The 72,089-nt window shown below is 43.3% G+C and overlaps 1 pseudogene; it reads right to left on the bottom strand.

The window, feature by feature from the left end:
- Positions 1-25,310: 25,310 nt before the first annotated feature.
- LOC116897804 lies at positions 25,311-41,204 on the bottom strand (annotated as a pseudogene).
- Between the last annotated feature and the right edge of the window lie 30,885 nt (positions 41,205-72,089).

Here is a 72,089-nt window from a genome sequence, read left to right as displayed (position 1 = left end):
AGCATTAGGAAGACTGAGAACCACTGGATATGAGAGAGAGAGAGAGAGAGAGAGAGAGAGAGAATAGAAGATAGATAGATAGATAGATAGATAGATAGATAGATAGATAGATAGATAGATAGATAGACAAATAGATAAGCAGATAGACAGACCAATGGATAAGTGTGAAAAATAAGAAATCCAGTGAAATTTTTAGAAAACAGAGGTAATTTGTAAAAGCAAGGCAGCTACATAGTGGCCAGAGACTTATTACATAGCAAAGCAAGAAAGTAAGTAGGTATTTTTCTGAGACTCAAAAATTGCAGCAGTTTTCTAGTGAAATTATACTGGTTACTATTATAATACAGTTGTATTATTTTGAATGCACCTTCTCTGATCTCCCTTGGCTCTCTTATACCTACAGTAAATTTTAATGCTTCTGTGTTACTTAGAATAGTGCTGTTTTCTGTTTTAAGAAAGATTTGCACAGCGGAGACCTGTGATAGGTAGAAACACGAGGTTTATTGGCTGGCTATAGAGTACTTTCAAAGTGATTAGAACAGCATCTGAAAGACTAATACTACTCTGATTATGCAAAAATATTGTGTTGAAGTTAATTCTCCAATTTTGATAATTGTGTCTTATTTATATAAAAGATGATTCTTATTTTTAGAGTGTCCACATCAAAGTTAGGATTTGCAACTCAACCTCAGATAATTAAAAGAGATTAGAACTTAAGAGAGGGCGAAGAGATGGGACACGGGACAGAAGGAGGGAGGGGAAGAACAGAGGGATAAAACCTTCACTTCCGGGACAGATTCAATGCTTCCCTTTTCACTCTGCTAAGGTCACGCAAAGCTCCAGCACACTATCCATAAAGCAAGCACATGTGATAGGAGGAGGAAGGCAGGTATCCTAGAGTACCGCATCTCAACCCGTGGCTCTTGACCCCTGTGGGGTTGAGTGACCCTTTCAAGGGGTTGCCTGAGATCATCAGAAAACACAGATATTTGCATTATGATTCCTTACAGTAGCAAAATTACATTTATAAAGTAGCAACGAAAATAATTTTGTGGTTGAGAGTCACCACAACATGAGAACTGTATTAAAAGGTTGCAGTAAATGTCAGTGTATCAGGAAGGTTCAGAATCACTACTCTAAAGTGACTACAGTGGTCATTTTTTTTAAGTCTCTATTTCCCTCATATCATTCAGCTATATTGTGTAGAAGATGAAAGTCCAGAAATGTCAGGGGAACACAGATGAAATATATATGTAGCCTCATCAAAGCTTTTTCTAGCTAGCCATGGGTCTAGATAGAAGACAGAATGTTCATGGTGCTAACTATTCTAGTTACATTCATTTAAATGTCATAGAAAACAACCCATGCCCCATTCTGCCTTCACCTGGCTCTAATGAGGTGCCTGGAGCCGCCCGCCTAATTAACACCTGACAAGGTTAGCTTGGGGCTGGAACTTTAATGTCTCCCTGGCTACCCAGTACATTCCGTAACTTCAGTATGAACCAAATGTTCAGAAAAAGGCTAGGTTTCCATGCCTACTCAGTAGAAATGCTGGACTTCTCATTCTCCTCTGTGATCAAATCACAAAATGTCTGCTTGAGAGAACTAATACCATTGACCCTGGTGCTGAGAATATTATCATCCTCACCATTAGCCAGTGAGACAAGTAATATGGCAGGCACACTTGCCTCACATAGCCAAGCAGGTAGCATCGAAGAGTACCACAAGGGAACTGGGCTCCTCAGCTCAACCTATGCAGAAAGATGTGCCCACTCACCCTGTCATGTTTCGATGGGCGTCGGCCTGATAGTGAAGCAGCAGCTCTCATTTTCCCACCAAAGTAAATCTCAAAAGGAGGCAGGAATTGGTTTCAGATATCACTCCTCATTGCTTAACCCGCTAAGTGTCCAAAACTCGGTTATGGGGATGCTCATGCCAAGTGCCAAGAGATCTTAAAAATGAAGAAAAGGACAATTAATAAACATCATCACCAATGTGGGACTGTTGTCAAAATAATTTGACACTGTATGAGGCAGTCTAAAGGTGCTTCAGTGAACAATTACGAACATTGCCTGGCAGGCAAATGAGGAAAAGAATGAAGTCCCACCAAGAAATATAAAACTAATTTAAACGTTTATGAAATTAAAGCCACAAACCATTGACAACTAAGAAGGAACAACAATGCCATATCCACAAGAGAGAAAAACAGTCTAGTGGTAGTAAACTGTTCATCAGAACTCAGAGGCCAGAAGAAAATGACAGTTTTCAAAGGCTTACAGAAAATTGTCAACCTCAAATCCAATATTCAGTGAAAATATTTTTCACAATGAAAATTAACAGAATTTGCCAAAGAAAACCATAGCAGAATAGCTAAGGAAGTCACTAAACAAAGGATATTTGAACAACAGAAAAGAAAAGTATGTAAATGTGGGAAACTATGCCTACATTAAATAGATTTTTATTTTCCATGTAGTTTATTGATGAAATATAAAATAGCAGTCAGTATCTGATGTGAATCTAAATGTAGATAGAATATATTTTTTTAAATTATAACTTAGTAATAACAGTAAATGTTAATGAAACTATAGCTTATAGCCCTCATCTGAGCTAGCAAAGTACTAGCACCAGGAAACAACAGTAAGTCTTGCATATACAGTGTACAACTTAGAGCGGCCACTACAGCTGTATAAAGGCTAAAGAAAGGACAAAGCCGAATTCCATAGAAAGTTTGAGAAATCGATAGCATAGTAGGAATAAAAAATAGAATTAACTACAATATCTAAAACCACAAACTTAATCCTCTGAGGTTATCACCCTAAATATAAATGGTCTAAAAAATGTCAATTTAAAAATAGAATCTTCACAGACAAAAAGAATAAAAAAGAAGCATGAAAAGAACCATTCTCCCTGATTCTAAGACCCATGTTTTATGTTTACAGTAATCAAGATAATGTAATGCTAGCAAAGGAGTAGACTCCCGGACTGATGAGTTAGCTAGCTACAGAAATCAAGAAAGAATCACAGACACATGAGTTTATTTTTTTTTTAAAAAAAAAAATGCATTCAATAAAGAAAAGGAAGTCTTTTCAAACAAGTGTGGGAATAGTTGGATATCCAAAGACAGAAAGTGAGCCTCAACTTAATCTTTAGGCCCTGTGTATAAATTAACTCAAAACGGGTCAGGAACTTGAGGTTTACCTCAACACCATAAAATGTCCAAATTATCATTAGTAACCTTGAGTATCTTGCATATAGTTTCATTAACATCCCTAGAATTGGCACTGCCAACATTCTTTTTAAAGGATTTTAATTATTCTTTTGAAAATTTCAAATGCTTATACATCATTATCTCCTGTTATCATCTCTTTGTTTGGGGGGATTGGAGCTTGGGTTGTTTGAAACAGGGTGTCATATAGGCCAGGATTGTCCAAAACTCACTGTGTAGTCAAAGATGACCTTGAAATTCTCATGTGCCTTTATATCCCAAATCTGGGATTGCCGACATGTGCCACGACACTGAGTTTTTACAAGGCTGGAGATCAGGGAGCTTCATGGATGCTATGCAACTTCTTTATCCACTGGACTACATTTCAGACCCCCAAACCCTGACTTATTCCACTCCCACTAAACCTCTTCATCTTCCCATCAAGTCTCCCATCTGCTTTCCTGTACCTTTTGCTTTTATTGTGATTTAGTGGGTTTCATTACGGTTGCTTGTATGAGCATAAGTGTAGGGCTATTTCCTAGAGCAGAGGTAATTTACTTCTTTGACCAAGGCTGAGAGCAGCAGTAGTGTATGGGAAGAAACATAAATATTTAGAAGTCAGTTTGATAATATAATCATGTATTCCCCGGAACCCCTACGACTTCCCAGCCATCTGTTTTTGAACAGGTTTACAATACCAGGCATGAATTTCCTCCTGTGGAGCAAATCTCAAATCTGATCAGAAAATGGTTAGTGATTCCTGTAATACTCATACCACTATTGCGGCATAGTCATCTCCTGCCTGGCAGGATGCTATTATAGCATGCAGCCTAACCATACCTGAATTAGACTGTGGAAAGATCCCCTCCCCCTCCCCTCTCCCTCTCCCCTCTCCCCTCTCCCCTCTCCCCCTCTCCCTCCCCCTCCCCTCTCCCTCTCCCCTCTCCCTCTCCCTCTCCCCTCTCCCCTCTCCCCTCTCCCCTCTCCCCTCTCCCCTAGGCTTGCATAGCATCTTTATAACCCTGAAAGTAATTCTTCATGATGGATGCTCTCAATTCAGTTTCAACTCGACATTTCTGCACTCTTTTACTATCTTTAGCAACCATCTACTTAGGGTTGGCAACAAAGAGCAATGGCAATATCTTTCCTTCTTTGAGGGGCCTCTGAGATTCCTGGCCAACCTCTCGTAAGGAAATACCCATATCTAGCACTGGAATTTTCATTTAATAGTCAATGGCTTCTGAAAGCCACCTTAGATACCCAGGCAAGTTCCCTCCATTTAAACCCTTCTTTTAAAATTGAAGGGGCTCGAGACCCCATATGAAAAACAATGCCAACCAACCAGAGCTTCCAGGGACTAAGCCACTACCCAAAGACTATACATGGACTGACCCTGGGCTCCAACCTCATAGGTAGCAATGAATAGCCTAGTAAGAGCAACAGTGGAAGGGGAAGCCCTTGGTCCTGCCAAGACTGAATCCCCAGTGAATGTGATTGTTGGGGGAAGGGTGGTAATGGAGGGAGGATGGGAGGGGAAGCCCATATAGAAGGAGGGGGAAACCGGAAGGGAATAACAATCGAAATGTAAATAAAAAATACTCAAGTTAATAAAAAAAATTACATTTTTTTTATTTTATTAACTTGAGTATTTCTTACATACATTTCGAGTGTTATCCCTTTCACGCATTTCGGTGAAACATCCCCCTCCCCTCCCTTTTTTATGGGTGTTCCCCTCCCCATCCTCCCTCATTTCTGCCTCCCCCAACAATCTAGTTCACTGGGGTTCAGTCTTAGCAGGACCCAGGGCTTCCCCCCTTCCACTGGTGCTCTTACTAGGCTATTCATTTTACTACCTATGAGGTTGGAGCCAGGGTCAGTCCATGTATAGTCTTTAGGTAGTGGCTTAGTCCCTGGAAGCTCTTCGTTTACACTACAGTAGATTTCCCTATGGCTTCACGACATTTCTTTGAGTTTTGTCATCCGCCTCATCCCTACCCATCAATTCCTTCCCCCTCTACGTTTATGTCACATGTATTCTACTATCCACACTCTTGCAAGACTCCATCACCACCACCACCATCATGGACCCTTTCCAGCTTCTTGGCATCTGTAGACATCTAAGTTAAGCACACTAGTTTAAAAATTCAAAGCTAACATCTGATATGAGAAATAATGGCACTTTCTCCTGCTCAGCCTCGTTCTTGACCTCCTTTTCCAGTTCCATGCATGTTTCTGAATTTCTCACAGTGTCACTTTTTGTTACTGATGAATAGAATTCCATTGCAAGTATAGAACAGACATGATGAAAATGGACGTGGATAAGACAAGTCTTTGGGGTCTATTTCCAGGAACACAGAAAGGCTATGCATTCGTTCTGGTTTGAGCCTTTTGATAAATTTCCACACTGATTTTCATTGTGGTTTCACTGATTTATAGTTCCCAAACTGTAAATAAGACTCCCTCTTCTCCCATATTCTAGCCAACATTTCTTGTCATATGTTTTCAGATGACAGCCATTCTGACTGAAGTGACATGGAATCTCAATGTAATTTTAGTTTATAGTCCCTAGGTGGGTCTATAAATGTAAGAACACTGAACACTTTAAAAATATCAAATGGCCAGCCCCAAGAACATACCTACAAGTCATATTATACGTACATGTGTGTGTGCATGCATGCATGAACACTCACAAAACAACAGTTAATGAAAAAAAAAGGCCACAAGTTCCAAACAGCAAGAAAGGATCTATAAGAGAGTTTGGAGGGATGGGAAGGAAGGGGGAAGCGTTATTATACTCTCTAAAATAAATGAAATGCATATATTAATATATGTATATATGCACATATTTCTACTTTTGAGAACTCTTTGCTCAGTGCCATAGCCTATTATTTGGTTTCTTAGCCTATTGTTCGTTTTCGTAAAATTTAGGGTTTTTCTTTAATTTTGTACGTATTCCAGACATTAATCCTCTGTCAGTTATGCAACTGCACGGTTGTTTCTCCTGCTCTGTTTGCTACCACTGCATTCCATGGACAGCTTTCTTTGCTGCATAGAAGCATTTTAATTTTATGAAGTCCATTTGTCAATTGTTGCTCTCATTTCCTGAGTAACTGGTCTAGTAAACTCGTCACGGCTAACGCCTATATCCTGAAGTACTCTCCTACTGTCCCTCGGTTTCTGAGTTCCAAGTTCTACAGTCAGGTCTTTCATCCATTTGGAGTTAAGTTTTGTGGAAAGCAAAGGGGAAAGATATACTTTAGTTTTTCTACTTACAGCTGTCCATTTGGTTCAGAACCATTTGTTGAAAGTGCTTTTTTCCAACCTTGTTTGTTATTGTTTTCAAAATTTAGGTTGCCATGGCTGCATGGGTTTATATCTTGCTCCTCTATTCTATTGCATTAGTCTGCACGTCTGTATTATACTCTTTTCATTACACGACACGGAAGAATAGCAACATCGGTTACAGCAATATTTCCAGCATAGTCTTTCTGTTCAAAATTGTTTTGGCAATCCAAGATCTTTTGTGCTTCCATATGAATTTGTGGGGATTTTTTCCAATTTCTATGAGAAAAAGCATTGGGAATTTTATTTGGGTTTCACTGAATCCAGAACTTGCTTTTGGTAGGAGAGTCATATTCAAAATATTAAATCTTCCAATCCATAATTACAGGTCTTTCCATCTTCTACAGCGCTCCTCAATTTCTTTCTACAGTGTGTTACATTTTTCATTGTAGAAATCATTCATATGTTTGAGTAAATTTAGTCCAATGTAGTTTTCAGGCTAATGGCGAGTGGAATTGTTTCCCTGATATCTTCTTCCTATGTATTTATTCTTGGTGTACCAAAACTCCACCGTCTTTTGAATGCTAGTTTTGTATCCCGCAACTTAGACAAAAAAAATTTGAGTTTTAAGAGTTTTCTGGTGGATGCCTTAGGATTTACTATGCATCAAACCATATCGTCAGCAAGTAAGGAACCTCATGTTCCCTTTTATTTCCTTCTCAGTTTATTGTGCTGGCTAGGGCTTTAAGTACCACAGTGAATAAGAATGGGTAAAGTGTCACTTTATATTATTCTGAATTTAGTAGAAATGCTTTGACATTTTCCTCCTTGTAATATAATATTGGCTGGAAGATTTTCATATATAGCCTTTATTATGTTGAGACATTTTCCCTCTGTCCCAAATTTCTTCATGCTTTTTATCATGAAGATGTAGATCTGTTGAAAGCCTTCTCTGTGTGTATGGAGATGACTATGTGACTCCTGGTCCTTTGGTGCACTGATATAATTTATGTACCATTTATTGATGTGTGCATACTCAACAATCCCTCACACTCTGGAATAAAGCCAGTTTGAACGAGTCAGATGATCTTTTTGGTGTGCTCCCGAATTTGGTTTGCAGGTATTTTATAGAGCATCTTAGCATTTCTGTTCATAAAGAAGATTGGTCTGTGATTTTGCTTTTATGTTGGTTTATTTATGTGGTTTTGGTATCAGGATAATACCAACTTCATAAAAAGAGTTTAGTAGTATGTCTGGCTTTGTGGGATACTTGTGGATACTTGGAGAAGCATCAGCACTAATTCTCCTTTGAAGGCCTGGTAACATTCACCAATGAATCCAGCTGGGTCTGGACGTTTTAGCTGCGAGAGCTATAATTACAGCTTTAATCTTATTACTACTCGTCATGCACCTGTTTAAATTGTTTATATTAGCTTTGGTACATTATGCGCATCTAGGAACTTACACATTTTGTTTAGATTTTCCAATTTAGTGGAGTATATGTTTTAAAGGTATGACCTAATAGTTTTTTAAACTTTACTGGGCAGCTGTCATAATATCTCCTCTTTTATCTCTAATTTTATTTGCTTGATTTTTTTTTCCTTTCTTTTGATTACTTTGGCTAAGGGTTTGACAATCTTCTTCATCTTTTCAAAGAAAAGACTCTGTCTTGTTGCTTTGTTTTGTTTTGTTTTTCCCATTTCATCTGTTTCTGCCACGATCTTAACAGTTTCTTCCTGTCAACTGATTTGGAGCTTGCCTTGTTCTTATTGGTCCAAGACCCTAATTTGTATCCTGAAGTTATTTGTAACGAACATTCTGATTTCTTAATATATACTAGGAGTTCTCAACCTTCCTAATGCCATGACCCTTTAATTCCATTCCTCATGTTGCAGTGTCTGACAACCATAAATTTATTTTCGATGTTACTTCATAACTGCAACTTTGATAGTGTTGTGAATTGTAATGTGAATATCTATGTTTTCTGATGGTCTTAGGCAAAACCCGTGAAAGAGCTGTTCAATCCCCAAAGGGGTTCATATACACTTCTCTCCTAAGAGGGATTGTATGTTGTGTTGTCATTATCTTTTGAGTCTATGGATTTTTTTTTTTATTTCAACCTTGATTTCTTTCAGTGGTCTATTCCTATGCGTTTGGTTTATGTATGTTTGACATTTTCCCTTGCTGTTGGCTTACAGTGTTATTCCCTTGTGACCAGATAGAACACAAAGAACCCTATCAAAGAGACCCCAAGAAGCACAGTGCTTTCTTTGCTATACTCGTCGAACCTTTTTGTGTGCCCTCATAGACGATCTGTTTTGAAGAAGGTCGAGTAGGCGGCTGGGAAGATGCTGTGCTCTGCACGATGTTGGATGAAGAGTTTTGGAGATGTCTCCTAAGACCATTCGATCTGTGGTCAAGTTCATTCAGATATTTTTCTGTTTAGTTTTAGTCTGGATGATCTGACAGTTGATGAGAGTCTGCGGTGGAAGTTATCACTGCTACTGTTCTGGGGTAAACTGCTTTTTACGTCTAGTAGTATTTGTTTCGTGAAGTTGGAGGCACCTGTGTTTGATGTGTGCCCACTGAGACTTAGAATCCTCACTCGGGGAATTGCTCTCTTATTCAACATGGAGCTACCATCTTTATTAGTTTGAATTTTTATTCAAAATCTATTTTGATTAGAAAATTAAGATGATTACTATTCAGAGTCATTACTGAAAGGTATGCGTTGATTCTTCTCCTTTTCTTAACATCGTCTGCTGTTTACCTCTTCTTCCCTTGCCTAACTGGTATCACGCCCTGGTTTGATCTTTCTTGTGGCCTCCTGCCTAGGTCCTTTCTCACTTCATTCTGAAGAATTCCTTCACGTACGTTCTGGAGAAGTGGACTAGAGGTCACAAATTGCTTCTGTGTCGGACAAGTCTGCTGCTGCTCTCATAGGCCTGCTCTTACTTAGGATTCCGTTCCACTTTCAACATTCTTTCCTTCTTCCACACATTGGCTGACTTAGTTATGATGTATTTAAGTATGATGAGGGGAGCTCTTTCCTGGCCCGCTTGCTGGGTATCATACATATCTCGTACAGCTAAATTGATGCATTCTTCCTTCCTGTGAGAACTTTTTATGATTCTTTCTAAAATATTTTATATGTCTGTAAAACTCGATTGTTCTCTTTCCTTTGTGCTCATCCTTCTTTGTGTTCTGTATATTTTGGAATCATTTGTTCCTTCTGTTTTTTTATTTTCACTGTCATACCTTTGTCTTTTGTGTCATTATTTCAACTCCTCCACAATGTCTCCATCTCTGTTCTTCTGCCCATTTGACTGCTGAGACTATCCATCGAGGATTTTTATTTGATGTATGCCGGACCGCGTATCATCTACATCAGAGCAAGGTAGGCTGCCAGACCTCTTTCTGGAGTTGGTAGCGGGTAGCAGGATGCAGTGAGTGAGTAGGGACCAAGGTTAGGGCCACTGAGCAGGAAGTGGCTGTGGTAGACTCAGGCAGCTTCTAGCAATGAAATCCTCAGGAGAATCTTCCCTGGAGGGCTATAGGTCAATAAGACAGGCACTTGTGGACAGTCCTTGGTGAAATCACTCATGCACTCTATTCCTTGTGGATATGACCTTGTAAACAGTCTGAGGTAGGATGGGACTAGAGGTAGATGCTTTCTATTGGCTTGGTCTGAGACGTTAGGGATGTCTCATCTGCACGTGGAGGGCCTTCAGATATTGTCTGTACATGACTGATTGCCACAGTCCTCTCCAAGGGATGTCGTGGTCATGTGTTCCACAATAGGAACCTGGTCAGGAATAGATTCAAATGCCTACCATTCTCAACTATGAGAAGTTCAGGTTTCCTGAATCATGAATCCTCTCAATTTTACCAGGTTTTCTGTCTGGTGGAATGATCCACTGCCCCTCAGACGTAACTGTGGTTTTTTTACTCCTGGTAGTTCAGATTTGTTTTCCTTTAGTTTTTCTATCTCTTTATTGAATTCCTCTTTTGTATCTTGCATCATATTACTTATATGATTCAATTGTTTGTGTTCTCATACAGGACCTTATGGTTTTACTTGGTTTTTGTTTTCCTTTTTAAAAGGGTGTGTGTGTGTGTGTGTGTGTGTGTGTGTGTATACATTTGTTTTCATATATATATGTATATGAAATCTGGATCTTGGTTACTAAGGTTAGGCATGGGAGGGAAGTAGAGTAGGTAAAGCTAAGGGCTTATTATATTATTTCCTTTTAAAATAAAAATTCTACATGGAAAAATAGCTGGGAGGGGAAGGTTAAGGTGCTGTCCAGGTCCACAGAACTTCAGAGACTGGTAAAATTATGGACAGTTGTAATCAAGAAGTACAAAGAAGAGAGATTCAACAGTGAGGAAAAGACATAGGAAGGAGATGGGAAGACCGTGAGCTGTGGATGTAGAGTACAGCAGAGTGCTTTACAGTAGGTTGGGAGGAGAAACATTCAGGACAGCCCTTAAAACTTAACTGAGCAACATGGAAACAAAAGCAAAACCACAATGTGACATATATGTGAGTGGAGATTAAATAATAGAAAATAAGACACAAAAAAGAATAATTACATCACAGCCATGCTGAGGTGAAAGGTTCAGCTCTGCAGATCTCTCTGGCTCTATAGTGTTCCACTTGGTGATTTGACAGGGAAGGGGCCTTGGGAAGAATTGGTCTGTGTACCATCCATTTTCTGGTGTGGGGAATGTGGAGAGTGGAAGTCTATTGCTAGTGGTTCTCTGGTACATCTGGACTCCACCTCGGTTTCCTCTGACCCTGCAGGTCTGGTGTATGTGAGGGGCAGCACTCCCTTTGCAATTTGTCCCTTGAAGCTCGATGTCCCAGAGGAATGCTGACTTCAAGGAAACTTACATCAGGCACTAATTATCAGTGATCCTGCCCTGCCCGCTTTCCCATAGAGATCTATACTGGCTTAGAAGTTCATTTACAACTCCTGTCTCTTGCTGAAAAAGAGTTTGATGTCTGTTATCATTGTCTGTTGCCTTTAACTGAGTCTTAGTGGTGATGCTTCTTATCTGCCATCTTACCCAGAAGCTCCAACCCACTGCTTTTGTGATGCAACATCCTGGACAAGATGGAATTTTAGAAATAGAGTACAAACTAGTAGTCACCAGGGTTTGGGGGGAATGAAGTGGGATGAAAATGGGTATGGATATAACGGCAACATGGGGAGTCATTGTGGGTCTGAAATGCCCTGTACCTTTATAAGAGTTAATACCCTGGGTAGTCTTACACTATAGCTTTGCATAGGTAGAAACTGAATAAAAAGCCCCTGTGATACTGATAATTAAAAAAAATTTTAGGACTTTTGTTGTTTGGTTTTTGACTAAGAAGTTGTGTTGTCTAGCCCAGGCTGGCCTTGAACTTGCAAACTTCCTGTCTCAATCATCCAAGTGCTAGACTTAGAGACATGTGCCACTAATTTGGGCTGCGAGGTAGAAAAGTTAGACATGAGGGCACATGACTACAGTCCAAGCTACTCAAGACCTTGGCACAGGAAGATTATGAGTTCAAGGACAACCCGAGGTACAGAGCAAGACCCTATCTCAGTTTAATCAAATAAAAGTATTTCCCAAGTACAATGGTGACAAGAATGTAAAGCTCAGAAAATAAAGAGCATTGTATGGAAAGTGATTTTAAACTTCTTATAATCTTAGCATTGACATTACAATGTGTATGCAACTTAGACAATATCTATGGCTCCTTCAAATCTTGCAAAATTTGAGTGAAATACATTCTCCTTCAACTTCTCAACACCCCATGAAGATTCAGACCACTCCAGTGTCTGCCTGTATCTGGAGGAGAGCCTGATCACAGCTTGCCTGTTTCTGCAATGCCGCTTCAGTGGCATGCCTTCCATGGATGGATTACCTGCTACCTCTTCTCACCAGTCGATGTCCAGCACTCTATTTTCTAGAGAAAGATGTGTGCCATCGAATGGATGATCAAAAGAGGCTGTGTGAGGAGAACACTCCATCACATGAGGAATATATATATATTATATATATCTTGAGCACCAGATTCTAAAGAGCACTTTGATCTCCACCCGCCAACCCTACTCCAGCCAATATTATCACAGTCTTTTTTTTCTGTTCCAAGGTCTTTAATTTCTTAGCCTTTCCTCTTTCTAGCCTCTACCCCACCCCAGCCTTACACACATGCTTTTTCTCTTCACATACCAAATTCATCCTCATGACTCAGGGAAATTTAGCCTTCTCTCGTTACCTCTCCTTCTGGTAGCCTCTGACCTTGAACATAATTATTCCAATAAGATGAAAAGGATCTTAATGAACAAATAAGTCTTCTTCCTGAAAAAATAAAGTTGTTAAAGTAGTTGTGCCATTTGTCAACAAAACTCACTTTTTTTTTGTCTTGCTACAAAACAATATCCACTCACTTGAGAAAGCTATATATGTCAAGAGCCAAGTCTAGAGACTGAGCTAATAAACTGTCCTGATATTTTGATTTTTCAGAATCACCTCTAATATTGTTCTCTTGAAAGGGGTCACATTTGGGGAAAATAAAGATATCTCAATATCTATTCTTCAAAATATCACCATCTTCAGTAGGTATGAACAATACTCACTCTCCACCTTTCTTGTTACCCACCAATGTCTAAGCAGCAATATTCCCAGTGTCAATGGACTGCTCATGATGCCCATTACAGAGGAAACTATATTGTGATCTTACTCTCTAAAACTCAGGTCAAATCCTAGGCCCCACTATCTCAAAATAGCATAATGGAGTCCCTAGGGTGTGCTTTGATCCAATAGGACTGGTATCGATTTAAGAGTAAGAGAGTAAGACACAGACTTACACAGAGGAAAGGGCATATGAAGAGACAAAGAAGACAGCCATTTACAGAGGGTCTCAGAAGTCAACTGTAGCAGCCTCTGAATCTCACTCTCCTAGCATCCGGAATCAAAGGAAGAAACTGTTATTAAAAGCTCGCATTTTGTTATGCATGTTACAGCGGTCCTAAGCAAACTTAGACAATGGCTCTAATCAACCATGGCAATTTTGTTCTTTCAGCGTTTTCTTTTTTTGCCTATTAAAGAGAGCGAGGTACAAGGGGAGCCTTTTGTCCTTTAAAAAATTGCCTCTTCTTTTTTGCTGTACATATTATTTTATGAAGACGTGATGTCTGGATCTACAGACACTAAAATTTGAAAGAACAAAAACGAAAGTCTTAGGAACCTTAGCTTTAACTTTTGACAGCAACAAGTTACTACTAACCCAACCCCAGAATTATCCCGTCTTAGCCTTCTTCTTGTGTGCCCTCTTATCACAGCTAACAACATCAAAACTGCTGCCCCTCTAAGAATCCCACTCATTCTTTTCCTGGGAGGTTGGTCCCCTTCTTTGTCTGGAATATGGAAGATTCGTTTTAAGAGTCATGACTGTAGCAATCACACAAATACATTTATGCCTATGAGAAATCTTAAAAGAGTGGGATGATGGTAAACGGAGTGGGGGTGGGGGATATTAGATGGTACCTAAAGTCATCCAGTAGAAAAGTGTTCTCCCTCCCCATGTGGAGGCATATGAATTTCTTTAGTCAACAAACATTTATCAACACAGTTTATATTTCAGCCAGGGCCCTTGCCATGAAATGGAAAACAGAGTCATGAACCCGAGTCTTGAGCGTGATTACTTATTGTAAAATACAGACTGCATTCATTCGTTCCCCTCATGGTAGAACCAATGAATTAAATCCTGTTGCTCAGTGCCAAGAGAGCCAAGACAGCGTCCTTTCAGCCCTCCATGATAGAGGGTCTATATTAGTACGCAGCACTTGATGAAAAATCAGGACATGACAACTCTTGGCCACAGACTATCTGTCTCTGGGAGCGCTGCATGCTGGCATCAGCCACTTTCTGGCTGGTCACCACAACATAGGAAAGCTCTCTGGTACCACTGAGCCACAGTCCACTGCCTCTTGCTGCTCCCAGTGTGTGGCTGACCCAAAACAGCAGCTGACATGATTGGTAGCAAGTGAAGTCATCTGTCTGAACCGTGCAACTCTTACACTGGAGTGAGGAGGAGCAAGCAAAATAAACCTTGAGTTTTTTGGGTTTTTTAAAATTTTCTTTTTATATTTGTGTTTTTTCAAAGAGAGCCAAGAAATCCTTATTTTCCTTCCAGGTGCCCAATAGCTGAAAAGCCACTTTTGAGGGCGCCAATGCCACTGTCTCAGTATTGTTGTTGCCTCACTGAGGGGTGGGTAGGGACTGGCAGTTAGACAGACCATGTTTTAATTGGCCTCCTCCTAGAAGCAGAAGGGCCAAATGTTTGCGGGATGCTTATTCAAGCCAGTTTCAGAGCAATAAAAGTGCATCTTTGATACGCGGAGTTTATGTTCTTCATAAAAATGCTAATTGCAGTCTCTGCTGAAAGCGGTGGTGAGAATGCTTTTCCCCTCAGGCGTTTTAATATGAATATGGTTGTGCTGTGTAGGTGACCTTGTATTCATTAAGAGATGGCTAAGCTTGAGTCCTTTGCAGCCCCCACACTAAGGGCTCTACCACTGTGATCCAAAAACATTCAGCCTCTTCATGGAAAACTGGAAAGCAATGTATTTCTTTTTTTCTTTTTCTTTTTAATCTCTTACTACAAACACACAGGGGGAGATTACAATATTTTTTCCTTCTGTGAGTATGTTTTTCCAAGGTCAGTTTGGAGGTCCTTCCTATTTGGCTGAGAAAAACTGGAGCCCCAGTAACTAACTGTGTTCACAGCCCTCTCTGTGGCTTGGAAACCTTCCCCACCTACAGATGCTACAAGAAGTTGCTGATGTTTTTCCAGGGCCCCACTGTTTGCTCCTCTGCTACAGGCAAGGAAGACAGAGCGATGGGTGAGGTTTTATTTGTCCTGCAGGATGAGTCACGACAAAAGAGTTTCCAACACAGTATTCGGGGGACTTTCTTGCCTTTGCCTACCCCACCCCCATCCTTTTGACATTTGGGTCCTCAGGCAGGTTTCCATTCACCCCCCCTCTGACCATCCTCTCCCTCAAATCTCAAAATATAACAAAAACTCTTTTTAAAAATTCGATTCCCCACAATTGCACTCAAGTTACTCTGGGAGCGTGTTTAAAGGGCAAGGGTTTTGAAACACGATCAACAAAGTAATCAGTTCTGGATTACACTGAATAGCATCCTTCCAGATGGAGCCAAGCCTTGAGAGGAAAAACAGCTTCCTTCACCCCTCCCTCCATGAATGAGAATCTGTGTTTCAGAACTTTTTATTGAATATATCCCAGTGACGCCTGTCTCTCCAGCAGGGAATATGCCGTCTTTCTCAGAACCGAGACTCTTCTTCGGCCCAGCGTAGCCAGGTATTGCTCAACAGTTTGGTCTGTTCGCAGGGGAAAAATGGCATCGCCATAGCAGGCTTCCTGCATTCTTAGGAATACTGTAGGCTTGGCTTCTTGTTTTACCTTTTAAGATTAAGGTGAGAGAGTGGTAAGTCTAAAGGAATTAGAACATAGCTCGATAAGACATCATACCCCTAAGCAATTTCATCCCTAATAGGGAAATCTACAGGTTCAGAACCTGATTCCCAGAGCTCGGGTAAAGTTCTTAGCCACGGTAGTATCTGCAATGCCCATATACAAATGGGGCCCTGCAGCACACGTGTAATCTCAGCTCTGGGGAATTAGAAGTGGGTCCAGAGGCCAGCCAGTTCGGTCTGAAATCAGTAAGCTTCAGGCTCTGTATGAGATTTTTGTCTCAAAATATAAAGTAGGGAGCTACTCTGGAAGGCAGTCCGCATTGACCTCTGGCCTTCCCATCATGGGTTGTGTGTACCTGCACACTTAGGTGCATGCATGTGCCCCACATACACAAACACACATAGAAAGAAACCTAGATTTCTACTGCCCCTGTTACCTTATCTGTTTAGTGGCAGCATGTACAAAGCACAGTTTTTTGCTCTTCACTTTCCGATCTACAACCTGGCCAAACAGGATGAAGGACTAGGGACGTGGCCCTTAGTATGGAGTTGTTACTCTACAGTACTCTGCTCCGTCATTGCAGATCACAAATAAATGCCTTCTTGAAACCATCCTATCGAACCAGAGAGCTCGGGGTAATAGGAGTCTGTGGACTGCATCTTCAAGAGCAACAAGGACCATACGGGTCAGTCAAATTCATCATTGTATATTAGAGAAAGCAGAGGATCTACTTCAAAGAAGAGTTTATCTCGCCCTCACTTTAGATCAAGCTAGTCTAGAGTCACAGAAATGAAAAGTTCATTGACGGGGTTGGGGATTTAGCTCAGTGGTAGAGCGCTTGCCTAGGAAGCGTAAGGCCCTGAGTTCGGCCCCCAGCTCCGAAAAAAAAAACAAAAAAAAAAAAAAAGAAAAAGAAAAAAAAAAGAAAAGTTCATTGACAGTTGGCCTGATATTGACTTTTGCGATGTTCTTCCAAAGGTCTCAAGAAGGAAGTTACTTGATGGTTGGAATTGGGGGTCAGAGAATAAGCCAGTAGATGTGTTAAGAAACCCTTCTGTATGATGTAGAAAAATCTCCCCAGCACTGTTGCCATTTGCATTAATCAGGACGCCTCCCTACTAACCAAATAAAATACAGCTAGGTATTGTGAGGTGAAAAAAGAGAGCTATAGAGGAGAAATATGAAGACAATAAAAGCATCGTGCAAAGGAAAAGTGCCCCACTGCATACAGATGAAGACTGGATACAGCCTAGTGTCACCAATGCCAGGGATCCATCACTGGAAGGCATCATTAGATAACTTTATCATTGCAGAGATAACAACGTATATGTTCATCAAACCAAACCAGCCACAAGGCCACTAGGTGACATAAGCTTATAGAGCCTCAGTAATATCCACAGACCGTCATTGACCACAGTATTGTTCTGTGACTCAGCCTAAAAATAGTGCTATCAGTGAGTAGATATCTGTGAAGGACAGATGGAATTTGAGAAGAAGGATGATATCACCCAAAAAAATCAGCATCATGTAGCAAGATCTTTGGGAGTCAGAAAAGAAAGAGAACTGAGACTTCCTTTCATTTTCTTTCTTTTTCATGGTGACACTCAAAGTGGTAGTTTACGGTATAACTTTTGGCATGCTTTTTCTCTCATGATAATAGGTGAAAATTCTTTAGATATCTAGATAAGAGCTGAATAAATGAGAACATAGGTCAATGAATGGGTAGCCTCTAAAGAAGCTGAGGTTTATACAGAAAATCGTGATGAGATATTAAAAGCAGCCGTATTTGACAGTAAGTTAGGTTGGGGGAGTATAGGGAGCTGTGGAACACAGGGAACAGGTTTTGTACATGTCTGGGACATGTGAGCCTATACGACTCCATTCACAGAAGCAAGACAGGGTCCAGAAGAGGCTTCTGTTAGCTTTCATCCTGCCGAAATAAGACTGAGGTACACATATTATTTAAAGGCTCTCTTCTGAACTGAGAGTACAAAATGGGGCTTGGGAAAGAATACAAAGCTATACAGAAGGATTTTATTATGTTATCTTTGAGAGGCGTCAGGCAAAGCTCTGGGCAAGGATGAACATGCCCAAGATAGAGGGCAAAGAAGAAGAAGAAAAAAAAACAGACTGTGCTTTGGGGAGGGAGGCAAAATGAGCTGTTCTCTGTTTGGGAACCATATCTTGATCCCCTGATCTAGCTATCTAATCTCTTATTTGTCCAGATGACCCAGAAAATACTGAAGATCATTGTCCTGCCTAAGGAGAGGAGCCTTTAAAGGCGAGCATATGCCAGCCATTACCTAGAAGCACCAGTTTCTGCATTAGACATCAACAGCTCAGGAGCAAAGTGGTTCAGAGATTTACCACTCAGGCTCTACACCGTAAGCTTATGCTTTTCTCTGATGCCATTTAGTTTATGATAGTGTTATTAAAATGAAAGGATTGTTTTTAATGAGCTGGGAGGGAATCCACTTAACCAAATTGTTCATAAACAGCATAAAACACATCAAGACTTTGCCTTGCGCCAATCTACCAATACAGTATCCTGCCGTTGCAAGAACCTTTTTATATAAACATTTACAAGAAGAATTTAAAAAAAAAAAAGGAAAATGGTTAGGGAGCCACCAGATGGAATAATACAAGAATAAACTTGAATGTTGTTAAAATGGGCCTCACCAACAACAAGGAGAATCTCCCAGTGCCTGGGAGTTGGAGTGACAAAAGGAGCTGGGGTTTGGAGTAAAGCAAGTACTGGGGAGCTTCTCTGGGGACTCCTTTCCGCTAAAAACTAGAATTTTGTGTTTATTAAAATTCCTAAAGCCTAGTTTGCAATAAACTTGCAAATAATATTTGCAAATTGATTCATTACCCATCACTTCTCTCTCAACAGTCAACCTCTAGTCGCTTCCAAACTCATTTGAGAGATGTAATGTAGGCGCTGGGGACTTGTCACGCAGAGAGAATGCTTTCTCCTGGGTTGCCCCAGGCTAGCCATTTTGCACTCCATTTCTGAGGTGGCAGGGTCTACTTATGTCGCTGTGTGTCGGAGCCTGTATATCGCCCACCATTGCCATTTCTCCATCTGCCTTGCTTATCCTAAGTACAAAGAAAGGCACAGTAACAGAAATACCAATTATATAATTTTTGCAATTGCTCTCCAGCCCATCTTTCCACTCTCACTGGCTCCCCTCTGCAACCTTCCAACTCGGAGCACATTTGAAGCAAACTTGGCTCACAAGGAATTTTGCAAAGAAACCACAAAATAACATGATTGTAAAAATGTTAGCTGCAAAAGTAATAAATAAGGAAATAAATAAGGGTATAACCACAGAGCCTTGTCTGGCTCCTCCACTCTCTGACCACAGTGGCCCTCCGCTGTCTGTCCTCACTAGGGGACTGAATGAGAAGCCAAGAAAACAGGAACACACCTCTTCCTGGCTCAGGTCCCTCATAGGTGGAAGTTATATTTCTGTCTTCGCAAGTCAGAAAGTTCTATACTGGAATCATCTAACAGCGAACAATGTAGAGAGGGTTGGCTCCATGCCATCATGGATGTAGGCTGTCTGTCATTCTTTAAGTCTAACAGAGTCAGGCTTTGTGCCTTGATACATCCGTGAGACACCTCACTTCCCTCCTTTCAGCTCCAGAAAAACAAACAAACAAACAAACGAACAAAAACAAAACAAAACAAAAAACAAACCTCTAAGAATCAGACGTAGTTCATTCCCACTATGCAGATGAGGACAGTAAAGCCTAGAAAACAAATAGCAGTTGGACTACATTTCCCAGGTGCTCCTTAATCTCTGCAATTACTGGCAAGGGAAGTAGAGAGTGCAGGAGTAACATACTAGGCCTACTCCCTGTCGCTTTCTGACCACTACTTTCAAGTCTAGCTTAGATGCCCTTGTTTTAAGAGAATTAGGGCCAGGTGGTATGGGGCATACCCTTAATCCCAGCACTCAGAAGGCAGAGTCAGGCAGATGTCTGTGAGCTTGAGGCTAGTGAGATCTACAAAGCGAATTCCAGAATGGCCAGGGCTACTCAGAAAGAAAGAGGGAGAAAGGGAGAAAGAGCAAGAGAGAGGGAGAGAATTATGAACTGATACACTTCAGGTCTACACAGCAAGATTGTCAGTTCTTACCTTATTTTCTTGGAAATCTGAATATCCCCAAACCATTCTTCATCAGAAGATCTCTGGCTGAAAATATTCACCCACGTGTGTAACTAATGTTGTCCAATCAAAGACAGAACAAGAGCATGACATCTGGGCCTAAGACTCAACAACAATGCAAAGGAGCCAATTCAAGGCTAGTGATCAATAGTATTTTATGTGCAGGTTAAGACTTGAATATTAAAGATGGAAAAGAAACATTATGTGCAGATAGCAGAATGACAGATGTTTGAAGAGGCCTCCCTGCATTAACAAAAGTTAAATAATACCCTATTTAGAGCATTTATCTAGGAGCAGTGACCCTCCACTAGAATTGTACTATGCATGTGGCCTTCAGAGTCCTTCAGGATAGCTTATTTTCCAGCACAAGAAACGTAGCAATGGAGAAAGGGGAAGAGAAGTGCGGGAGAAAGAGAAAAGAGAGAGAGAGAGACCAGTGAATGGATAGATACCTAGGAGAGCAGTGATGGGGCAGTGGTTATACCACACATGGGTTAAGAATAATACAGTTACTACTTAATGTACCAAGCATGCTTACATCAATGTATGTCTTTGGTTTTCGTAACATCTGCGTAAGTAAGGGTCATTATCCCCATTTTCCTAATGAGAAAATAGAGGCTTCTGAGAGACTGCAACATGACTTCCAAAATGTCCAGCTCTTCATGGGAAGCCAAGACCAATACCCTAGTTCCTAGTCTCCACCTCAGAGTTCCCCACACCCTTCAACACCATACTCAAAGTTCCAGAGAAGAGACACCATGGAGCTCAGTGTGCCACTCAATCAGGAGAGGAGGAGGAAATTAGGAACCTGAATGGAATACAGGTAACAAGGAGTGCACTGATCTCAGGGAGCCATTGAAAGTCAAGTGGAATTGTTCCTTCTCTGAAACATACTAGTCCAAACCTTGAAGTCCTGTGATTTGAACCTACACATTATCTTAATTCCGTAGGGATAGAACTCTTTCTAAAACAGATTATGCATTTGTCAATATTCCAGGACAAAGTATAAAGAGCCTGATTTAGCCTTTCAGAGAGACTAGACTGTCTCTGTGCTGCACAGCACTCTAGAGGACTCAGCACTGATGGGGTTGCTGGGACTTCGTGGCCATTGGGAATTTGTGGAAGTTACTGTCTTGCTTTGTTTTCTGCATCTCTCTTTATCAAGCCTTGGGCAGGCCTGCATATGGCCGCCTCTCTGTCCACTTCGAACATGTTGTTTGGGAACTCATATGCATCCGGTGGTAGTCAAGCAACCCAACTCTGAGTGTGGGACCCCAGTCCATTAGCATGGGGAACACAGATCTGAGCCCACCATGTGGCTTTATTCATATCCTTTCCTGTCTGATTCACCTGATGTTTTTTCCTGTGGTCCTGAAGATCTAAATCAAATACAAAGCTCCTCCAGAAAATAGCCTAGAAGCTCCCTTGCTCAAAACGCTTCGGCAGATGAGCCCATGGTGAGGGACCTCAGCACTGCCTCTCTTGGTTTGACACTGAAAACTTGAAGACAGAAATTGCATCTTATTTGGCTGTAGGTGTCTATCCCTCAACCAGGACTTTGTTAACAGTAAGGTTAGAAATGCTGTCCTTGGGAACATTCGTTCTGGAAGGAGGCAAGCAGAAGAAAGCGAAAAGGGAGAAACAGTTAGTTAGAAGCCTGTTAGGAAGGTGGGGACAGGGACTAGGGAGCTCGAAAAAGTTACACATGGTGTCATAAAAATATAAAATGATACCTGTGCACATATGGGCACATTTTCCCTTAGCCCCAGTCATTTTCTCACAGTCAGTGCAGTCAAGATCTATTTCTGAAGCTCCCGAAACTTCTCCCAAGATTTTGCCACAAAATCAGAACTAAGGCTCAGTCTCCAGTAAATGACTCAGATGACCGCTCTCCACCCCCAAAGATGCCCCCCAAAAAAGATACTAAAATTCAAGGAACCTGGTGCCTGAGGCCTGTGGGAGAAGGGCACAGCCCAGCTGGCAGCAGACAATGTTCTCCTGTGGCTGCGGGCTCTGCCCCTTCCGGCTCCTGGCTGCCTGGCTCCATTGCATGTCCCTGGATGAACCCTTGACAGGCCCTCCCGCCGCTAGACAGGTATTCAAATGAATGCATGTTTTATTTTTAAAAAGACTTTGTTTAAAAATATGGTCTCAGAAAGTTCTCTGTTCCTCTTGCTCATCAACGCCAGGATATGAAATTTTGCAGCCAGTTTGAAATCAACATCAAAGCAATTCAACATTAGTTGGGCTCCTGATAGATGCCTAATGAAAGTCCCGGCTTTGGAAATTACTGGTGTTTCTTTTAGATCTTTGGTTGAGTGGTTGGCATGCCACATAGGACCCGAATTGCCGCAATTCATAGCAGCCTTGTCCCACTATGTGCAGCCCTGAGTAGATACATAGAGTGTCTGAAATTTAAGCTTCTGTATGTGTGTAAAGTTACACATGGCGTCATACATGTGTGAGTTATATGCACAAGTATGAGATGATACATACCTTGCACATACGGTCACGTGCATATGGATGCCTGAGATAAGCATTGGATGTTGTCATCCCCCATCATCTTTCACATTTGCCTTCTGAGACAAGTCCTTTCACTGACCCTGAAGTTCATAGTTTGCCTAGGCTGGTTGGCCAATGACCTTCATGGATCTATCTCTACCTATGGCCCATGGCTGGGATACAGGCACCAATGACCACACCCTGCTTTGTATGTTTTGAGCATTCAACTCAGGTCTCCACTCTTGCTCAGAAAACCACTTGCTGAGAGCCATATCACCAGACCTTAAACTTACCATTTTAGAAGTAATGGGAAACTGAACTCAGTGCATCATTCATTCTACCACAGAGCTACATTCTTAATTCTATTTTAAACTCTTGAACTTTTGATCGAAGGGGCTGCCAAGGTAGGTGAAACACTTTGGATCTTGCCAGCATATTCTAGAAATAGTATCTCGATTCTCCTTTAGGAGACCATGCCATCTATTCTCAATCCATGTGGTTTAAGAAGGAATGACCATGATCTTGTGGCCTTCAACAATGGAGTAGGTCCAGGCTGGCTTACTAGCACATACAAATAACCTCATAGCCACATAGTCAGCAGGCCAAGTTCTGTCCATGGAGAGTTAATTTATCAGATACTTGGGTAAACACACAATTTTATTATGTTTATCAAACTGAGACCTTAGACCTGAAGTTGAGGGAAAGTTTGATAAGGCTTGCCCAGTATTAGGAAAATATATGGAGGAGGGGTTGCATTTGGAATTTCTCTTAGGGGATTGTAAAGTGTCCTTGCATGTCATTTCTGGACAGGCTTTTTTTTTTTAATTCATGGGTAGATTCTGGAGAAATAACTCAGTGGTTACAAGAACTGACTGCTCTTCTGGAGGACCCAAGTTCAATTCTCAGCACCTACATGGCCACCCACAACTATCTGTAACTCCAGTTCCTATTGCCCCCTTCTGGCATCCTCAGGCAACAGACATGATACACAGACATACACTTGGGCAAAACACTCATACATATAAAATAATAAATAATAAAGTTAACCCCTTTTGAAAATCCAAGGGTAATCTCATCTCCTTATTCCAAATAAAGGAAATGGGTGTAGGAAAAAGCTTGCCAAAACTATTGGCTACTAAATGATTGCATGCTGCAGGCTAGGCTATTGACATGCACAATTGCCAAGGCTCACAGCAGCTTCACGAGATATGCATTATCTTCATCCTTGAGATTTGGAAAATGAAACTTAAATTTTCTTTCGCTTCCTTTCTATAGGCTATCTGCTTACTTCAGAAGCTCTTCCCTTTTCAACCAATTGAGGAGGGCCCACTTGTCTCCTCAGATGCCTCCAAGGCCCCCGATCTTCCACCCTTCACACTTTACTATATTCTCTTCCTCCTCTTAAACACTAAGTTTATCAGTTTTAGGAAACTTTTTCTCTACCTGCCTGCAATGTTTGTGAGTTCCTTGAGAAACCAGAGCAGATAAGAAGAAAGGAAGAAAGAAGAAAATACAGAGGACGCCAGGTTGAGTTTGTTTTGTTTCTTTTTCTTTTCCCAAAGCAGTGTATTTATTCTCTGTGATATCTCAATGTTTAATATGTGGCGTCAGTTTTGATTTAGACATGTGACCACAATTATAAAGAAGATGAGGAGGATGCAAAAGAACAAAAGGCCTGGGCTAAGCCAAGCTGAGGTCTAGGAGAAGCAATCTACTCAGTAGTCATCAGAAGGAATTACCAAGAAGGGCAGGTGAAATTCTTGTGAGAAATGCTTTCCTTTTCAGAGCCTGGAGAGGCTCTATGCAGTTGAGCAGTGATCGAATTATATTTCAGTATCTAGTGTTCCTAAATGACGTCAGCTGAAAGACTTGCATGGTTTCCTGTTCCCCTCCTCAGAGCAGGGACTGGTCAGATCAATTTCACTCTCATGAAGCTAAGCTAGCTCAATGACGGCACATTTCTCATGCTAGGAATACTAGAATTTCAAAACAGAGGAAGACTGAGCCGCTCGCTCACTTCACAGAGATTTCAGTTCACAGGTGGTAAGCTTTTAATGGTCTACTATAAGCAATGCTATTTATTAGAGACTGCCTCCTACTTTTATAGCTTGCAGTCAAGGCAACCAGGCCATCTCCCAGCTTGCGTTTTATCGTCAGGATCAAAGACCAAGATCTGGTTGGGTTAGAATTGAGCCAGAGACAGAAGAACAGTGAGCAGAGGACCCAACTTCTCATACCAGCACTTCCCTACACTAGACGGTCAGCATTTGAATAGCGTTCACTATTCAGAGTCACATCTTTTTTTGTCTGTCAAATGGGTAGAAGGAAACCTTTCCAATGATTGGTGTGTGACACAATAAAATACTAGCATGATTTAAGAAAAACCTTTTGTAAAACTCTAAAGTGCTACACTAATACTGCAAACTGCCTGAGTTGAATGGTAACTGTATTCCTCTTCCTCCTCCTCTTCCTCCTCTTCCTCTTCCTCCTCCTCTTCTTCCTCTTCCTCTTCCTCCTCCTCCTCTTCCTCCTCTTCCTCCTCCTCCTCTTCCTCCTCCTCCTCTTCCTCCTCTTCCTCCTCTTCCTCCTCCTCTTCTTTTGAAGCAAAGGGTTTTGAGTGAATATATTTTACAAACACACTGGAGAATCATGCAATGCTGCCTGCATTGGATGCAATCCTAGGCCTCAAGTCTGCACAGTCCTTTGCAACTGGACCTGTGATAGCAGAACCTTTCACCTTACCTTTACTATGACCCTTGCATTTTCTTCAAAATAAAGAAATAACCCGTCTTTTCTTCAACATGACTTTGATTGTGGAATTACCACTGTTAGATGGACCTTTGCTCTTAGTTCTGGTTTGCCATGCCATCACCATGTCTTCCGCACCAGCAGCAGGAAGTATGTTCAGCCATCCCTTGATTCCCAGTATTTGGCTCCTACAAGTCTTTGGCTCATATATTTTCAGAACAGTTGATCATAACTCCTACTGGAAGACCCAAGAAAATCCGGAGTTACACTTCAGAGGACTCACCACAACCTTGCTTCGCGACATCTTGAGTGCCCAGAAAGAGTCAGAAAGGACAGACATTTTCTTCCTATTGGAAAAGACAACTCGTAAAAACAGACCCCAAAATTACAGTGCCAACCCTTATAAGCCAGGTTCTTCATTTCTTTAACTGTTGGGAGTCATTAACTCGGTGCAAGTATTTTCTGGGACAGAAAGTATCTTTTAGTCCCTTTGCTAGCCTGCTGAGTAAGAACGATATACTCAACATTCTAGGTGCCAAGGAAGCCAACAGTGGTGATGGCAATGGTGATAAGTATCCAGTATTCCTTGGGCAGCTTCCATATTTGATCCTACTTTACATTTCCAATCTTTTAACACTACTTCAAAGGATATATTTGTAACCTCGTGCCACAGATAAGAAGATATGATTCAATGTTATTCAATAATTTCCCAAACCTCACACAGTGGCTCATTAGAAACCTTGCTCATCTCTAACCCCTCCATATTTCAATACTATGCCACATTGCCTCAAAGGCCATGGTCTTTGTTCCCACAGAGCTTACAGGTTAATGAAAGATGTAGACAGTGTATCAGGCAACTAGGATAAGTACCTCCACTTGTCAGAGAATAGAAATCTATCTCTAAGTCTGCTGGTCATTTCCCAGGAGCCTGGGCCAGACATGTATCTGTAAAACCATGAGTCCACGGTTTCCTGTGAACTGCTTACAGCCAGCCTCTTTACACTACACATAATACCGCCCCTCACATTCCTCGAAGACGTTATGTGTGTTTTCAAGATATTTTCACCCACTGTCTTATTGGTCCTCCTCAAAGACATTTGAGATGAGTGGCTATGGACTATTATACTTATTTCACATGTGGAAACTTAGCCACTAAGAGAGAAGGTCACGTGGCAGATGATTAGATTCATTCCAAGACCTCACTAACATCTAACCTTAATGGCTTGTCACCTAGCATTGTGGCCCAAAGCTTTAGTAATCTGATTTATTTACTAGCCAAAAGTCCAAATGCTTCCAAAATGTCTCGAGACAGTATCGTGAAGACCCTGCATTCTATAAAATCCCACTCACCCAAAAATCAGGTGCCTTGTGCTTATCTCTAATACATTCTGCTTCTGAGTTTAGAGAATTTAACCTCAGCCTTACTTAGGCCTTGGATTATACTGCCCTTACCTTTGTATAATGTAAGCATCTACTGCGATCATTTTGATAATTAAATAGGAATTTAATTATCAAACACTGCTGGTCCTAGTTAATATTGTTTAAGGATGCCTGGTTCAGACAGCCCCAGGGTATCAGAAATTGGAATACACAGTACTGTTTTCAAGGGCAAGAAAAACCGCACCCAGACATTCTGTGTTAGTCTATGAGATTGGGGTCCAAGCATTGTGAAAAGTCTGCACAGACCTTGGCACTGTTCCACCTGCTACCTATAGCCATTATGGTTTTAAATGCTGAAATGTGATTTTGTTTTCTTTTTTTGTCTGTTTTATGATGCTGGGGATTGAACCCAGGGCCTTGTTCATATGAGACAAGCACTGCTCCTGAAATTGGTGGCACTTTGGGGCAGGGTCATGCCATGTAACCCAGGCTATGCCAGAAGTTACCATGCATTCAGGCTAGCTTAAAACCTGTGATGCCCATTCTCTGGTGAGCTGAGGTGAGTAGCGTGTGCCTCTTCACTTCAACCGCTAGCCTTTTTATTTTGCTTCACCAGAAGGTACGCCAACCATCTAGTCAGGAGCAACTCCAGGCGGGCAATGACTTTCATTGTAATTGTCATTTGGGAAAGGACAAAAATGATTACAGCTGACACGTATGTCTCAGTGGTCACAAAGAGTAAGCAGAATACAAATGGCTAGATTGTGTATAAAGCCTTGAAAACTCAGCCACTGACTTAAGGCCTGCTCCTTTCTAAGTTCCCCCAAGGGCTGGTAGTGCCTTTTTTGGTATGCCCAGGTTGAAATGTGCTGTGATCTTATGTATTGACCTCAAAATCTGGATATATTATTTCTGGGTCAGCGCAGCAGAAACCCAGTACAACCTGCAACCCGTGGTCATGTGATGAGGGGCTGGGGCTGGAAGGTCAACCCCTCTGAGATTTGAATAGATAGCACCTAGGCGTGTACCAGGGCAAACCCCTGGACACCGTAATGGTACGAGCTACTAAATCCCAACTCTGACCTACAAGGTATGCTTTCAGATACGCAGCTGGGTGTACACCACTGTGTAGTGTAAACTTCATCCTTGCTGTCTTATCCTGAGTAGTAGCTGGTGCTCGCTGTCCGAGCTGCATATTCTAGACCCAGAATTCCATGCTTACCATTGTTCTCCCTTGCAAACTCCTACTTGGTATTTGCTGGCGTGTTTGCTGACTACGGGTTTCATCACTTGTTCCTCCCTCTGTGTTGTTCCCTTAGGTCTTTACTGCATGCCTCTAGAGTAACAGGAAGCATGTTGCATTCCAGTGATTTTTACTCTCTGCTATAATTTAGATTTAGAATGTCCTCCCTAAAGCATATACAGTAAAGGTTTGGTCCTCAACTTAGTACTATTAGAAGATAGTGCAAATTTTAAGAGGCCTCCTGAGGAATTCTTCTTAGAGGATGAAGATAGATTTTGCGAGATGGTAGTCTACACTTGCTCTCTGCTTCCCAGCCACCAGAAGGTGAACAGTTTCTCAGCTCTGTATTCCTACCATAATATAACATTCTGTCACAGTCTCCAAAGAAAACCGATTACTGGCTCTGGACTAAAAACTCTGAATCTGTGAAGCAAAATCCATGTTTTCCTCTTTTTAAGTTGCTATATCTCAGCTATTTGGTGCAATAAAAGACAAGGGACTGTTCATTTTCCTTCTCTGCATTAGACAATAATCGTGCATACAGGCCTCATTGTCTTCTGCAGCAGACAGCTAAATACTTGATTAAAAGAGAAGGTGTGAACGAGGAGGGAAGGAGAGAAGGAAGGTGGGAGAAAGAGAGGGCAGAGGGAAAGGAGAGGGGGGAAGAAAAGAGGGAGGATGGAGGGGGATTCGATGGGAAATGGCAGAGAGGAGATATTTTCCAAGCGGTAATCCCATAGGAAATAGGAATAAGCTCTCCTTCAACTCTGCATGTGAAGAATTCATGTTCATTTCACAGCATCTTGGTCAAGTTGCTACTTTGGATCTGATAAGACATATATTGACTCTCGGTTTTCTGTTCACTCTGAAGTAGCTCCTAGGAAGATTTAATAAGAGTAGAAAAGATAAATAAGTGTACAGGTAATAAACTCTAGATTACATAAGCAAACATTATTCAATTACATTCCTATTAATATACTGACTCTGTAATGCATTTTTGAGATATTTAATTATCAATTTGACAAGATAATCTAGGAGTAGTTAATGATTATACCAGTAAATTGTTTTTTAAAAAAATCACTGACAATTATTAAGTCTCATAACAGACATCAAATTAACTTGCTAGAACTGTCTGGTTAAATAGACAGCAGTTAATTACGTGCTACTTACACATGCTTCGCGTTTTAATATGCAAGTCTTTTTAGTGGTGCAGCATCAACGATGTTGTGTAAGAGAACAGTTTGCCCACAAGGCATTTCCAGAGTCCATGTAGTCTGATTACTGAACAAGCAAGAGCACGATTCTCCACACCGAGCCGCCTCATACTGCTTTCCATTGGGGAACAGGACACTAGAAATTCCTAAACAAGATAAACGCGTTTTGGACTCTCTGGTCTGTCTTTCTCTATGATCTATAATCTCACACCAACGTTCAGGCCTTCTTTAAAGTGTCTAACAAGGGGGAGATGTTGACAATTACAGAAATAACACTGACAAAGCCAGTGACTTTACCTTAGTATACAATGGCAGTTGAAGACTGTTGGCTCTACTAGTTGAGAAGAGATTTGAGTCCAACAGGCCAGCCTTGGCCCATTGACTTCTTGGGGATCTAGAATAGATCTGTCAGCTCTTCACCTGGGCCCTGAGATTCCCAAGGATTTCCCATCTGCTCCTAGACAGACAAGGTTTCATCCCATAAACAGTCAAGAGAGATTTTACAGAGTACCCTAGATTCAACTTATCTTTGGAGTTAATGTCCCCATTCCACGTTCCAGAAAAAATTCTACCTGTGACTTCCTGTTTCTCATCACTATATAGATTCCCTGGCTCCTGCCTTGCTCTGTTAGCTCTTACAGAACCAAGTGTTACAGCTGATGGCTCAAACTAAATGTTCCAGAAAATAGTTCTTCGGTTGAGATAAATTAAACTGAATTGGATTGGATACAATCAGAGTGAATTGGGCCTTTTGCTCCAAGAACTTCCAGTTATAATGTAACAGAAGAAGGGTCATTTGTGGACTGTATCTAGATGGTCGTGATTGAAGACTTGGTGACATCTCCATGTTGTGGGGTGCACTGCTCAGCCTACCTGTACCCCCTCTGAGTAAAGCAAGTTAAGGCAGCCATGAAGATAGAAAACCTGGTACCCGGAACAGACTCCACGGACTTGGGAAGAAAATAACTTTAAAATACAGAATCGTCATCTTGAATTGTTGTTCTTTCTGTATGCAACAACTCCCGTCATGCCTTCACGAAGATTTATCACAAAGAATTATCCTATTCATCCAAAAAGGAGCCTGAGGGGTTGACAAGAAGGCTCATTGGCCCAAGAAACTTGCTGCCAAGGCTGACAGCCTTTGGAAGTCACGTTAGGAGAGAACTAAGTCTTAATCGTGTCCTCTGAGCTCTACGGGTGTGCTGTATTATACACATATGTGTGCAAAAACACATTCATACACATGCACATGGACACACACATGCAAACACAATACTAAAGGAAAACTTAAGAGGAAAAGAGACTCACAAAAGCAAATGAAGTACATGTACTCAGGTGGGAACATTTTGCTTACGTGGGGAGGAGGGGGTTAAGGAGTTTCACTCTTCTTAATACACACCTGACCGTGTTGTTGTGTGGTCTTGTTAACACTATGCGCCGTTGGCTATTTGGCCGGCGAGACTTAGCTAAATGTTGTCTTTGGTACTATTGGACTGGCCTTTTCTTATACAGTTCTCACCAAAGAAAAGGACACAAGCATGGAGCAAGATGAAGGATCTATAATGGAGTAGGATAGAACTTGCCTCTGTGGGGAAGTCACAAAGCCTGAATTCTAGGCCAGATTCAAGCTCATCCAAACAGTAGCAGCTAACATTACTGAGCACACGTTTTGTGTCCTGCACTGCATTTATCTCTCAGAAGGCATGGTTTCTTCCATCATCCTTTTGGCAGGAGACTTATGGTTTATTCAAGGTCATATTATACACCTTGATGACCTCCATAGCACGTCTGTCTGAGCTCACAGGTGGTGTACTCTTAATGAGTTTCACTGTTCTTGAGGGGGGTTAAGTGGATCTGGGCAACATAAAGACAGCTCCTAAACCTTTCAAAGTATTCCAAAGATAACGAACAAGTCCTTGTTCGAGGCTTTACCATAATTACATCAATGCAATGTTGGTAGAAGTCAAAATTTCACCACATCAATTTCATGTGCTCGTTCGTTCTGTTCTCATGACATTTACTCTGTTTCATAACTTGCTTTCTACACTCAATATATTATAGTGATTATCTTTCCTTATTGCCACAATCCATAATTATAATCTTCACAACTGCAAAAACAATCAGTAGTAACCACCAAATCCTTGGCCAAAATATCACATAAGTTGATGGCCCTGTTATTGATGCCTAGTGAGTGTTTAGTGTGGTTGTTGTTGAGGATGCTGCTGCTATGAGCATAGTACAGCTCTATTGTTTCTACAGCACACATGACCAAGAAAACATGAAAAGGAGCATGTGAATACCGTGACAGAGACAGCATGATACTGGCACAAAAGCAGGGATGTACACCAGGGTAACAGTAGAGAACCCAGGGAGAAACCGGCCCAGCTATGAAAGAGGTTGTTTTTGGTCTTGCTTTGTTTTGTTTTGTTTAAGATAGAGTCTCTCAGCACAGCCCTGGTTGTCCTGCGCTAGCCTTGAAGTCAGAGATTCCCCTGTCTCCTCCACTTCAGTGCTCGGATTAAAGGCATGCACTACTACATCTAGTGACAACCTAGGTTTCTCAAAAAGATGCCGAAAATACATGCAAGGAAGAAAGATAACCTATTCCCCATGCAGAAGGATGAAATGAGACCCATATCTTTCATTTTGCACAAATCAGTTAAAGTGGCCTAGAAGCCTGACTATAAAACCTGAAATGCTGAACCCCAAAAGCACATAAGGAGTATACTTCAAGTTATACATAAGGGCTAGAACTTTCTTAACAGAACTCCAGTAGCACGAGAAATAGCTCTAAGACTCAACAAATGTGACTACATAAAAGCTAAAGACCCTGGTATTCCGGTATTTGCTAACCATACCAGAATAAAAGGGTTGATACCCAGAATATAGGGGAAACCTGCAAAATTAAACAACAAAACCTCCCCCTAATCAAAAATTGAACTTATAAAATGAATAGCCAGTTCTCATAAGGAGAAATACTAATGGACAGTACATGTTTTAAAAAGGGTTCCACATCTTTAGTCACCAGGCAGTGCAAATTCAAACCACTTTGAGATTCCATTTCCCATGAGTTAGAATAGCTAAAATCAAAAACCAAATAAACAACAAACACTGTCAAGGATGGAGGGAAAGAGGAACCTTATCCCTGCTGCTAGGAGTATAACTTTGTACTGCTCATATGGAAATCAACGTGAGGGTTCTCAAGTAATTAGAAAGATAATTACCATATGCTCTACCTGTATGACTCATTGACATATAACTTAAAGGACTGCATATCCTGCCACAGAGATTCCCTTCACTCTATGTGTATTCCTCCTCTATGCACAATCACAAGGAAGCAGATGAATAGAATCTGTGAATCATATCAGCAATGGAATGGTATTTGGCTGTTAGAGAAAATGAAATCATGAAATTTGCATGTAATGGAAAGAAATTGGAAAGTACTGTGAAGCAAGGTAACTCAGATCCAAGAAAGGAAAATGTGCATATATGTGCAACTGAGTTTATAATGCTTACCTGTGCTTGCATGACTGGAAATGCATGACTATAGAACTAGACAGAAGGCCATGACAGGGGAGAAAGGTATTGAAGAAGGGGGAGGGCACAAATAACATTAAAGTGGAACAGAAATGGAGGTAGTCGGAGGGAGGGTACACAGGAGGGCCAAGAGAAATGAGGGAGAAGAAAATAGAAAGGGGGTCAACAAAGCAAATTTTGTTTGAAGACGTCATGACGAAATTGAATCCTGTGTAAGCTAATTGAAGAACAAAGTTAAAAAAAGGAAAAAGAAAAAGAAAGGATAATGTTGGTAATGACCTCGTTTGCTCCTGCACTTCTGAATCCTTAAGACATTGAACATTGGTCTGGTTCCAGGTTTTGAGTGAATATGACTGGTTTGCTAAAGTGAACAAACCTTAATTGAGGGCTTCAAAGCCCTGGCTCTGAGGCAAAGTTTACATGGTGTCAAGAGGACAGGGGTCTGTGTGAAATGCCTGTTAACATAGACCTACTGGGAGAAAAAGAAAGAGATCAAAGTCTCGAGGGGTCAAGCCTCAGGAGGCATTGAGCAAAGCGGTCTTGGCTACCGCTTTGATGTCTGACTCTCAATATTAAGAAAACTCTTCCCGTGAAATACTCCCAGTGGTTACCTGCTTTCCCTATGTCAACAAGGAGCTGACACCATGTGAAGGATGCTAAAAGATGATGAGATTTGGAACTCAGAGCAACTGCAAAACTCCTGTGTCACATCTTAAGCTTTACTGCAAACTCACGAGTGCTGGAGAAACACATCTAACAATTTGTCCTAAATTCTTATAAAAATGAGACAGCTTGTGGCCCGTGCCTGTCACCTCAGAACCTGGGTGGCTGAAGCAGGAGGATCAGGAATCCAAGGTCATCCTTAGCTAGAGAGTAAGTTCCAAGCCAGCTGAGGTTACAAAACAATGAAAACACAACCACTAGTTAATTTAACTAGGAGACTTGTAACCAGTGTGCGAGTGAAGTCTAGATTGTTCTTATGTTCTTGGCCTTTTCCCCTTCAGTCCAACACAAAGACAGAGACCACTAGAGGTCAGGCTTTTTGCATCCCTTTCCTTAAAGAAAAGCATTCAAGGCCTGTGTAGGCTGTGAGAAAACAAGGGTCTTCTATACTGGCAAGCAGCACCACAGTTAATATTTGTCATACACTGTTTTGCTTCCACAGATTTCTAAGAAACAAAGATTTCCTAATTTTCTGTGTTCATTCCCTTGACCACCATTTCAATCTATCTCCTACCATTCCTATGGAAATGGTTAACCATTAACCATGCCCTCTGCACAAGAATGGAACTGGTACTCCATTCCTACAGCTGTGAGACAGGAGTTTAATTCAATAAATAAGCAATGTAATAAGACGCCTGCCTGTGTAACCCAAAATCACATGGTCAGTGAATGGCTAGGATGGGATCCAAACTAGACATTACATAATTCCAAAGCCTGTATGCTCACCACAGAACACTGACTCTTGCCTACTTCTAGACTCTACTTACTACAAAGAACCATCATTCTCAAAAGAATGAGAATTGGAGATGAAGAGAGATTTCCTCCAAGGGTACAGAGAACAACTTGCCTTGGTCATGGGCTAAAGTTCCCTCAAGAACCCCTTGGAATCTCTCAACACAAGTTTCAATACTAAGTGTTAAGCGTTAAGGATGAGGAAGACAGTTAACCCAAAAGCAGTAAAAATTAAATGTGTTCTGATGTGTTGGCTGAAAACTTGGGAACCTCGTGTGCTCCACCCTTGTCCTGATAACAGCTGCAAGTGTTTGCTTTCCTTCTCTAACATCTGGCCAGCCCCTGTGTAAACAGAGTGGAGGTCAGCGTAGGGAAGGATCTAAGTGGTCTATTTCTAGGTCTCTTAAGGATACAATGAGCTGGGACAGAGGCTTAGATAGAAATTTCTTCTTTATGACAGTGTCAGAAGCAGTTTCCAGTGGTGCTCTGCAGTCTCTTGCTACCAGTCTGTTTCCCATTCTTTAACTAATCTCACTGACTGGGTTACTTGGAAAGAAAATAAATGTACTTCTCATAGTCTGGAGGTGGAGAAGTGCAAAAGGTCAAAGGCCCATGTGTGCCAAGGGCCCTCTTACTCATGGGGTTCCCAAGGTGGCACTGCACATCTCATGATGTGACAAAGAAAGACGGCCAAGCTGAAATCTCTCTCCCTCTACTTATGAAGCCACCACTGCAACCGCCATCTCCACCCTGAGGACTACGTTAAGTCACATCAGCACCACTTGCAAATACAATGAAAGTGACTTTGAGAATCATTTCAACATGAGGCTTGGAGGAATCGCATCGACATCTTAGCATTGTTCCTGTAATTCCCTTTCATGCCGTGATGGAAAAAGCAGTTCACGAAAGGTCTGGTTAGATGGTGCTAAGAGCTCTGGATGATTCAGATCCCAGTAGTGGCTCCACCAATGACTGATCATGAGCCTTTGGGACGCTGTTCTCTCCAGGCTTCATTTTACTACTTGGGCAATGAGATGACAGAGCCTTCCCTAAGGTGTCATAAAACGTTACTATTCTATCTTTAGGTCATAGCTCTAACAGTCAGGTTAGCCCCATGCTCACCCCGGAAGAACGTTCCTAGCTACTGCCTCTCTTGGTACTTCAAAAATTATCAACCCCATAATTCCATACTTTTGTAGCAAACAAACTCCTCCCAAAGAATAAGTTCACACTAACATCAGTGTTAAAGACAGAATTCAATCTTCAAATGGCTATTTATGGAGGCCTTCTTATTCAAAATCACACACGCACACACACACACACACACACACACACACACAGAGAGAGAGAGAGAGAGAGAGAGAGAGAGAGATTATTTAATTGAAAACATGACTTAGATATTCAAATATACTTTTAAAGCTCCCTAATGTATTTTCTTCTTCTAAAAAGTATGGTCTTCTTTGGAATACATATGCTAATTAAATATACTAAATGAAATGCAAGCACAGTAATGAGTCACCGAACTTACAAATATGCCTTGAATTCCAAAAATGTTCAGTCCTGCGTGGTAGGCAATGAGTAGCTGACGGAGAGTTTACCTGATAGAATAATAAAATCTGAACATAGAACTTGAGCTATTTATGAAATTATCGTTTGTAATCCATCAAGGAAGCATCAATACCAATGAGATTCTTAATTTATCCTCTCCTTTGATTCTTCTTTTTTTTTTTTTTTTTTTTTTTTTTTTTTTTGGAGCTGGGGACCGAACCCAGGGCCTTGTGCTTATAGGCTTGGGACATCTAGACCCAGCAGAACTAAACATATCCTTTCCCACCGAGTTCCAACCAGGGAGTCCAGGTAGGCAGAAGGGGATTCAGTGGCAGGGAAGAGAGATGGAGACCGGCCCAGCTCATTTTGTTAGGGGACACTCATGAAGACCAAGCTGCACACTTGTAGGGGATCCAAGCCAGCTCCTGCATGCTCCCTATTAGGGGGTCCAGGCCCTGAGAACCCCCATGGCACCAGAAGAGTTGCCTCTGTAGGTCTCTTTGTGGTTTGCTTGCCCCCTCCAGCTCGTTCAATTCTACCCTCCCCATTCTCCACAAGTCACCCCAGCTCTGATCGATGCTTGGCTGTGGGTCTCTGCATCTGCTTGTTTTCTTTTAAACCATGTGATGATCTTTTAGCATTAGGTTAACACACCGAAATAGAAATGGAGAGGCATAAGGACCTCATGGATTTCATACATCTTATTTTAGGATGGTGTTTAAATAGAGGCTCCGCGTTTCCCAGTGTGGTAATCTCCCTTCCCCCTCTCTCCCTTCCCCCTCTCTCCTTTCCCCTCTCTCCCTCCCTTCAAATATCTTCCCTTCCCCACTCAAAGCGCTCAACCCCCTTTCCCTCCAACCTTCCTTTTTATCCTCTCAGAACTCCAGTTGGCTCTACTTCCAAGATGGCTGAGGAGGTCGGGGTCCTGATGTCATCCAGCAGAGGGCGCTCTTGGAGCAGATTTGGGTACGGCCATGAAAATCTCTGGGAGGACAAGGAGAGTGTTATCTGGGTTTCATGGTGACTTAAAGGAGAGCTTATTGGTCCTCCTTGAATTGCCTTAATTTTTCTGCTCATTTTCACAAAATTCTATGCAGACGAGTTACATTCAGTCGGAGGGGGTGGGAGAACTAATTGTTTAAAATAAAAAGCCATAGACTCAGAAGTACGCCAAGATAGCTGTGCAGTAAAGCTACTAAGAAAAGTATCAAGAAAATATCAACCAAGGCAGGGGTATGTGTCAGGGACAGCCAATCCGCTCAACCTGACCCTGTCTGTCTCTCCCTATCTTGTCAGGCACAAGAGAACAATTTTTTTATTTTAAAGGCAGCAACAGTTATTATGGACAAACAACAATACAAAATCAACACTGGACCAGAAATAGATAGTACAGATCTACAAAAACGTCAGAGCCCAAGAACAACCTTGTTCATCTTTAAGGTAGTAGAAGCTATTCGTTGGAACCTAGAGACCAAGCTACAATTCGTAGCTTATAAATCAAAATAAACACCGGGGAGCAGTGGACATCTGGGATGTGCCCCTGGCTCTAAAATTTCCTGCCTCTGTTTCTTTGGTCAGATCCCACAGCTAAGCTTTCTAAAGTCCCATTGTCCTTGTCTAAGAGAGCCGAACTGTAGAATTCATGAGATATAATTCTCATTTCATGTTCTGCGTTTTGGGACTAACATATTGGAATTGAAATCCAAGATTTCCTTAAGCAATCCATATAGTGAAGAGTGGGTGTGACCAGACATTGTTATTATGTGACTAAACATGAACTTGAGGGATGATGGCTTTCATCTGTGACTTCAACACATCCCACTTCAATGTCTTCTCACACTTTGGTCCTTACCAGTGTAAGGGTTGGGAACAACATTTCTTAGCTTGTTTGTAGTCTCCAAGATAGAAGGACTGAACGTCAACAGTCAGTGAGCAGTAGGGTTGACATTTCTAAGGGCAGAATGAAGAAACCAGGAGACACTTCAGAACTTGACTCCTACCCATAAGGGTTCAGTACACATCGGCTACAGATCTCAAGGTCATACAGCAATCAGTAGGATGAACCTGGAACACAGGCTGAAAATGTACCTTCTACTCTGTCACCTCTTTTACTCACCATCCCCATGACCTAAAGGGAACTGTTTAGGTAAGCTTTTCTTGGTTGACCTTGGTTTCGTGAGCTACTTCTCACCAAAACAGCCTGTCAAATACAGGAAAAATGAGTTAATGATTTCAGTGGAAGCTGGTATCCACCGTCGAGCTGTGAAATAGGAATCGATGGGTCTTCTCTTTCCACTGAGGACTTAGGGTGGTTTCAGTCAGTTCAACAGCCTTAAACTCACAGAATTCTTCATTTGCCTCATTGACGTGGCACCAGTTAACCTCTACTCATTCATTTGCTTGTGTATGTAAGCCTTCTTGAAACAATAGTATCTAAGGCGAGAGCGTTTTGATGCCAACTATAAAGCAGGTATACAAGTATACGTCCTCAAACCCAAGGGCAAAGAGAACATTTCCAGGACACAAATCTTTACCTAAAGGTCCTTAGGTAACTTTGATAACACCATTACAACAACCTCCTACATTGGACTTGACAGCAAACCTTAACATATACCAAACTGGACTTCCAAGGCTCAGTTCTAAGTTCCAAGCCACACATAACTCTAAGGCTTCCTGGGACTTTTATGAAGGAAATGAAGCTAGGGAAGGACTGGTTAGAAAGGAGGCATGGCTGTCTTGTCAAATGCAAGTGTCTCAGATGGAGTAGGAAGTCGATGGCAGACAAGTCTAGACAGAGGTCAATGACCCGGCCCTGGGGTGCAGATGTACTACTCTGTGAATTAGATAAAGATCTTTGTGCTCCAGATACCCAGGGACTGTTTTTTCAACTAGACCTGGCTAAGATGTTGAGCTGGGTGAGGCTTCCTTCCCAGAGAACAAGGTTCTGGAGTTGGTTTTGTGCCTAACAAGTTAGTTACCTCCTTCCCACCTCTCTGTCCAAACACTCATGGACACACACACACACACACACACACACACACACACACACACACGTGGGAGTGCACACATACGTTGTTTCCCTCTGGTCTCCACTGCATAATTACAGCATGGTAGATCTGCCAGGGAACTATCCCTCATATTCAAAGAGAGAGAAAGTGAAGCTCTGTTGGATCTAAGTTGCTGCAGTCGATTGCTGCCCTCCACCCAACAGCCAAGAGCTCACTGAACTGCCACAGCCCAGTTCAATGCAAGTGTTGACATCTCATAGCCCTCAGAAATAGCTTCCTGGCCCGACCGAGCACTGAAGTCCTCTACACTCTGACCACTGTCTCCTTGAATTCGGGCTTCTCACCTCCTCAGATCCTTGCCCTGACTCAAGCGGACATCATACACTCCCAACTCCTCAAGAAGGCTGACCCCCCATACCCATTTCCAGTTCCGAGGGTGCTGTTGTCAGTGAACCAGGCATCCAGAAGCCATGGGAACATCCTAAGGGGACCACCCACACCTCCCCCATCTCTGTGCCTCACCAGAAAGTAAAAAACATATTTGCAGCTAATTTTTACTTTAATAATATTTTTGTGTAATTATCAAGGACTCTTAAAACTCCCCATCCCTCCCGCGTGGTAGGAATAATAAACATGCCCGTTTTATTGGAGAGGGGGTGAAGGAAGTGAGACCTTACACACAGAAAGGGAGTATGATTCATCTCCAGCAAGCAGTGAGTCAGTTGAGATGGCCCAGGCGCCCTAACACCGGACGGGGGTGGGCATTAGCAAGGCCGGGCCTACTGTTCTTTCCAACCCTTTAATATCGTCTGCAGCTTCATGCTTCCTGCACCAGCTCGCTTCTGATTAAGTTGTGTATTGTGATGCAAACAGCAAGGGACGTGGTCTTTTCTAAGTTCTGAAAAGAACCTGAAAGGTTCACATATTTTACTAGGAGCTCTGAGCTCCCCAAAAAGGGAGGTTCTTGGGCAACCCGTAATGAGAATTCTGAAAAATATTGGGCAAGGCCAATATTTGCCAAAGTCCAGCTGACGTTGGAAGTGGGGTCTTGTCCCCAAACAGGTGGTGCTCTTCTCTGGTGTCTAAGACATCTTTTTTAACACCTAGTGACGGTTTTCCTGGGTGGGTCTGAGAAGTGTAAGAAGGGCTGTGGTGAGCTACTTTTGTGGAGTTGGACTGTGAAGAAATCCTGGGAAAACTTGCCAAAAGGAAAGTGATGGAGGCTCTTCCTGCAGGCTGCCCTGAGGGAGGAAGAGGAGGATAAAGGAAGCCCCACCCCCAGAAGACTTGTGAGACCAGTAAGGTTGGTCAGCCCCAGGACATCCCTCAAGGCAACTACCACTTTTACCAAGCCAGACACTCACATAAAGGCCCTCAGGAAGGAGACTACATAATATGCGACCCAAGTCAGACATTTTAGGGTGACAGAGGAAGCTTTTTGTGATTCCAGGCTGTGGTGCCACACGTCTTTTATCCCATCACTCAGGTGGCAGAAGCAGGCAGATCCCTGAGTCAGAAGCCAGCCTGGTCTACAGAGCAAGTTCCAGAACAATCAAGGCTACACAGAGAAACCGTGTGTGTGTGTGTGTGTGTGTGTGTGTGTGTGTGTGTGTGTGTGTGTGTGTGTGTGTTTATAAAAGGCCTAAACAAAGAAGGTAAAAGGACAGGTGCTGGATGGCTTTTGCCATCGGTGTTGACATTGACAAGGAATGATCTCTACCCATGGAGCAGCAACTCCCATGTAAGAGTTAGCACAGGCGCAAAGGGGCTGGCTATCTGGAGATGTTATGAGTCTCTCTGAAAAACCGAAAGAAGGCAGTGTGAGAGAGGTGTGGGCGCCCAAGCTGAGATTTCATGGCTACAGAGGAGTTGAATGCATAGCAGTAGGAAGTCAGGCAGAGGTCATCAAGCCCAAGACTAGCCTCTGTGGGATGCTCAGGGAAAGGCAGTCAATCCCATATGGCTGCCGTAGACTGAGGCAAGAATAACAAGGGTGCCCTGAGCAGGGTTGGACCAAACACTGCAGTAGACAAGCTGACTTCTGTTTGTAAGTATGGTTCACCAAGTCAATTCTCCCCTGGGTTTGCTTTGTGACCAGCCACGGCTAGTCTCTGACAGGCAAGTGGTCTTCTCTGCCACTCAAGGACTTGAGGAAGACACCACATCCAGTTTCACTACCAAGCACTCTCTCACTCTAGCCACCTGAGAAATGGGTTTGGACATTCACAGGAAGCACCTTTTTGGCGGTCCAACATGGCCCGAAAACTGAAGTGGGTCTCCCGTTTTGATCTTTCGCCTTCGTGAGACGCTTTCTCTGCTTGCTTTCCAGGACTTGTACATAAGTCCAGAGTTCCTTTGGACTTTGGGGCTTGCAGCGGCCTGAAGGTCACAGGATCAAAGAAGGACATTCCCCTTTGGTCCTTTAGACCTACTGGTGAGGTAGGTTGGGAAGGGTGCACAGTTCAGAACAGAGAAAGGATTGGCAGCTGAGAGGAGCTCCCTTCAGCCAGGCTCTATGTGGAGCACAATAAGCCTTCCAGCCTGCTCTCCGGAAGGAGGGGAAGGGTAGAAGAAGGAGGAGTAGCAGGCAGAAAGGGGAGGAGCAGAAGAGTGCCCAAGGACTAAACTAGAACTTTCTTTTTCGCCCCACCTCCAGCCTTACCCCTCCCTTATTATTCCTTGCAACCCAGGGGATAAAATGGGTCTAAGGCTGTGCGGTAGGGAAGGACGGCGGGTAACATCCTCACAGACGCTGCAGCTTGGCCCTGCTGGACTGCTGGGCCTTTGAAAGGCCACTTGTAAACTCTGGGTTCCAAGCAGAGAGGCAGCCGGGAGGAGCTGGGGCGCGGGCAGGGGGAGGAGACTGGTCTGCCTTCAGTGCCTAGAAATCAAAGCAGCCAACCTTGGGCTTTTTCTTCCCTTCACACTGAGGCACTTTTATTGGCGAGATGAAGGGAGGCAGAGAGGGCCTACAGCCCTCGCTTCGCTTTTGGAGGTTAATGACCCAGTTAGCAGCTCTTGGCTGAGTTTCCGACATTTTGCAGACATCAAGCCCCGCGCCTCTGCCAAGTACATTCTGTTCCCTGGAGCCCATCCAATGCATCTCAGATTACTATGTAATGCGACAAAGAGGGAGAGGTGGCTGGGAGGGGCCCAGAGAGCTGGGCGGGGTAAGCGGGCGGTAGCCCCGAGGGCGGGACGCAGAAGCCGGCTGGCCGGGAAGGGGATGCCACTCTAAATGCAGCTGCTCCAGGGCAGTCGCATCCCTCAAGGGGGCTTCTTAGCTGCAGAGGGAACCCGAAAGGAGGGTAGACAGGCCCTGTCCTCCAGGAATCCTGCCTGGCAGAGCCCGGCACGCTCCAGGACGCAGATGGGGGTGAGGAGCAAAGAAGACCGGGCGGGACAGCAGGAGCAGGCATCCAAGGGGCGGGCCTGAGGGTTCGGCTCCGCCCCCAGGCTGCCCCACGCCCAACCCGGCAGCCCCAGGGGTGAGCAGCCTGCTAGCTAATTATAGACCTGAATGGAAAGCGGCGCTTTTGAATGATCTTGTTGCTCGCACTGCCTTCGGAGTCTGAGGAGCAGGTGGGACCCTGCTAGATACAAAGTGATTCCTTTAAAAGCCCTCTGTCACGTACGCTCACTTACTGACATACAGGAATCCTTTACGCTCCACCATCCAAAGGATTCCAGAACTGGCTTAAAAGAACTTGAGCTCGGAACAGAAACCAAGGGACTACTGGAGCCACTTCACCACTCTTTAGTAATCTCGACCAATGGATGAGAGAGGGTAATAGGCCTTCTCAAAATGTTGAAAAGTAGAGTCTTTACAGTTTACGGCTGGAGAAACTGAGGCTGGGACAGATTCTGAGACGTGTCTGTGAGAGCCAGAGGTCAGTGTAAAGCTAAACCGAAACTTGGGGTCCTGTCAGCCCCTTCCTCTGCCTGCCCAGAGTGGAGCTTGAGGTCTCCAGATCACCCTGAACCTCTAGCACAGAAGAACACCCCTCCTTCAAGAAAACCCCTCCTCCCTAAGTATGGCACCTGCCTGTTGCACTTCCCATCCCTGCGCCCCACCAGTAAACCAGCTGAAGCCAGTTCCAGGCCTAGGAGCTGGCCATGCTGCAAACTGCCCATTTTCCCGTGTGTTCTGTATGAGTCAATCTGATATGGCTCTGTCAGCACAGTGTCATATGAGGAACTCCAGTGGGGGCAAAGCTTTCTTTCCTGTCAGCATCTTCCACCCACCTCCAGTTCACACTCAGCTAGCCAAGACTTTTCATGACCTACGGTCTGCATACGCACAATGGGGTCTTGTGCCCATTTGATGGACTCCTTGAAGAAACGGAGTCTCGGAGGGAGGAAATGACTGGCTCATGGTCATCTGATGATGAGTGTGTATGGAGAGAATCCAAAGCGGGGGCTGACTGGATCCTGAGTTGAGGTCAGCACACTTTTTTCTTAGGTCAAACCACAAGCCCACTCAGTCCCAGAGAAAGCCTGGTGTAAGCCCGCTAATTGTTTGCTCTCTGGCCCCCACATCACCATCCTGGTTTTGTCCCTGCGTTGAGAGCTGTTGTTTTCTCTAAACCAAAGTCTCTAAAGCCAGCCAGTGCATCTGGCTCTATAGAGAAAGCCTGCCCATCTCATCACCTAGACCTACAAGTTTCACCCCACCTTTGCTGACCGTTTTGAACTGGAAAATCTTTCCCCATTCCAGGGTCTCTATCTAGGCCAACGGGTAAAGAACCAGCCTTGAAGACCGTGCTGGAAGAAACAGATACGGGTAGAGATTACTTTAATAGCTTTTCCCTTGCCTCTTGAAAGGAAGTTCTGAATCTTAGGATTTCTAATTATCCACCCTACTTAGCAGACACTGTGTGCAGTCCAACCCTTCAACCATAGTAAAGCCCTCGTGGCTGTGCACTATCGTATGTACCTAAGGGGAGAAATTGTTGTCAGAAGTCTCCGGAAACAGATGAATGTTCAGAGCATGAGCATTCACTCACCAGCCCAGCTTGGCTCCAGACTGCAGTGCAGGTATTTAATCTGTGTGGATGTCTGCTTTGTCCTCTGTAAAAATGGACATAACCACAGCTTATAGAGACGGTGCTGCGGGGCTGACTGAGGCAGGAGCACAGTGCCCAGAACGGAATGGAAGGCTCTTCAATCAGACTACCTAATTGGGAATCTCAATTCTATTTTTTGACTTGGATACATTTTTTTTTAAGTTCCATAAATTTTAATTTCATCAAATACAAGAGGGTAACAATAGTGCACGCTTCATAATTGTGTGGGTAAAATGAGTTTAAATGTAAAGGGCTCAAAGATATGCCTGGCACACAGAAAAGTGCTCGGTGGAATGAAGACTGAGCATATATAGGGATTTCCTAGAATAATGCCTATCCAAGGGTGCGCACACACTAAATAGCCACCGTATGCTTTCCTCATTTTTAGAATGGAATTCTCCCAAGATTAAATTTGAATACTATACACGGAACCACTTGTGACGCTCTCTAAGACAGCTCACAACCGGCATTAGTAACTCTGTGCACTGATTTGGTAAACATTACATATTAACCATTCGTGATCAAACTTGATGAATGGAAGTCGATAATGTTCATGACTTCCAGGGAAAGATTAGTAAGTAAAGACCTGATACGAACGCACAAACATCTAACACCAGGGGAAAGTGCGGCTTGCTTTGCCTAGCACAAAATAAAAAGTGTCACAAAGCATCAAGAAACCCAAGCAGATGCCTGTAGGTGGGACAATGGTTCAGGAATATGTGCAGTCATGGTGAAAAGGACACAGCACATCCTAGAGGAATTACCAAGATCGAGACACTTAGCGGTGACAAACCTTGGGATGGGAAGGGTATGCTCGCCAGACTTCAGGATTACCAGTGTTCAGAGATGGGACAAGAGTCAAGACAACAGACTAAAGAGTGGAAACCAGGAGTTGCAAGTTGCAGGGAGCCAGGCAGACTCCATGGGCCCCACTAAGGAAGGCAATATTCTGAGGGCAGCCTCCTGGGCCAGCTGAACAGTTGCCTATGATGAATGTGGAGTAAAGGAGGATTTCTCTGACCAGAGCTGATATGGGAGGCCTACCCTAGGTTGCTGACTCCTCCACAGCACCTTAATATTCAAGGTTGATGCGCACTCTCAGGTGGCGCCCTTCACAGCTCCATAAACTGTGGACATGGGGGTCTCCCCGCATGTACGTACGCCTGGGCATACCACAGTAACTCAAGGAAATGAGAACTTCCCAGATCCCAAGGCTTAAAGGACAATTGAAGTGGTCTGGAAAATTGTAGCCCTGGACAGATTTTAAAACTGACTTTAAAGGGGTGGGTATTGTAAAGCCATTCAAAACCGCTCATTCACACGCCTCTGTGTGTATGTCTACCCCGTCAAATCAGCAAAGCCAAGCCAGAGAGCGTGATGGAAAAAATAGAATGTGGAACTTGAAGCAGAAATAAAATCATTTTCGTGGCCCTCCATCCCTCCATGTTTTAATAAACTTGTTTCTGGATTCCGTACTTCTTTGATAGAAGAAGAAAGAAGAAGGAAGGGGGAGGTTAAGAAGAGGACCTGAGACCCTGAACTCCAGGCTACTTCTCTTTCCATATAGCATGCCACTTTGAAGGGGAGCTCGTTTTGCTGTAAAAAGGGGAGGTTTTGCAGGCCCAGACTTATATGCAGTTCTACTGTCCATAGGCTTCTTACAGTTAGCAGGAGCACAGGTCTTTCGTAGCAGGAGCACAGGTCTTTCGTAACAGCAGCAGCCACCATTGTGGAGTAATTACTTCACGACGGCCCTGGAGGTATGGGAAACTAGCCCCTCTGATCTCCATACTCTTCCTTACAGCACACTGCTTCTGTGTGCCTGCTTCTCATCTACAAAATATAAGATTATATATATATATATATATATATATATTTTTTTTTTTTTAAATAAAAAAGCAAGGCATGGTTGGGCAGGTCTTTGGTCCCAGCATTTGGGAGGTAGAGGCAGGAGGATTAGGAATTTGAGGTCACCTTTTACTTCATACCAAATTCGAGGCCAGCCTGGACTCCAAAAAAAAGAAATGAAATAAACAAAGTACTTAGCATACCACTTGTAAGAGCCATATAAACCTTCGAATGTGATTTTGATGAATAAATTTTCAATGTGTAGTATCCTCTTTTATCTCTCACTGTTTGGATTATGTAACTTAAGGACGTTGGATGCTGTCAATCATTGTCATCACGTGTGTCTGCCCCCGCCTTTCCTGTCTCAGCTGTCTCTGTGTGCTTTCTCTCAAAGGCTTCCAACCGTGGAGAACCCAAGCAGACCAGCTCAGGCAGGGTGGCGATTGACTCTCTCTTGACTCTCTCCCTTGGTGTGGGATCGCTGAATCAAAGAATTCAGACCCAACAAGAACAACTCTATTCATTCACAGATCCAGTCCCGAGTCTGGTAGGCTGTCCCAACCAGGGGCTGGGGCATGCCAGTTAGCACTGGAAATACCCAAGGTAGGCAGCTGATGTGCTGAGTCATGGGAGCAGGGTCCAATGTTCTTCTATCACATCAGACCAGACTGCAGCTAGGCTAACATGGGGTAGGTAAATCATTTAAAAACAGGCTTAGTACAAACCAATAGAGGTTACAACACATTTAGGCTTTCAGAATAGATGGATGTGTCCTTTATTCTCCTCTCATTACCAAAGCTAATGGGCGCCATGAAGAAGTTGCTTGAAAATGCGGTAGGTTGGAAAAAAATTCACGGGGATGATGTCATCATATTCAGGGGAGTTGTTTCCGTGTGTAGATGGGAGATACAAAGGAAAGGATGAGGAAGGGGAAAAGTGGGGGCTTGGACTATGCGTGGTATGCTTGATTTCCTTAAGGAAAATGGAGATCTGAGGCAAATAAGGAAAACTGTGAGCATCTGCTCATCCTGATGATAAATACATGACATCTGTTATAGCCTTTCTGTATGATTACTATTTAATAATTTAAAATAAAGACATAAAAGTAGTAAATATTTAAAATCTAATACATTTTATTAGTATCTGTCACTGTAAAAAAAATCTGGGGATTTTATGAATAAAAACACAGGGAGATAATGTGTTGGAAGTGTTACAATGTTGGCTACCTCCAGTGGTATTTTCAAGCATAGGAAGAGGTCTGACTCCAGCAGGACCTTGGCAATAGGCTTGTATGCTGATGCCCACACATGAGTGAAAAGGGAACTTCTGAACTCTTATTAGTCATTTGGCCACCAATCTCTAACTGACCTGTCTGGTCAGCAAGTACAATTTTGATTTAGGAATTGTGGGATCTAACACCTATGTGCACACAAACACACACACACACACACACACACACACACACACTTGAAAAGACTTGGCAAAAATCACAGCTAATGCTACAAACTCAACACAATAAAATTTATGGATGAAAGACCAACAAGGCTTAAACAGCACCATCAGCCAAGGGATCTCATGGCATTTATAGAAACTACTTCACAACAGCCATATCTATCCGTTCCACTGGCCAGGAGAAACTGTGCTGAGTCACAAAGGTTACTGTCTCCTTTTGAAGAAGAACTTCCAGACTCTACCTCAAAAAGAAGTTTCATGGTACATAAAAGTTTGGAACCATCTTGCCTCTGACTTTGATCTGCAGGCAAGAAGGATAAATCCTTACATGACAGAAACTTGTCAATATGGCTAGTGGCCAACCCATTTGACAGGAGGCAGAAGGGAAATAAAGGCTAAACAGGAGGAGCAGGACAGAGTAGTCTGGGCCTATGTAGTTCTCGGGGACATTATGTAAAGTTCAGAAATGCCTGGGGCAATCATTCACTCTGTGCTAGGTGGATTCGTAGAGAGAGGAAGCAGCTGAAGAGGACTCTGCTGCCTCTCACCCACAAGAGGCTGCGTGTGAGGCCTTCTCACTTCCCCTTCCTGAGGACTGGCTTCCTCTTGGGCAAGACTGAGTCACTAGAATCTAGTAAGTAGATCTCCAAGATAATTTCCATTTGTACCTTCCTGTGACTATTTTTGTGTTCTTTCTAATTGCCTAGGCCTTCAAAGAGAAAGTAGCAGACAACAGAGGCCTACATAGACTGAACTATTTTCCCCCCAGTCCTGGATATGCTCAGACATATCCCCTGGGGTTCCACAAGGACATATTTACAAACAGCTTCCAACAAGCAATAAACCGACAGAATAAGCCTTGCAAGAGAAATCCTGTATACCAGACAATTTAATTCTGAACAATAGACCACATGAGGGTGTATAAATAACTAATTATACTACACAACATGAACAGTTTTTTTGGATGATTGCAAAATTGGGGAGGAAGGAAATGCAATGGTATTTATATATTTGGGCTTCAGTCAAAGATTTCATATTCATTCTTAAGCAATTTTACATACAAAATTAGCTCAGACTAGAACATGGTCAAACAACTCAAAACTGGCAGCAATCTGTTAGCCTGGGGGGAGAGTTTGTGTCCGAGCATTCAGGGAAACAGAGCAGAGAGCTGAATGTGTGTTCCTGCCGTTTCTATGAGATGCTCAGTGAGGGATACCTCAGTTCCTGCAGTGATCTACAGAGAAGACAGCCGCAGAGGCTAGTTAGGGCACTTATCCACAGCACATGCTATGATGAAGCCCAGCTTCCCTTGAAACACAAGCTCACACTCTGGCATATTCAATTCTACCCTCTTCCGGGGCCTCTCCTGTCCTTCATGACTATGCCAAGCCTTGCAGATGTAGAGACTGAAGTGCTCATTTGTCAGCGTCGACACTACCTCTAGTGTACATACCAGGTGATTAAATCGATTGTTGGACCAATTAATGACATGGAGAAGATATCGTCTTTACCCAGATAGACCCCTTAGCCTAAAGGCTGCCAGTTTACCATAAATTGTGTCTTACGCCTATCTTTACTGTGGCAGAGGGCTTCCTAAACACAGAGGACAAAGACATTGATTTTAACACCAGGGACTGCCAAGGGCCTTTACTTCCCAGTGCAGGGCCTTTCAATATCCATTTCCTCACACTAAGTTGTTCCTTAAGTTCCGTGAAGAGGAGACGCTGGGAAGACAGGCATTTTTCGATGGCCTACTATAGTAGCAAACCTTAAACAAATAAATATAAGTATTAATACTGGGCTGGGCTGCGCATTTTGAAGAAAAGGAATATGATTGTGTACGTTAAAATGAGGCAAGGGTAAGGAGGGAAGGAAGATAGGAGCTTAATTCTGGGGACTTAGGGATGGCCCCTTAGGGCCCAGCTCTGACCCTTAGTGGTCTGTGATAAGCATTTGGCACATATTGGATAAGTGAATGCATCTTTATAAATGAATTATGGCTTTAAAAGGATCTTGAAGATTCTGAAGAAAGTGATGGGAAAAGAGAGTTGCAGGAGGGTGAAACAATCAAGCCAGAAGCCACCAGAGAGATGGTGCATCCCGAAATGGAGACAGTGAGTGAGGACCGTCAGAGTACACCCCAAATGACAAGCCAAGGAACCACAGTAGGAACTACCCATGGATCCCGAGAAATAGAGTACTGCAAACAGAGCCAGCCCTCAGAAAAGCATCTCTGGATGCGTTATAAGGGATGCATGGGTCCGGGAAGAAAGAAAGGGAACTAGAAAGGGTTAGCAGACTGCAAACATGGTCCAGGATCATATACTGAAGCTATGGTGAAACAGATGACATGATTGCCTAAGGACCTCGACTTGTGTGGGTGGGGAAAGGAAAAGGCAAATTCAGCAAGAAGTCTGGAGTTTATGTCTGGAAAGGTATGTGAGGGAGGAAGAGCTCTGGGTGAAGGTTACAAGCACAACAAAAGGAAGAGACTTCAGGGTAGACGAGAGGATGGTGAGAGAAGTCTGATTCTTGTGTTGGATGGATTTGGTGGTGACTATCCAAGGGAGAACGAGAGTTCCCAAAATCTCCCAGGCAAGTTTCTTCTACAGTGTTCCGGCACAGAAACTCAACCTGAACCCGAGCCACTGGTTCAGAAGAATTGGAGAACTCGTCATGCTTTCTTGCTTCACCTCCTGGACATGGGTAGCAGAGACATATTTTAAATAGATTGCTATGACAACTATAAACATTGCTATTGGCTCCTGGAGCATCACCTCTGCACTCTGAATCCCTTCCCAATTGTCCTTCCACTGTGGTCATGCTACTGCTGCATGAAACTTGAGCAAATACATCCCATTCCATGCTTCAAAGAGCTAAGACTGCTTTCTCCCTGCTCTATTGACTCTTGCCACCAAATTTAAGAAATAGTGAAACTTGAAGGGAAAGGTTGCACATGCAGAGCTGGGGGGTTGGGGAGGAGATGCAGTGAACGTAACAACCCCATCTTTGATGGATAGAAAGATGCTGCTTCTAAGTGTTTCTGAACATAATTAATGAGGGACCCCAGCCAAGCCTGCTATGGAAGATCACTCAAGATAGTTAGTTGGCTGTGGCAATCAACAGAGGGGACATTGTTTCTCAGCAGCCATCGGGTAAGTGAGAACAGATGACACCAGGGTGATATAGACATACTGGGCTCTCAAAGGCTTTTTCCTAGAAAGAGAAAAACAAAGGCAGGATATAGGCTTAGCCAGCTGCTTCCTCAGGAGCCCTGCTGCAGCAGAATTGGCCCCTCACTAGGCCAAGAATGAAGCTTTTAAATTACTACCAGGGAGAGCACAGGGTCAGAAGTTCCTAGAAGTACTTCCTATTTGAATCAAAGAAGCACAGGGTAGAGCAGAGTCTGAGGTCAAATGCAAAGTGATTTTAACTCTGATCTACACGTACTCATCCCCTTGGAGCACTTAGCCACCTTGGGATGACTAAGCAGATCCACTGGAGCAGCTGGCAGTGTGGGCCCGCCTTCTGGTTCCTTTAATATACCATAGGGTGTATAGGGTGTAGTCTGAGGTTTTTTGGGGGTTTTTTTTGTTTTGTTTTGTTTTTTTTTTTGTTAGTTTATTTACTTGCTTTGACAACAGGCTCTCTTGAGCCCAGGCTGTTCCAAACTCACCATATAGACATGGCTGGCCTCAAACTTCCTAATTCTCTTGCCTCCACTTCTGAAGTATGAAATTCTAGGAGTGTACCGCTCTACCTGGCTGCCATTTGAGCCTTTCTACAGAACTGGATATATGACGATAAGACAAGCCGTCTGGGAACAAGACCACAGCCCTCAGCTTCCAAAGCTGCACGCTATTTCCTCAAGCAGTTTACCCGTGGGTTTGCTGTGTGGTCCAGGCTGGCCTCCATTGATCCACTGGAAGATCCTCTTGCCTGACTCTCCTACATGCTAGAATTATAAGCATGCGCTATCCTGCTAGCTGTTTACTTTTCTTCTGACAAAGGCCCAAGTTCTAAACCAGCCCCTGGGCCTTGTCAAGCATTACAGTGAGGGGGTGGTTCTAAGGTATCTTCATTTTTACGGGAAGTAGATAACTCATACCTAGGAAACACTTTGTGACTAACGTGCCCTGACAGTATAAGACTGAAATCTTGCACTGACTAAGCCTGTCAGGCCAATTGTCTTCAGCCCTGCTCACTGCTCCTAAGATGCTATTACTTCTACCTCTGATTTCTACCGTCTGTCTGTCTCTGTCTCCATCTGTAAGGAACTAACAGTGAATAGTATCTGTGGGGCACAAGACAAATCACCATTGCTAGTCTAGAGAACCTGCTTGTGTTCGAGCAAATAACACAGGCAGAGAATGTGGATCAGCTCATCATTAATAACCCATCACGAGGCAGAGCCAAACAGATGTAGAAAACAGGAATGACCAACCTTGTCTAGAACATTCTCAGTACAAGGAAGTTCACTATACTGCATGAGAATTTGGGGCTAAATTCTCTTAGGTTTCTGTCCTGAATCACTGAGGTCACCAAACTTTTCATATTTTCATATTCAATATCTTGTGGCTAATAGTAACACCTTATGAAAAGGTATTAATATTAATTTAAACTCTAAAAGCATCTAGCAAACAGTAAGCCTTCAATCATATTTGGTATCCTTCCTTCATCTAAAGCCAGAGAAATGAAATAATATTTAATAATAATAATAATAGTAGTAGTAGTAATAATAGCAATAGTACTACTACTACTACTACTACTACTACTACTACTACTACTACTACTATTGTGATATGCCTGGTACTAATATATGTAGTGTTGGTTAGACACCATTCTAAGAGCTTTGCCTACACTGGCTTTTAAGTCTTCATAGCAACTCATCAAGGGAGATCAGTATTTCATCCCCATATTGCAAGACTCAACCCCAGTCATCTGTCCCCATAACACACTTACCCACTAGATAGCAGTGTGGCCATGACTGTGGACATTAACTTATAAAGGCTTTCAACTTTATGTTCTGAAGTCTGGCACAAAGGCTTTTATTCCCTTATTAATGTGAGATGACTTCCTAGAAGACATTCATTTTTGTAATATGGTAAAAGTTATTTCCCATCATTTAGTGTGATTCAACTTCCTACACACTTGGTAGTTGGTAGTTGGATGTTAGCTTTTCCCCAACTAAACTGCCCTTGACAGTCCCCACACATCACACAGTCTGTTCTAGGATTAGGGCAAGCACTGTGAATAGACAGTGAAGTCATAATTAATGGGGAGAGATGTGATATCATTGAAAAAGCATGGGGAGATAAGAAGGCATTTGGATATTTCCAAAATAAGATTAGGGCTGGTGAGATGGTTCGATGGTAAAGGCTCTTGATGACTAACCAGCCTGGCAACCTGAGCTTGATCCTGAAAACTGAGTTCAATCCCCAGAATGCATGGGGCGGAAGGGGTTGGGAGAACTGACTCCCACAGGTTGTCCTCTGATCTTCACATGTGCATGGGGTCTCTCTCTCTCTCTCTCTCTCTCTCTCTCTCTCTCTCTCTCTCTCTCACACACACACACACACACACACACACACACTGAATGAACAAACAAACGAACAAATGAACGAATGAATATATTTATAAAACAGAAGGTCAGAAGTGGTTCTTGGGAGGCTCATGTATGTTTGTTCTAGAAGCCTATGATCACCATCCCCCACCCCAAGTCCCAGGTATGGAACAGAAAAATAGCTTGTGTATATTTGCTTGTGGCAAATACACATTTGTCCCATAGGCAGATGTGATTTCTGTTGACCTCTTCAGGAACATCACCAAAGGAAGCCAGCATCAGTGGACTGCAGCCCTCCCCCTCTGACACCAGCCCCCTTCCATCACACTTCAAGCCTTGGCTCTTCCCTCAGTGCCTGAGAAGCCTCCCAGGAAGAGGGGTATGCCATCCAGTGCTTCCAGCCATCTATTACGTGTTCAGGACTCTGATTTAGCTGTACTCTTTCTAGTTGTGTATTCCAGGTAACCCACTTCATAATCAGCCTTTTCTTCCCGGGTTCTCTAAACCACAAACTGATCTGTCGGACGGAAAACCTGATCCCTGATCATCTTCCATATATTTTATGTGTGTATCTGTCTATGCCAGCTGAACGCATGCCTAATTGGTACAGTGAAGGTCATGCTAGTCTCCGAACAGTCTTTTCAGGGGATACTGTCACTAAATCTTGGGTTGCTTGGATTGCGTTTTTATACAGCAGGGTAAAGTATTTTTGGGTCTCTGTTTTGACTTGCAAGCCTACCCCAAAGACTAAGCCGGCCAATATAGTCCTCCTTCCACAGAGACTCTACCGTAGTGCAAACTCTGAAAGCCAGTAGGGAGATTCGACCACAAGCACTTCAAGACTTGTTGAACTAAAGAATTCCTTCCATCAGAAAGCATGACATTGATTTCTTTTATTATCCAGCATATGAATAAGAATTACTATAGTGATTAATTCATGGCAGCAATAATTTATTTTTAGAAAAAATCAATGAGGCACAATGAAAATATTGTAGAATCTCATATAAAGAATACTTTATACTTGATAGATTACTTTATGGCTTACTCTTCATATTCCCAAAGACGATAGATTCATTCCCAATCTACAAACAAGAAACCCCAAGTCAACCAAAGAAATGACTGGTGATTAAGTGCTACACTTCAACCTCCAACTCAGGTCCTCCGACTCAATCCTGGGTGGAGTTTTCCACGAGAACAGTTTCCTCTCCAGACTCCGCTGCCCCAGCCACCCTTGAATAAGGACTCCTTCTCTCGATGCTGAAGAACCGTGGCCCCAGCCTGATCCAGTGTCTAGTAGTTTCTAGATTTCTGAAGACACGTTGAAGACTCTCTTTCCATGTTGTAACTGCTTCTTCTGCCTTAAAAATTACCCTATGTTTTGTCTAATTGCCTCCTTCCTAGCCCCTTAATCCCACCGAAGAGCACGCCTATGGATTCTAGTTGAGCCGTTAGCCAGCCAGGTGCGTAGGATGGTGCTACTCAGGTAAACCGAACACTCGTGGGTTTCAAATAAGCTTTGGGCGACTGCGCATGTTCCCGGTGCTTCTGCCCTGCGTAGGCACACGGAAGGTAGTACGTACACAGAACTGGAAATAATAACAAGCATAGGATTTAGAATGATGGAGACAATTACAAGGAAATCTGGAGCTAGAAGTGGGTGACCTGTGTCACCAATTCTTGGCAGGCCTTGCCTCTGACGTGATGAGAAGGCTGGGATTGGGACAGTGACAGCCGTCCATGCCTTCCAGACTGGTTGATTTTGTGTCAGTTGAATCCAAATGGAAGCCTCTCTTTCCCCTTTCAACTTGAAAACACTGCCCATTCCGGAGCTCAGAGGTACTATTTCCGGTCTGCACATGTTTTACTGTGTATCTGTGGATGGTTCTAATAAACTCGAAGCACTAAATGCTCTCTGCAAATGGGTTTTTATCTTTGCGGCATCTGGGCTGCATAAGCCAAGGAATCTAAAATTTCTGGTAAGAGGGTTTCCTCCATTCTCCTAACTATAGCCAAGGACTACCTAGACAGAAATGGAAGAAACATACACAGTGCAGTTAGCAGCGAAGCCCAGCCCTGCTTCATGCAGTACTCTCCTTTAGACTGATTTCCTAGACCCCTTCTTTATCAGTTCTGTGTTGAGCCTGTTGCCAGAATACAGGGGAACTACTAACCACATCCTATGTCCTCTTGGCCATTTGAGTCTCAGGTCCTCAGATGCAGAGTAACATGGCCCACTGGATTGGGGGTGGGCTTGGGCAGTGACTACAGTCTACTCTAAAAGGATGCGTGTATGACAATGGACTAGTCTGATCGCTGAAGGGAAATGCTACTACTATACTGGAAATAGCACACTTTCAGTGGTGTTTACCATCAGCGTTTAAGCTTGGGGAGAAAGCAAAGAAAACTGTGGCTGAAGCAGGGTGCAGTATGCCATGGGTCTGTCTCTGTTGCCAGGTGACCTGTGTCACCAAACCCATCACTTCTGCAGACCACAGCCTGCTCTGCCATGTGATAAAAATAACCCTGCTTGGCCGACTATGTAGAACTGCCGTGGGGCTAGGGGGAGACCCTGGAGGCAGAACAGACTTTTAAAACAAATCTATGGCTCTGTACATTCTGAGCAATTTTTGCCAGCATACGTTGGGTTGGAATGAGAAGGAGACACTGTTTTTTCTCCCTCATCTGGAACTTTGAATCAGGAAACAGCTAACTCAGCAGCTTCAGGGCACACCTAGGGGAAGAATCCTGGCTCCCTGCCTCCTGTCCTAGTTGTTAAAAATCCATCTTATTACTCTAGAATAGAATGCATCACATGGCTGTGATCTGGAAAACAAGGCCAGAAGGGCCACATGTCACTCCCTGCAGCCTCCTCCCAAGGATAGCTATAGACTTTAACACCCTGGACTTTCTCCCAGGGCCTGACCTTCAGAGGTGGGCTGAGAATGGAGGAATTGAGGGCTGGCTGACTCTAGGAGATGGTTATTGGTGCCTAGCTGAACTTAGCTGCCTGCTGGGGGAAGTGTTCACGCGATGTTTTGAAGAGGAAGCCTAGCCTGGGTTTCGAAAAGTAAAGTGGATGGCCCAAGGTTCAGAACTTCTGTCTGAACTCACAGCTCTTATAGCTCATGACAGTTTAATGACTAAGCCCTAGACTAAACTAGGCCAGAGGGTTAGGCCAGTCACACTCACTTTCTGAAGGATTTACACCTCCATCCCAAGTGAGGTTTTATAGGCTTCTGGGAGGTTGGGGGTGTCTATAATTTCAGAAACAACATCTGATGAGCAATGGTGGCAGGTGGAATTAGGGAGTCTGATGGGGTTTCACCTTCTCTCCTCTACTCTTAGCTGTAATCCAAGGTACCTCTGTGGAGTTCTGCAATGCCCAGGATGGATGTTCACAATCTCCCATACTAAAGCTCTCCACCCAGTACCACACTCATCTCCTATCTCTGCCCTGGCTTCCTTGAAAGGATCGTGGTTCCTGGTGCCTTCTATGACAACAATGGTAGGTCACACAATGGATTGCCATGTGTTCTGTGGTAAGGGTGCATCTTAGAAGAAAGGGCAAGATCTAGGCTCTCAGAAGCAGTGCTTTGAGAATTGGAAATACTGGTCTCAGTGTACTCCTTAAGGTATCTATTTCAGAGTGTGAATCTATCCCCCAAACTGTCATTTCTGGAAAAACCATAATCATCTTTGCTTGGTGCCAACAGACATGCCTCACCGACGTGACCTGTAGTTCTTCTCCAGCTCCTCCAGGTAGCTCCACGTCTTACAACAGTGGGCCACAACCACCCCTGGTTGTGTTTCTTATTCCAACTCTGAGCTTCGGGAACCTACACAAATTCACAGTCATCTCTGGCCTCCCTGACTGTGGCCTTGTGGACCTCCTGGTATGAACTCTGGGCAGTCAGGCACCTTGGCTCTAAGGGACTTAGACCCATAGCCAATTTTAGCCTGCATTAGTCACAGAGACCAGAGCCTCTTTCTGGGAAGAGGCTGTCCTGAAGGGGGAAATACAGGCACCACTCCCTAGCCCTCTGTCATGCCAATCTCTTTCATCGGACAAGCCTTTGCTTTTCCCTGGCCTCTGGCAGCAACCAGGACGATCTAATTCTGACACCTGTATTCTGAGGGGGCAGCTAGACACAGCAGGGCAGACAAGGATATCTGGAATGGCTTTCTAGAGCTGATTTGTCTGTCAGAGGGGTGACAGTCATAGTTTTGGGATGGGAGAGAGAGAGAGAGAGAGAGAGAGAGAGAGAGAGAGAGAGAGAGAGAGTTTTAAGCCTCAGTTTGAGATGCCTTGGAGCATTCTGGACAAGTAGTGGCTTGGTGGAGGCAAAAAGAAAATATATGGATCTTGTAGCATCCAGGGAAAAGGAAAAGATTCAGCTACCCCCATGACATGACTGGGCTTGGCTAGACAACTTCAGTCTATGAGAACAGACCTGAGAGTCTCATCTGACCTCTGCTGAATTGGATGGACATCATCCAGTGATGCTCTTCTGACACAGTCTTAGAGCTCACAGTTGGAGAGCATAGTTCTGTTGGGCTGTGGGATTGGTTAAAAACAGCCGTAATACAAAGACTGGAGAACCCAAAACAGCTGAGCGCAGCTAGCCTCTCCCACCTTCACATCACCCCTCCAAACACTTGTAGACATGAAGGGCTTGTCAGGAGAATGTCAAGTCTAGACAAAAGATCGAGATGGTAGTGTGTCAGAAACATCCTAGCAGAGTCCTGGGTGATAAGCTGAGCATCTGTGATCAGCATAGTTGGAAATAAGTGAATAGAGATTCAGGCAAAGTTTGGGTTACAAGAGCTCAGGAGTAGGCACACAGCGTCACACCTGGGCCCGACTCAGAGGTAGGGCGGGTCCTGCTAGGGTAAAGAAAAAGAAATGATTACTTTCTTCACTTTATATCAACAAGGAGGCAGAAGCCCAGCTCAGGAGAAATTATACATGCAGGGAAGTGGAGTGGGACTGCTGGCTCCAAGTTTGAAGAGAAGAACCACCCCATAACTTTTTCCTTACTGAAAATGAGATTTACTCATTGCTAAACTTAAGGTAAGACTAAGTCTTTACAGAGCCCACATGGCATCCAATACATACTAGAAGAAAAGAAGGAGGAGGAGGAGGAGGAGGAGGAGGAGGAGGAGGAGGAGAGGAGAGGAAGAGGAAGAGGAAGAGGAAGAGGAAGAAGAAGAAGAAGAAGAAGAAAAGAAGAAGAAGGAAGAAGAAGAAGAAGAAGAAGAAGAAGAAGAAGAAGAAGAAGAAGAAGAAGAAGAAGAAGAAGAAGAAGAAGAAGAAGAAGAAGAAGAAGAAGAAGAAGAAGAAGAAGAAGAAAAGAAGAAGAAGAGGAGGAGGAGGAGGAGGAGGAGGAGGAGGAGGAGGAGGAGGAGGAGGAGGAAACAACCAGGGGGTCTGTAGGTGCCCCAACTCGCCCCCTGATTCCCTATGTGACTTGCAATGAGACTTTCCACCTCCCTGAGTATCAGTCGTCCCGTGTCTTACATGTTGGTGTTGGATCACAGCAGAGCTATGCAGTCTGTGTTCTGAGAAGCCAGGAGATCTGAGCAGGGCACACACAGGGCACACACAGGCTCCATCCTGGCAGATGCTTGGGAAAAGAACAAAGGGACAGAGCAGAACCTTGATCCCGGGGGCTTGGAGCAGTTCTGTTTTTAAGTTTAGTAGGTTGGGCTTCCCGATAAGATTTTATTTGGAAGTCACAGTAAGGCAGGAAATCAAAAGGAGAGTCAGGCAGCCAAGGAGAACGTGAGGCTGAGAGGCTGGAAGATCTCCAGCCTGTTCCAGGCCGGCCTCTGTTTTCTGACTCACCCCAGTGTTCTGCCCACACTTTCAGGAATCACTTCTCTTCCTCTCTGCCATCATCTCAAGGAAGAATCCACAGCATACGTAAGCCCAGAAAAAGCCATGGCTTAGATCTTATTTCCCAGCTCTGCAGAGTGCTGGCTCACAGAGAAGAAAATTGGGGGTTTTTGCGGGCTGAGTGGGAGGGGACCTGAGGCCCCGGGCTGTAAATCAGGCGTAGAGGTTTGGATTCCCAGCAGCCTGACCTTCAGACACCCTTCTCCCCTCCGGATCCCTTCGTACTCACACCCAGGCGCAGGGAGCCATGCCCAGCTTCCAAGCGGGACCCACTTGGAAGAGCTGTTTTGATTTTTCAGGAAAAAGTGCTCATAGCCAAACTTGCTTCCCCAAGACCAACACAGGCAGGGATTTCCTATGTGCTTGAACAAGGAATATCCTGGAAGTCTCTTTGCCACCGCCTGGCCAAAACAAAAGGAAACAAAACAAATTAAAAAAACAAAACAACACAAACACAGCACAAACCCACATAGCTAACATAACCCACCTGAGATAGTGTCATATATAATTTTATTTTGTTCCCCACATAAGCCCCGATGCTGCCAGCCTCTGAACCTCTCAGACAGCCCTGTGTTCCCATTGCCCACTGCCCACGGCCCACTGCCCACTCCACGTGGCACATCTCTCAATACCCAATCCACAAGTCTGGGGAATTGGCACACCAGAGCAACTGATCTCCTTTGCCCTTGCACAAATCCCCTATCCAGAGAGTGCTTCTTTCTGACAGGAAAAGAGTTGGCTTAAACTACCAAAGTGTAGGGGTGCTGGTGTGGGAGTCAAGGGTGTAAGTCCCTGGCCCTCCCTCTATGTGGACTCCAATGAGTCACTTCCTCCTTCTAGGCCTGTTAAAAGACAAGGCCTCCCCATTCAGGTAGTTAGTGTGTATAGCTTTCCTTGAGCAAGTCCCAGCTGAAGGCAACCGTGGGATACCATGGCGGGAAATGACTCCAGAGATCACTAAAACATCTGTTGCCAAAGTCAGTCTTGCTTCTGGCAGCAGAACAACCCCTCATCCCTCGAAAGCTCAGTGTGCCGAAGGTGAGGCGTGTGAGGACCAACTTAGACGGTGAAGACTGGGAGCAGTCACACCTCAGGTGTGGTTGGTAGATCAGGTCTTGGAGCAGAGACCAGGGAGCGCAGGTCTAGGAGTGGCTCCTAGGAGAGTTTATAACTCAATTGGGATTTAAAAGCCATGGACTTCTAGGACAAAGAAGAAAAGGAACACAGAAGAAGAAATGTGGAAGGGAAGGAACTGGGGGAATTTCTGAAAGATTCTCCTAATGACTACAAAATGTGGGGTGACAGAAGAGGGACAAAGTGGCATTCTCCAGGAACAGGTAGGTTAGTCTAGACCAGCAGTTCTCAATCTTCCTAAAGCTGTGACCCTTTAATAGAGTTCCTCCCTGGTGGTGACCCCCAACCGTGAAATTATCTTTGTTGCTACTTCGTAATTGTAATTTTGCTGCCGTTACGAATTGTCATGTAAATATCTGTGTTTTCTTATGGTCTTAGGCTACCCTTGTCTTAGGATCCTTTGGCCCCCAAAGGGGTGGTGACTCAGGTTGAAAAATGCAGGGCTATGAGGCTTACATTTTTTCCCCTCAAAAAGCAACGAGGAACTACTCCAAGGGAATAATATAATCAACCACGTTTGTATTTTAGAAATCTTACTCTGGCTGTCTTGTAGGACCTGATTTTGAGAAGGAAGATAAAAGAAAAAAAAGAAAAGGCAGAGAGATTCCGCAGGAAGCAAGACGCAAGAGGTGACGGCGCCCTGTGCACAAAGGCATTGAAGGAGAGGAAACGAAATCTAAGAGTGTAGTACGGGCTGTTACTGAATGAGCTTTTCCCATCTCTAACTTTCTAGGACTCCGCAGCTAAAGAAATCTGAGCAGGCAATCTCACCTCCCATTTTTACCCGCCCCTCCTCCCACCTCCCACATTCTGTGAAGTCTGGCTGGCCCCTCCCACTCCTCCCCAACTCAGGCAGGAGGCTTAGATAATAGGTGTGGCATCGGGCCCAGGCATTCCCACCGTCTTCTCCACCATCACATTCTGCTGCTTGAGCAGTTGGCCGCCTCCATGAGTGTTAATTGGAGAGACATCTGAAGTGACCAGACTGGTTTTGCAGCCGCCATGATAGACACACTCCATCTGCTCCAACCAGGCGCTCCTCAGCACACAGGGAGGCCGGCCTGATTCCTCTTGCCCAGGCCTTGTTAGGAGTTACGCTCAAAAGTTAGATCCCTCGGCTTTGAAGTGGAAACTGCTTCAAAACACACTGAATGCAGACACCCTTCAGCTTGGCGAAGAGGGGATTAAGGCCCAGTCTTGCCCTGGGTTCAGCACAGACCTCCCAGCCAAGTTTCCATCTGTTTGCCCTTCCACAAATAGGGTGTGTCACTTGCAACCTCTCTTCTAGATCATCAGTTGACCACCCTAGTTTCCTACTCCACTATCCCTTCCCTAGTAAGTGACAAGGACTTGACTTTCAAATGTCATGATCAGCGTTTTAAATTAAACTCATTTTATCGGGTAACAGAGGGGACCTTAGAAGTCATCTATTCTAATGGTTCTGACAAGTTTTAAAACAACCCTTGCCTTGCTTAGTCTTGCTTAAGCAGCAGAGCCTTTAACAACTCATCAAAAAGAGGCTGAGAAAGGCCCAGAAAGGGGAGTGATTGGGTGGCTATCATACTTAGTAACATATTTACATATTATGTAACGCTTTCTCTCTCTCTCTCTCTCTCTCTCTCTCTCTCTCTCTCTCTCTCTCTCTCTCTCTCTCTCTCTGTGTGTGTGTGTGTGTGTATGGAATACAGACTGAGTAACAGTCTGAATAGAGTTAGCTCTCCTAACTTCAAATGCACACTCTGCCCCAACTATTCTTACAATTCCTGCTGCCACCCATCCACCCCCCTCTGCCATTGGTAGGAGCAGCCAATACCATGAAGTGAGTATATACCTTTCTTGCTTCAAGCCCTAAAATCTTAGTAGAATCTTTCACTATGATCTAATTTTGGTTGTTAACAATATATAAATATGATATTCGCTGCAAAGGAATTTGTATATGCCCATTTTCCAGAGAAAAGAGAAATCCTCACATGGGCAACAGTAACAGAGCTGAGACCCACATCTCCATATTCCGTTGCCTATCCCAGAATTGATCGTCCATTGAGAGCTGCTGTACTTGTTCACCCCGGAAATAGAAATGCAGGGTCAAGTCTTTTTTTTAAACTAATTTCTAATCATGAATAACAGAGAACCCCTGTTGCTAAGCCGCAGCATTTACAAATAACACTGGAACTCTGTTGATTGTAGTTCATCAACAAGGGAGATGGACGTCATTAAGGAGGTCCACCTGGGACTTGTCGGAGCAAAAGCATTTTGAGGAACTAACAACAAAAGAAGGAAGTCATCCTTCTGAAAGTCAGAGTCCATTTCCTTAGAGCCTGAGAAGGTACATTTGTTTAGGCCAGCCAAGTCAAAAGCACAGAGTTGAGCAGTGGTAGTGCACACCTATAATTCCAACACTTGGGAGGCAGAGGCAGGCAGATCTCTGAGTTCAAGGTCAACCAGGTCTACAGGACAACGAAGACTACACAGAGAAACACTGTGTCAATAAAACAAAACAAAAGAAACAAAAGGAGGGGGGTGTAACTATGTATAACAGAGAATGAAACAAAAAAGGGTCTACAGATTGTATCCCATGATTGTATCCCAGTTGATCCTGGAAGGTCCAGTCACCAGTTGAGCAGAGGCAGATCCTTGTCCATCTAAGAGTGATAAGACCACGCCTGTGGAAGGCTCAGAAATAGGTCATCCCTTCTGTGTCACAATAAACACTTTCACGTTGGCTAAAAATCTGCTACTGTGGTCCTGATGGGAGAGATGTGCTTTTTATGGAAGAGGACTTTGAGTTCACCCTGGTTTTTATCATGAGGCAAGAAAATCACTTGACAAATGACAGCTGTCTGGTGCTTGGAAGCAAATAACAATCCTCCATGTTAATAATAGTGAGGAGACAATAAGAAAAACAGCAATAATTATTCATGTAAATATTAGATTAAAATAACTATTATTACTTTAAGGGCAGAACATAAAAATAGCTTTTAGTCTGCAACATCGCTTATTGATTTTTATCACATTTGCTGCCACAATATTCATAGGAGGTAGACAGGGAAGAATAGGCATCAGAGGAAACTGGATGAGCATTTTCCAAACCACACAGTAAGTTAGCAACAGAGCAACCATGATTTATGGCAAGAAGAATGTAATAATTTGGACCCACTAAGTGCCAATGAGACAGGATGCAGACTTCCCTTTGTGGACCCACTAGGTGCCAGTGAGAAGGGATGCTGTTTCCCTTTGTGGACTCACTGAGTGCTAATGAGAAGAGATGCGAACTTCCCTTTGGAAAAGGGGAACTTTTGTCCATGTAGACTGTGACACAGAACATCTCCACTGCTAAATGGGAAGCCATATATGTGTGTGTGTGTGTGTTGAGATAAGACTTCAGGGAGAGAAAGCTTGGGCCGTGAGTATAAGGCAAAGAGCATTCACAGTTACCTCAGCCTTGCCTCTGTGATAGAAGTTACAGAAATTATGAAGAAGAAAATAAGTAGCTGTGTAATGCACACCTTGTAGTTCTGGGACAGTTGTGTTGTCAACTTGACAGAACCTAGAATCATCTGAACAATGGGCACCCTGAACACAGCTGCTGGAAGATTATCGTTATTTAAATTATTTGTTTTGGATGGCCTTGATTATTAAACTCAGTGGAAAGACTTACCTCCTGTCTCTTTCGTGGGTATTTGAATTGAAATTAAATGATCTTTTGAGTAAGGATTGAAACGGTTTTGCATGTGGATCTGGATGCATTTGATAGGTCCACAGTGGGAGGTACAATTCCCTAGCTGAGATCCTGGCTTTATTATACTGGAACTCAGGAACAGAAGGGATTTCTTTGTTCTCTTTCCTCTTGTGGATGGATGTGACTAGTTGCTTCAAATTCTGGCTGACTTCACCACGACAGGCTATACCCTTAAACTGTGAGTCAGGATAAACCCTTTCTCCTTTAAGTTGTATTTGTCAGGGTATTTTATCACAACTACAGAAAAAGTAACCAGGACAGTATCTCATATGTCATAGTTTCCTCTACCTTGTGTGCATCCTCTCCCTTCTGTAATGCATATACTTTGACACTCAATACTTTTTCTTCTCTGGATCCTTATGAGATACAGAATAGTCTTGATATTTGTTGAGTTAGTGTGTGTGTGTGTGTGTGTGTGTGTGTGTGTGTGTGTGAGAGAGAGAGAGAGAGAGAGAGAGAGAGAGAGAGAGAGAGAACGTGTGAATGAATGCATTGAGCAGAGGTAACTGAGAGGAGGCAGGAGACTCACTGAAAATAGCTCTTAATTGAGATAACTAGCTAAGACCTCGGGTTTATCTTTCTTTAACAGGGTATGAACATTTATTCCTGTGGAAAATTAAATAAGAAAAGAAACAACACCAGAGTACCAATGAGGTTAAGTAACAGCGTGGGCCCCAAAGCAATGTCGCTTCAAAGAGCTGCTTAAGGAATTTCCTGTCATTGCTAAGGCTTACACTGGGTCTGGCAGCATCATCTCATGAAAGGCAACCAGCTGACATGATGCCCACGTGTGTGTTTCCACTCGCCCAGTTCACACGCACTACCATTTCAACCTAGTTATCAATGGTTTGATTTTATTTCAATTCAAATGCCCTAAGTGATGTGACATTTCCTTTAGATTTAAAGTCATGTTAGCTATCGCCATTGTGCAGATCCTTGTGCTAGGTACCGAGTGGATGTGGCGATCAATATGATCAGTTGATCCCATTCTCAGGGAGTGTATTATTTAAAGAATGATATAATAAAAGGCAAATAAGTAAATACATGTAGAGTATTTTAGTCTGCTATTGAAGCATAAACAAGTTATTACCAATCTTGAAACAACACAGAGTGCAATCACCTTGTTCTGGGAATGGGAATTTATGAGTATGGTAGGGCTTCAACCTTCTAGAGGCTTCTGGAGAGCAGATTGTGCTTGCTTCTCCCAGATCCTAGGATCCACCTACCTTCCTTGACTCCCATCACCTTGATCCATCTTTGAAAACAGTTGCAAAGCTCCTTCTGTCCTCTCCGACCTCCTGCCTCCCTCAGGTAAGGACATTTGCCATTACAATGGGCCCACCCAGTGATGCAAGACAATGTTCTCATTTGCAGAACCTTAGTCTAATGACATCTGCAGATCTAGGTAAAATAACAATGAATCCAGAGGTTCAGGGGCTGCCTGCAATAGTGGGTGTCATTCTTATATTTACCACATAAGAACAATTTGTAGCTTGGAAAGCACAATGGAGGCCGGTGTGGGAGACTTATGCTGGGAGCACACACACACACACACACACACACACACACACACACAATACAACACACAACACACATACATACCCCACACATACACACCACACACATACCACACACACACACCACACACATACTATACACACACCACACATGCACACACCTCAAAAAAAAACATAACACACACACACACCACCCATAACACACACACACACACACACACACACGCACACACACACACACACCTACTCATCTCAGAAAAGGAACTGACAACAGACTAAAGTATCAATTACTCCAAAGTGTAACTAAGTAACTCAATGAGTTTATTGGGATTGCTTACCTGAATACTGGTGAGGAGTTACTGACAGGAGCAGGGATGATTCAACAGCAGCTGCCCCATCAGTGAAAAGCCCATCCCAATACCAGAAGCTCACTACATCTGCATTCCTGGAACTCTGCATAATTTGCAGGTCACACAACAGAGCCAAGAGTCTTCTCCTAGCAGCTAGGCTGGTCTTAGATAGTCTCTACCCCTAGCATTCCTTTACTGCTTGTAGAACCTCTGGCTTGGGGCCTTGCTAATCTTGAATGTTTTGTCTTTCTCAGATATATGAAGTCTCTGGAGCCTCTCCCCTCTTTCCTGGTGGGAGTGTTTCAATCAGAAGGAAATTGCTGCCCAGCAGGAATCAGTGAATTTCAATATAAAGGCTGAGGATCAAGAGGGGCGTCATAAAGAATGCGATACTTGAACTACCTTAAAGAATAGCTAAGATTTTATTGGGTAAGAGAGCAGAGGAAACAGATGCTGGAATGTGAGTGAGATAAAAGATATGTGTGGGGCAGTGGGAACTGTGAATGCCGTATAAAATCAGTTGTGTCCTGTGCTGGTTTGAATGAGAGTGGTGACCATAGGCTCTTACATTTGAGTTCTTGGTCCCCAGTTGGTGAAACTGTTTGGGAAGGATTAGGAGGTGTGGACTTGTAGAGGAGGTGTGCCAGAGGGGCAGTCTCTCAGGTTTCAAAAGCCCACTAAGTTTACAGTCTCAAGATGTGAATTCTCAGCTATTACTCCTATGACATGCTGGCCTATTTGCTGAAGCTTCCCACCATGATGGTCATGGACTCTAACCCTCTGAAACCATAGACCCAAAATTACATGTTTTCTTTTATAAGTGGCCTTGGTCATGGTCTTTTATCATAGCAAAGTCACCAAGGCATATTTTTCATGCAGAGAAAATTATAAGAATATTCCACCTTTCTGAAAAAGCCATTCCAGCAGTGGTATAGACAAGGCATAAGAGAAGCAGGTAGGGAGAGGTGGCTATTGGAAGTTGTGTAATAGCCAAGTGAAAAGCACTGGCAATGGGATGGTAAACATGAGGAAGATGTAAACACTGAAGACATAAATGTGTCTGCCTTTGGCAAATCATTTCATGTGGATGATAAGAAAGCAGGAAAAGTAGTGATTGAGCAACTACACAAAAGGAATGATGTGATTTGGTACCCTAGCTTCAATTGCTAATTAGATAAAGGGCTAGTCAGAATTTGGGGAAAGGGAACAGGTTTGGGAAAGAGAATGAACAAAATAAATTCAGCACATCTGCTGAGCCCAATCTGCCTGTAGGGTGTTCAGGGGGAAATGCCAACAGGGAAGTAGGGTTTTAGAGCATACAGCATCCCTAAGGATCTAAAGCGATCAGAGCCTTCAGGTAGCCATTTCCTGTTTTTCTGATATAAGGGCTGTTTCTCACAACATCTCTCAAATGAGTTGCTAAGAACAAATGTCATAATTTGGCCAAAAATTCCAGTTCTTAAGACTGAGACTAGTTTGTGATATTTCCTTATGGAGATTAAGGGAGCACTGATGGGTACTGTCTCCACATAAACTCCAAGTGATGACTTCCTGTGTGCTTGTGATCAGAGACAGAGAAAGCCTTGTGTGGTACTGAGGCTTCTCAACAGAAGGACAGAACAATCGGTTAAGAAAACTATAGGAGCTGGACACCTTTCCCTCCGTGTGGATGCGTGCAAACTCAAAGTCCTGCCTCCACCACTGACTGGTGTTCCTTCCGCTTAGATTTTGTTAACTAAGGGACAGAGGGAATATGTACTAGAATGTTATTAGAGTGTAAGTTATATATGTGGTGAGTATCTAAACCTGTCAAGGTTCAGACAAATGCTACCCACATTGAAAAGATTCCTATGGTTCACCTTCAGGAAAATAACGTATTTCATTTTTGTTGCTTGTATTTCTTTTCTGAGACTCTCCTGTAGTGTCAATTATTTTGCATTTTAATCATATGTACAGTTAGAATTCTGTCTTCATCACACTCAGAATTCCCTTAGAGCCCAGAATGTATATGACTAATCTCTATGATCCCAACAGCATCTTTTATTAAGTTATATACATTGCCAGTGTCCCATACATCTATAATGATGCACAAAGATAATCGATGTGTATTTACGTTACCTGTGGACCTTTTCCCTACACTTTAACAGACTTGGTGGGATTTCCTCGTGGAAATCTGACCTCACCAAGGGTCTCCTCTGAGTACTTTTAGAGCAGTCAAACCTGGTCACTGCTGAAGTCAGGTGCAAAGGTGTCTGTGGCTTCTAGGATGTACAATTAGAATAGTGAAACCAGGGATATGATAGTTTTGAATAAATATTGAAAAAAAAAGCCACAAGAGTTTGGAGACAAGTTATCTCTGACTGAGGGTAGACATGGAGAAATCTCCCTGGACTTCTAAAATGAGAAATCTGAGCCTGAGCAAGAGAACTTTGGTTCACTGAACAGACTGTGAGTTCTGGCTCTAGGAGAAAGCCACCATGGCTCAGTGAGTCCTGAGGAGAAGACTGTAGTCTCAGGTACTAGGCAAGGATTAGCTTCTGATTATCTCAGAAACCATTTCTCTATGATTGTCTCATTACGTTCCTTCCCGCTCCAGCTAATGTAATCTGTTCAGAGCATCCTTAAGTGGCTGCTGGACCTGTTCAAGCACCATTCCTGTTTGATTTGCTGCATCCATGGAGAACATGAACCTACTTTCAGGTTTGTTTCTGTGCTCACTTCTTGATTCTCTCCCCGTGACATAGGCATAGCATGGGGCTGTGCCTGGACTGGTTCCTAGAGGGAGTCCCATAGCTTTTTGCTCCTGATAGTCAATGGAGGTGAGTATCATTGCCTTGGTTCTCAGTCTAAGTGAGTCACAGAATTGCACTTGGCAGAGCCAGTGTTCAGTTCTAGGTCCAATAATAGCAAACCCATGCTTTCCCAAAGATTCCCCTACCCATTGGCTTCAGGTATGACAAAGCTTGGCACTCAGGGAGACATGGGGGCTGAGGCCCATTTTTTGCTGGTTGTGCTGGCTGATGAAAATGGGTGAACTGAGTCATTTAATTATTTTCTCTTTATTCATGAGAATTTTATATGGTTATATAATGAAACAGGATCGTATCTACTTCCTTTGCTCCCAACATTTGTTCTACTAACATATATAAAGACATAAAGTTGATAGGGGAAATGTTGGGGGTAAAGAAGATAGATATGATCATATATATCTATATCCATATCTATATCTATATCTATATCTATATCTATATATATCTATCTATCTGTATATCTCCATCCTACTGTGCTGGTTGGTTTTTGCCTACTTGATATAAACTAGAGTTACCTGGGAAGGACAATCGGTTGAGAAAATGCATCTATAAGGTTCATGTGTAGACAAGTCTGTGTGGTATTTTCTCCTTTGCCCATCCCACCGTGGGTGGTCTTGCATCTTGGCAAGCGAGCCTAGGTTGTATAAAATCATGATAAAATGGTTCCCTCTACCCATTTGAAGGGGTTCATCTCTGCTACCTTCTCAATTCAGACTCTCCCCACCAGATTACAGGGAGAGCCTACAGAGCCTCTGCAGGTAAGGCTGAACGAAAACAGCCATGAAGGAGCTACCTTGTGAGCCCCAGATATGAACAGCATCTGGGAATGCATAGTGCAGGAAAGTTTACCAAAACTCATGGAGAAAATGATCCTGTGATCTACCTCCTTGTCATCCTTAGAACAGGCCAGACAGCAAGGAGAGTTAAAAGTGACTTCCTCTATGGCAGACACACACCAGTACATTAAATCACTGTTTTATTTGTGTTTCTGGGAAGCAGACCTCTATATCAATAAGGCAAGGAAAGTTGTTTTCTGTGTATGGGTATTTTGTTTATCATTGTTTCATTTTGATGTTTTCTAGTATCTTCTCCAGTAGGCTCTAAGACACTTTATGCATAATATTCCATGTTTCAGACTTTCTTAAAAAGTGGCCGTGGTCATCCCATTACTTCATTTTGCGTGAACAACTTGTGAGAGAGGCAAAGCAGGATCTCCTTCATTCATTCTTAAGTTAAGGTGAACTCTACTTTGAACCAGGAGGTAGAACAAATGGCTAAAATTTCAGCAAAGAAGTTAGGAGTCCGAGAAGATACAAGTTGCCTATGTGCAGAGAGGTGTGTGGGTGCTAGAAATGAACTGAGCTTTGTCAGGTTCAGGCTCTTCCCTTGTGTGCACAGGCACACAGTCCATCCCTCCTCACCCATCCCTCCTCACCCATCCCTCCTCACCCATCCCTCCACACAGATATTCACAGCAGGGCTTGCTCCTCCGCGTTGGCTCTTTCCTTCTTCCTTTCTTCTCCCCATTTACATATCGCTAAATGATGAAATTATACAGTACATAATTCCACAGCAACTCTGCTGCTTGAAAAAAAACTAGGAATGGAGTAATTGGGCAGAAAGGATTCTCAATTAGGCTGTGGATTCTGTTTCTAAAGCAGTAAGTGGGGAAAAGATTTTTTTTAAAAACTCTCTCTTGAATATATTGCCATAAGATGATTGCTGCCTCAGAGGGCAGGAAGAAGGGTGGAGGCTGGGACTCTACATAGACTTGTTCTCCATAGCAAGGGCTGAGAATGGGAGGACGTCTTGCTAGGCTGAGTATTTTGAAGGTACTTTTGGAGAACCTTGAAAGCAAAGTTAGAACTTTTGTCTTGTTTCTAACCCCTCCTCTTTCTTTATCGAGTGACTCGTAGAAAACGGAACTTTTGTCCCAAGATGGACCATGGAGCCTGGAAGGGTGATACTCTCAAGCATTTGCCTCTGAAGTCCCTCCTATGACTACTGTTACGTCCCATAGCGGAATTGAACGAATGCTACATGGAGAGACCAACAGGAATTGGAACACGTCCAAGCCCAACTGGCTTCCTCTTCAGTCGGTCACTACTCTAGCAGACCTCTCTGCCCAGCCATATTTCTACACGCTTGTCCATCCTTCTTGGAACTTGGATGCTAGAGATCTTTCTCTCAAGTGTTTAGTCTTCGTTCCTGAGGACTGACTCCCACATCACAAACACAGCGAGCATCTGGGTTCTCTCCTATTACCTATGTAGACTATGAAGTCAACACAGTGCCATCCTGACACTTAAGATTGTCAAGGAAAGGCTGACACCCTTTCACTGAGGTCGACCTTCATAATTTGAAGCTAATGTCTTCTATTCAGGTCTCTAGAAACAGGATCGGGACCCCTGTTTTAATCCTTGTCACCTTCAGTTTTCTTTGCTGTGGGGAGTTAGGGATTTGCAGACCTGCGGCTGAACTCTCTGAATCAGAGGAAATCTGTCATGAGAGCGAATGGAGAGTGTTCAGGAGAGGAAAGAGAGCATAACTGGGGTCCAGGAGGAGGGTGTGGAGGGAGACTTACGAAGGGGATGGAAGGAGAAAAATGATGAAGTATGTATGAAAACAGCAAAATGAAACCCACAACTTTGTTTGCTAAATTAAAATCTGATTTATTAAAAAAGTCCAAATGTACTTTACCCCTAGTCTGATTCAGTAGAGACTTTTGATTACAATAAGAAATAGATGTTCTGAGGGTGCACAGTCTTGAAACCCCCTGTGTATGAACCAGTTACCGACCTTCCTTCCCCTCTTTCCCTTCCTTCAATCCTCTCCTCCTTCCTCACTCTCCTTTTCCTTCTTTGCTATACTAACCAGAAATTATTTCTCTTCCATGAACATAGGAAGAGAAGAACACATTGGAAGGATCATTCTGGAAGTGTAAGTTAACCCTGTGCTAGGATAAGCTACTGTGCCTGGTAACGTGCAATGGTTTCATGCATATGCTTGGATTTATATACGCACATGAAGAGAATTCTCATTTTCCTAAAGATGGAGTTAGAGAAGGGACTGTTTATAGAGAGGTTGTAATATGAGGGATTCCTGCAAGGTTGGTGCCCGCAGACTACAAGGTTAGTAGTATCTGTTGTTCAGTGTTAATACATTTGCTCTTTTGTGTTCCTTACAGTCCTTATTAGTGGAACAAAAGAGTGTGAACACCTGAGGATGGCTGATTGTGTGGCGGAATGAAGACATGCGGAAAGATGACATCATTCACCAGAACCGTGACTAGGGAGCCAAGGGAAGCAAAAGAGAAACTGAAGTGGGACTCTAGAGAGCGAAGTGCCAACCCAGAAACAAACGATTTGTTCTTCCTCTAAAGGCTTGCAAAGTAGAGCATTTCCCATAATATGAAGGAGTAGAGACTTGGGGTTTTATTGTTTGTTTTAGTTTTGTTTTTTTGAGATACACAAGTCCAGAAGGGCATTTTATTTGTTCCTTTTTATTGAAAATAGATTCTTTTCTCATGCAGCATATTCTGATTAGTTTACCTTCCCTTTACTCCTCCCCAGTTCCCCCACCTTCCTTCCATCCACATCCACTCCTTTTCTGTGTCTCATTAGAAAAGAGCAGGCTTCTGAGAGATATCAACAAGACATAACAAAATAAAATAGAATAAAGTAAACAAAAAATCCGTTCTATTTGGACAAGCAAACCAGAAGGAAAGAAGCCCAAGAGAAGGCACAGGAGTCACAGACCTACCCTTGCACACTCAAGGATCCCATACAAACCCCAAGCTGAAAGCTATAATATCTACAGAGAGGACCTGTGCAGACCCATATAAACCTGCGCAGTCTCTGTCAGTTCATGTGAGCTTCGCTCAGTTGAATTAGAGGTCCTCGTTCTTCTGGTCTCTTC

Source organism: Rattus rattus, chromosome 4 (assembly GCF_011064425.1).
Source record: "Rattus rattus isolate New Zealand chromosome 4, Rrattus_CSIRO_v1, whole genome shotgun sequence".
Taxonomy (NCBI): Eukaryota; Metazoa; Chordata; class Mammalia; order Rodentia; family Muridae; genus Rattus; species Rattus rattus.
The sequence above is the reverse complement of the archived record's forward strand: the minus strand, read 5'-3'. Positions and strand labels throughout refer to the sequence as shown.